At 48.1% G+C, this 72,089-nt stretch overlaps 1 protein-coding gene across 1 annotated transcript; it reads left to right on the top strand.

Annotated features, from left to right (window-relative positions):
* The first annotated feature begins 16,052 nt into the window (after positions 1–16,052).
* LOC140387770 (uncharacterized) lies at positions 16,053–67,040 on the top strand. The gene is made up of 6 exons (XM_072471322.1): positions 16,053–16,196; positions 48,336–48,670; positions 64,217–64,341; positions 64,455–64,516; positions 64,606–64,689; positions 66,747–67,040. Exons 2-6 carry the CDS (start codon positions 48,513–48,515, stop codon positions 67,005–67,007), a joined length of 690 nt encoding a protein of 229 aa, XP_072327423.1. The 5' UTR covers positions 16,053–16,196; positions 48,336–48,512; the 3' UTR covers positions 67,008–67,040.
* The last annotated feature ends 5,049 nt before the right edge of the window (positions 67,041–72,089 follow it).

Raw genomic sequence — 72,089 nt, 5'->3', positions numbered from 1 at the left:
TATTTGCTGGACGTTTGTGGATTCACTTTACTGCAGTTTTTGGAGAGTTAGCCCATGCCCATTTGTCCCCAGATAATATGGCCAAATGGACCCGAATTCTAGTCTCCTACGCCACAGAAGCAGGATGAAAAGCTTGTGCAAATTATGACCCCTCAGATGAGGCCCACAATGAAAAATGGGTTTTGAAGAGATTGTCCAGCACTTGGGAGCAATCAATTGCAGGCAAAACCGCATTTATAACACCCGATGAAGAGCAGGTAGAAATGAATCCAGTTAAAGTACACCAGAACCCCGCATGGATAAATGAGGGGCAGGAACAGCCAACCCCAGCCAAAACCTCAAGAATGTTATAATTGTGGACAGCTAGGACACTTTGCACGAGAGTGGAACGCGCCCCAGAAGCAGAAGAGAAACCAACAGACAGGCACCCTAAACAAGAATAGGGCAAAGCCGATCCATAGCGTTAGCGCCCGTTCAGAGAGTGCAGACATGAACGGCAGCGACTGACAGTGTTCGGGCTCCCCAACTTGGGTCTGCGACACCCTTTGGGACAAGTCCGGGAGACCGCAGGCACAGTTCGGGGACAACCCGTGGAATTTCTTTGGGACACAGGAGAGTCCTACACCACACTCAATTCCTCCACGATGTTCCAGCGAGACACGTGGCCCACAACAGACACCATTACACTCAGCGGCTTTACAGGCCATTTACAACAGGGACACATCACAGCCCCTATAGCAATACAGATAGGGAACATCGCAACCAAGCACCCCGTAGTTTTAGTTGATCTGCCCCAGACAGCAGAACATATCCTTGGGATCGATTTCATGAGCTCCCATAACCTTTCTTTCGACCCAGTGAACAAGTGTGTATGGAAAATGGCAAAGGCAGCACGAGCCCCCGCCACGCTCACAGTAGGAGAATACGTAAATAGGATTAGCTCAGTAGGAGACTTCTGGTTCGACCCTCGAGCCATTAGTGCAGCCAAACAGGTTAGGGCAGTCCTGCAGGAACATAAAGCAGCATTTGCACAGCACAAGCACGACTGTGGCAGTTTGACTGGCTTTGTGAACATTACAGGTCCCGACCCTAAACCCCAGAAGCAGTATGGATTTCCGCAGGAGCAGAGGGAGAAATCTCCAAAGTAATAGAGAGTTTGTTGGATCAAGGTGCACTCAGATCAGTAGCCTCCACAAACAACGCACCGATTTGGCACGTCAGGAAACTGGATGGATCATGGCGACTGACCATTGATTACCGGGAACTGAACAAAGTAACCCCAGCAGCCACGAGTCCCGAGACCATGCTCAAACAGGGACTCCAGTCAAAAATTTTTTGGGTTTTGGATATTAGTAATGGCTTCTGGTCCATTCCTTTGACTGAAGCGTGCCAGTACAAATTCGCCTTTACATTCCAAGGGCAGCAGTACACGTGGACGTGCCTTCCACAAGGCTTCCACAACTCCCCCTCCATTTTCCACCGACAGCTGGCAAATGGATTAGTAAAATTTTCCCGCTCCGATTGTCTGGTCCAGTACGTAGACGACTTGTTACTACAGACAGACACAAAGGGAGAGCACATTTTGCTTCTCGCCGAACTCCTAGCACTCCTAAAAGATATTGGTTGTAAAGTCAACCCCAAGAAGGCCTAGATTCTGAAAGAAAAAGTGATGTACTTGGGAACAGTGATCACTCATGGTAAACGCGAGATCGAGCACAAGAGAATTGACTCGATCGTTAAATTGCCCCTTACCCACAATGTCTCAGCCGTCCGGTCATTTTTAGGACTGGTTGGTTACTGCCGAAACCATATTGATGGTTTCGCCACTAAAGCAGCGCCCCTTTCCGAACTTCTCAAGAAGCAGGCATCTTGGGAATGGCTTCCACAACATACAGATGCCGTGGATGCTTTAAAAAGAGCACTCAGCACAGCCCCCGCACTACAGGTCCCAGATCCACATTCCCCGTACGCTATCGAGCTAGCAAGCACCGACCGAACCCTTTCGGCCATGCTCCTCCAGGAATGCCACGACCAGTTACACCCCGTAGCATATGCCTCACGCATGTTAGACCCCGTAGAGCAAGGATTTTCTGCCTGTGAAAGGCACCTGCTCGCAGTTTTTTGGGCAGTACAATACTTCGCCTACATTATAGGACTCAACCCCATCACCATCCTCACAGAACACACACCGACACAGCTATTGTTAGACGGCCGACTTAAAGATGGTACAGTCAGCCAAATTTGCACAGCCGGTTGGACCCTTCTTTTACAGGGATAGGACATCACGGTAAAGAGAACCAAAACCCACACCTTCCTTGCCGATAATTTGCAATATGCAGGCACCCCTCACAAATGTGAGATCATCACCACTAAACAGAACACAGGCCCATTTATTCCCAAAACACCCCCTGGGAAAACAGGTAGTACACCCCAGATCATTTGTCAGTTCCATGACAATCATGGACACCAAGGAATTGAACCAACCCTAGCCCACCTCAGACCGCTTTGTTGGTGGCCTGATTTTAAAATCGATGTCACACACTACGTAGAGAATTGTTTAATCTGTGCCTAGAACAATCCGGACAGATATGCAAAAAAGGCTCAACTTAGCCATACCCGCCCCGTTAATGGACCCTGGACAAATCTCCAGATAGATTATATAGGACCTCTACCCCCGTGCAGAAATGGTTACAAGTATGTGTTGATGGTCATAGACACCTTCACAAAATGGGTGGAATCATTTCCGTCAAGAACTAATACAGCCAAGACAAAGGCTAAAATATTAACACACCACATCTTTACAAGATGGGGCCTCCCATGCAGTATAGAGTCCGATCAAGGCTCCCATTTCACCGGACGTGTAATGAAAAAACGTCCTCATGATTTTCAAAATTAAACAAAAGTTCCATATTGCATACCACCCCCAGTCAAGTGGTATTGTAGAACGAATAAATAGGACATTGAAAGCCACCTTCAGGAAAATGGTACAGCAGAATAATAGCACCTGGGATTCAATACTCCCATTTGCTTTGATGTTTTTAAGAAACACAGTATCTACATCCACAGGTTATACCCCCCACACCCTCATGACCGGACGCCCCATGAAAGGCATTGAGTACTTATTAGGACTGGATTTGGCCAGCCCCGCAGTTACAGCCCTCACGCATGAAAATGTGGTTACACAACTAGTACAGAACATAAAGGCAGCCCAACTCGCCGCAGCAGTGAGACATTGGAACCAGGAAGAAACAGAGTAAGGCTTGTTTCGACAAAACAGTACACGCCACTGAGTTCACAATAGGGCAACAAGTTATGCTTTCCCTTTACAACCCCAGTCCATTCCTCTCCCCAAAATTTTCCGGACCGTACTCCATTTCGGACAAAGTCAGCCCCTCAGTATACCAAATAACCTATCCAAAAAGTAAGTCTGCGTGGTTTCATATAAACCAGTTCAAGGCTTACGGCTCACAGAATAACCACACACACCACATCCTGCTTACAGCAGCAGACGAGCCGCCCCGCCCACAGATGACATATTCCTACCCTCCCCCAACCACTCCAGCCCGTCCTCAGACATGACTTCAACTCTGCCCCCAGAGGCACGACTCCGCCTCTCCCTTCCCTCAACCAGCAGCGACAGCGACAGTGATAGAGATCACAATGCCGACAGCCACAGCACACCATGTTACGACTACACCCCTGTACCAGGCCCCACTCCCAGCGAATCTGAGCATGACTCTACCGACCCATTTGAGATCACTTATATCAAAGCCCCAGACCCAGACCCACCGCCCGACGATTAAGGATTGAAGCATAATAGCTCCAACTTCGACACACGATTCTGGCACCGAGACAATTCGTTCAGGCTCATCCGGAATGATGAGATGGACCCCAATTTGCCCCAAGCTGATTTAGCACGGTTACCACAGACAAGAGTTTGGCAGCCGGGAGAAGATGATGACTTGGAGTCTAACTCCCACCAAACAAATCCCTTTGCGACCCTGTTCGCTATTGAGCAGTGAGGTGTCCAGATGATGGAGAAAAAAGGAACCAGAGAAACGGCATTGGTCCCCGCCCTGCCTGAGGACCCCCCTCTGGTCAGCTACGCTTGGGTAGAGCACATACGGCATTGATCACCATCCTACCCGGGGATTCCACCCATTTCTTACCCACCGCGGCCCATACGCACCACATTATGGCTCGTTACGTTCAAAATTATTTTGTTTGGTTTTGGCAACCCTTAGGTTGCTTCCCTATGCTATTTACATCCTCAAACATTGGGATGGTAAATCACACAGGCTCCGAGACCGCTCGCAGTACGGCAGTATTTTCTTAGATGCCTTGTCCAAATATTCAGTTTTTTTTTAAAATGAGGGAGTCACAGATGGTGACCAATTATAAAGGGAAATTGGCAGTAAAAGAACAGACAGACAGACATACGAGATCTTAAGCAAGATAATAACAGAAATTATGCTTGTGTTCACAAAACTCCAGAAACCCAGGAACCCCAGAGGAAGACAAAGAAGAAGTCCGACAAAGATGAAGACAGCCTTCGTGTTCACATGGATCTTAGGGGGATCCCTTCAGTTGCGCGCGGACGCCACCCCCTGACCCCTACCACACAAACCGTAAATGACTCTCACCCCTATAATACACGGAACCCCGTGATAACTAACCCAGCGACAGCTAGCAATACCCCGACCTGGTGTGATAAGTTTATCACTCTCATATGTAGTCGAAGCACTCTTAGTGCTGGCGATACTTTGCAGTGTCTTGCAAACGTTTAGAGTCAAGAAATGGCGAAAGAGAGCATATCGCTCTCGCACCCCAGTATACAGATTTAGGTCCCCCATTTTCGGATTTCACCAGACCCCCGAACCCATTGGGACGGATTAAAGAGCATCCATTTTGTTTAATGTATTCTACAGAATAAAGAGATGTAAACCTCTATGTCTGACTGCCAGGCCAGAGAAATTTGTGTGCTGCTATTTTGTACAGTTTAAGATGTATAGATTATTTTTGGATTGTTTGTATTTTTGGATTGTTTGAAAAAGGATAGCTTATTGAGAATAGTTAGAGGTTCCAGATTTTTTTATTTTTCTGTAATGCATTTATTAATGTCATAGAGCCCCGTAGATTTTTTTGATAATGAATGTATTTAAAATGGTTTAGGTAAAATTGTGTTGCATAGGCTAGGGCAGTGTAGAGCCTAAGCATGGGTGCCCCGGGGATCAGAAGATGAAGACGCCATGGTAATGTGATCCTTCACGCTTCGCATTGAGGATCACAAGGAGGGCGTGTAGCAATCTGGGATGGCCACGTCCCGATTACAAAATGGACACTCGCAAAGAATGCAGGGAAAATTGGACAATGCTAAGAAACAAGCAGGTGCAAGCTCTGTCTGTTGATTAGAACATTAAATGCTCAGACAGGACAGAAACTACCAAACGATTTACATACTAATGAGCCATCTCCGGGGACAAAAAGGAAACATTTAGACACACAATGTTAGGACAGACTCCCCGGCGCCAGAAGAAGCGAAGACAAAGCTGACTGACAGTCACCAGGACACGCCCAGTGATCAGGGAACCACCCCTCTATTGGAGGAAAATCGATACAGATGATTGGGAAAGACCCAATTAGTTGAGGCCAAGTTCAAGACCCGCCCAAAAGAGCGCGAAGCCCTTTGCAGTATAAGAGGTATCACCCAAGGGAGAATCCTTTGGCTTTGGCTCTCACCGAAGAGAGAGACCAGCCTAGCAGCTGCATCAGACCAAGTAAGTCCCAAGTCAACGCACGCTACGAGATAGACGCTCCTAGTTGCTACCCTATAAACAGCTCAACCCAGCAACCTCAGAACCGAGCAACGGCCATTGTTCCTCTGACTGAGTGGGCGCCCGAAGCTAAGTATAGGCTTTAGTAATAGTGGTAGTTTAGTTTGTAGAGTTTATGCATGAGTAGATTTGACTGTGTGTAAATAAATGAGCATTGCTTTTGAACTTACTAACTGGTGTATCGAGTATTGATCAGTATTCGGTTCTGAACCTTGTGGCGGTGTCGAAATATACCTACCGACTCTTGAGCAAACGTGATTAAATAGAGCCAAATTAAGAACCAACCAAAAGTTAGCAACAGGGAGAATGTGCAAACACCATACGGACTGTGACCCGGGATCGAACCCGTGTCCTCAATGCCATGAGACAACAGTGCTAACGTCTACGCCCCGCTTATGATTTAATTCTAAGAGTATGTGTAATGTTCTATGTTCTATGCTGCTAGTCTCTATCAAAACTGACTTCAGAAACAGCGGATTTTTGGAATAAGGATGACAACTTATTTTTAAAACAAAAAACACCTCCCCTTACGGCCAGACAGCGAGGGAATAAAGCATTTTTGTTTTGCCTCTCTCTCCTGTCTGTAATACTGTGATGCTGATTTAATGAGGTTGTCCAAGAATTTCATTAAATCTCCTACAGGCTCGTTGTTAACATCCCTGAATTATGCTTTGTGGACAATAATAGTAAATCATTCAGTTCACAGCCGTAATGTTGCATAGTCTTAAATTACCTTTGACAGTTTCTTGGCAAGCACCATGTGTGCTTATACAATAAATACACAGCAACATTAATTTTCTAGCGTTTAATTCCATCATATGATCCATACAAGTGGTATACCATAAACTTAAATTAAACTAATTAATTAATTAGTGATGGCTGGTCAGGTGATGTGCTTGAGCTGCTTGATTTGGGAGCTGGCAGATCCCATTGCGAGCTGCAGCGACCACATCTGCAGTAAGTGTTGGCTGCTCGAAGAGCTCCGGCTCAGAGTTGATGAGCTGGAGTCTGAGCTTCAAACACTGAGGCACATCCGGGAGGGGGAGACTTACCTGGACACTGTGTTTCAGGAGGCAGTCACACCTGTCAGAGTAAGTAGTTTAAATCCTGCCAGTGGCCAGGGACAGCAGGGTGTGACTGCAAGTCAGGCAGGTAAAGGGAACCAGCAGTCAGGAACTCAGGAGCCTCAGCCCTTGATCCTGTCCAACAGGTATGAGGCACTTGCTCCCTGTGTGGATGGCGAACAGGGCTGCAGAAAGGATGAGTCAGCTGACCAAGGCACCATGGTTCAGCAGGCCATTCAAGGGGAGGGAGTAAATAGGCAAGTTGTAGTTGTAGGGGATTCTATTATCAGGGGGATAGATAGTATCCTTTGTGAGCAGGATAAAGAGTCCCGCATGGTATGTTGCCTGCCCGGTGCTAGGGTGCGGGACATCTCTGACCGGCTCGAAAGGATACTGGAGAGGGAGGGGGAGGATCCAGTTGTTGTGGCCCATGTCGGTACCAACAACATAGGCAAGTCTAGGAAAGAGGATCTGTTTAGAGATTATAAAGAGCTAGGATTCAAATTAAAAAACAGGTCCTCAAGGGTCATAATCTCCGGATTACTGCCCGAGCCACGTGCAAATTGGCATAGGGAGGCAAGAATAAGGGAAGTTAACACGAGGCTGAAAGAGTGGTGTGGGAATGAGGGGTTCCTTTTCATGGGACACTGGCATCAGTTTTGGGACAGGGGGGACCTATACCGTTGGGATGGTCTCCACCTGAACCGAGCTGGGACCAATGTTCTGGCGAAAAGAGTAAATAGGGTGGTCAATAGGACTTTAAACTAAAGATTGGGGGGGAAGGGACAGTCAGGGAACCAAGAGGTGAAGTAATCAGTGGGGAGCGTAGCTGCTTAGGAATACAAAAAAACACGAACAGACAAAACTCAAGAGTGGTTACGATTGTCCCCATCCCACAAAATATGACACAGTGTATGGAAAGGCTCAGTAAACCAAGGTCCACCACACTAAGAAAACAAAAAGGGACGGTCAATAGAGAATTAAAGGTGCTATATTTAAATGCGCGCAGTGTACGGAACAAGGTAGATGAGCTTGAGGCCCAGATTGTGACTGGCAGGTATGATGTGGTAGGCATCACAGAGACATGGTTGCAGGGGGTTCAGGACTGGCATTTAAACATCCAGGGATTCACAACCTATCGAAAAGACAGAGAGGTGGGCAGAGGGGGCGGGGTTGCCTTGTTAATTAGGAATGAAATTAAATCAATAGCACTAAACGACATAGGGTCAGATGATGTGGAGTCTGTGTGGGTAGAGTTGAGGAACCACAAAGGCAAAAAAACCATAATGGGAGTTATGTACAGGCCTCCTAACAGTGGCCAGGACTGGGGGCACAAAATGCACCACGAAATAGAAAGTGCATGTCAGAAAGGCAAGGTCACAGTGATCATGGGGGACTTCAATATGCAGGTGGACTGGGTAAATAATGCTGCCAGTGGGCCCAAGGAAAGGGAATTCATTGAATGTTTACAGGAGGGCTTTTTGGAACAGCTTGTGATGGAGCCCACGAGGGAACAGGCCATTCTGGACTTTGTGTTATGTAATGAGCCAGACTTGATTAAAGATCGTAAAGTAAGGGAGCACTTAGGAGGCAGTGATCATAATATGGTCGAATTCAATCTCCAATTTGAAAGAAAGAAGGTAGAATCAGATGGAAAGGTGTTACAGTTAAATAAAGGTAACTACAGGGGCATGAGGGAGGAACTGACGAAAATCGACTGGGAGCAGAGCCTAGTGGGAAAGACAGTAGAACAGCAATGGCAGGAGTTTCTAGGAGTAATTGAGGACACAGTACAGAGGTTCATCCCAAAGAATAGAAAGGTTATTAGAGGGGGGATTAGGCAGCCATGGCTGACAAAGGAAGTTAGGGGATGCATCAGAGCAAAAGAGAAAGCCTATAATGTGGCAAAGAGTAGTGGGAAGTCAGAAGATTGGGAAGGCTACAAAAACAAACAGAGGATAACAAAGAGAGAAATAAGGAAAGAAAGGATCAATTATGAAGGTAGGCTAGCCAGTAACATTAGGAATGATAGTAAAAGTTTCTTTAAAAACATTAAAAACAAACGGGAGGCAAAAGTAGACATTGGGCCGCTCCAAAATGATGCTGGTAATCTAGTGATGGGAGACAAGGAAATAGCTGAGGAACTAAATAAGTACTTTGCATCAGTCTTCACAGTAGAAGACATGAGTAATAGCCCAACAATTCCGGAGAGTCAGGGGGCAGAGTTGAATATGGTAGCCATCACAAAGGAGAAAGTGCTAGAGAAACTAAAAGGTCAAAAATTGATAAATCTCCGGGCCCAGATGGGCTACATCCTAGAGTTCTAAAGGAGATAGCTGAAGAAATAGTGGAGGCGTTAGTTATAATCTTTCAAAAGTCACTGGAGTCAGGGAAAGTCCCAGAGGATTGGAAAATCGCTGTTGTAACCCCCCTGTTCAAGAAGGGAACAAGGAAAAAGATGGAAAATTATAGGCCAATTAGCCTAACCTCGGTTGTTGGCAAGATTCTAGAATCCATTGTTAAGGATGAGATTTCTAAATTCTTGGAAGTACAGGGTCGGATTAGGACAAGTCAGCATGGATTTACTAAGGGGAGGTCGTGCCTGACAAACCTGTTAGAGTTCTTTGAAGAGATAACAAATAGGTTAGACCAAGGAGAGCCAATGGATGTTATCTATCTTGACTTCCAAAAGGCCTTTGATAAGGTGCCTCACGGGAGACTGCTGAGTAAAATAAGGGCCCATGGTATTCGAGGCAAGGTACTAACATGGATTGACGATTGGCTGTCAGGCAGAAGGCAGAGAGTTGGGATAAAAGGTTCTTTTTCGGAATGGCAACCGGTGACGAGTGGTGTCCCGCAGGGTTCAGTGTTGGGGCCACAGCTGTTCTCCTTATATATTAACGATCTAGATGATGGGACTGGGGGCATTCTGGCTAAGTTTGCCGATGATACAAAGATAGGTGGAGGGGCAGGTAGTATGGAAGAGGTGGGGAGGCTGCAGAAAGATTTAGACAGTTTAGGAGAGTGGTCCAAGAAATGGCTGATGAAATTCAACGTGGGCAAGTGCGAGATCTTGCACTTTGGAAAAAAGAATAGAGGCATGGACTATTTTCTAAACGGTGACAAAATTCATAATGCTGAAGTGCAAAGACACTTGGGAGTCCTAGTCCAGGATTCTCTAAAGGTAAACTTGCAGGTTGAGTCCGTAATTAAGGAAGCAAATGCAATGTTGTCATTTATCTCAAGAGGCTTGGAATATAAAAGCAGGGATGTACTTCTGAAGCTTTATAAAGCATTAGTTAGGCCCCATTTAGAATACTGTGAGCAATTTTGGGCCCCACACCTTAGGAAGGACATACTGGCACTGGAGCGGGTCCAGCGGAGATTCACACGGATGATCCCAGGAATGGTAGGCCTAACATACGATGAACGTCTGAGGATCCTGGGATTATATTCATTGGAGTTTAGGAGGTTGAGGGGAGATCTAATAGAAACTTACAAGATAATGAATGGCTTAGATAGGGTGGATGTAGGGAAGTTGTTTCCATTAGCAGGGGAGACTAGGACCCGGGGGCACTGCCTTAGAATAAAAGGGAGTCACTTTAGAACAGAGATGAGGAGAAATTTCTTCAGCCAGAGAGTGGTGGGTCTGTGGAATTCATTGCCACAGAGGGCGGTGGAGGCCGGGACGGTGAGTGTCTTTAAGACAGAAGTTGATAAATTCTTGATTTTTCGAGGAATTAAGGGCTATGTAGAGAGAGCAGGTAAATGGAGTTGAAATCAGCCATGATTGAATGGTGGAGTGGACTCAATGGGTCGAATGGCCTTACTTCCGCTCCTATGTCTTATGGTCTAAGTGGGAAACTTTTGTCTAATCAACCAGATCATTCAGCGATCAATAAAGTTTATATAGAACAAAGAAAGATTTAAATCACTTCAAAAAAATCATGAACAAATCTACCCTACGATCCATGTTGTCCATATTGTACTTGTTAATCGCCTTCTTATGTTAATTAAGTTTACATCAAGAAATCAAAAAAAGGATAACTGCCTGTATTTTGGTTTTTTAAAAGTTGTCTGCTTCGATGAAATGACTTTAATCCATCCAAACTTGGTTGCTGGATGAATGCAAAATGGCAACAGTTTATTTCATTTTAATGGAGGGAACAGGATTGAGATGCTTAATTTACATCATGGGCAGGATTCTCCGTGGACTGACGCCGACATCGACAAAGGCAATTGGGCGAAGAATTGGTCGTGAAGCCAAAATCGTGGTGGGCACTGGGCTCACACCAGATTGCCATGCTCCGGTGCCTCGACAGTGGTGCCAATGTGTTGTATTCTGCACATACAGTAAACGCCGTTTGCATATCATTAGTGAGCCCGACCTGGTATTCTCCGAGGTCGCCGCGATGATTCGCTTCCGCCGGGGGAATTAGCGACGTCGAGTTTCACTTGTGGTTTTAAAAATCGGGGAAAAGGTGCAGTGTCCGTTAAAGGAAAGAGAAGATAGGACGCGCAGAGGCTGCTGGTCCTGTCGCTGACCATCCCCTGGTCACCCCCCACCAAGCCTGGGGGGCAGCGGGGGGTGACCAGGGGATGGACTGGTGACCCCCCATGGGTCCAGAGTGTCCAGGCACGGATCACCATTGCCACGGCCTGCAAGGCAGCCATCTTGCTGCGCACCAACTGACCGCCCATTGTGGCCCCTGGTCGTGCAGAATGATACCGGCCATTTGGCTGCCAATCCAGCCCCTACCCTCCCCCTACCAAACATCCCCAACTGGCCGTCACACGCCGACAGGGCAGCATGCGGCCCACCCAAGGGCAACGGCCACAGTATCCTCTGCAAGAGGGCGCCGGACGTGGCCGTGGGGCGTACCTCTGGCATGGGTAGCACCAGCCATCGGTACCCCTGGCAGCAGGGACGAGCGCCAGAGCCAGAGGCCCCTACGGTGCCGGGCACTGACGTGGCCAGGGGTAATTGGTCAGTTTGAATGCTTTTCCCAAAATGCTTGGGTCTCTAATATAAGGGGGCTTAATGCATCTTTACAAATTGGAAATCTGAAATGAGGGTCAATTTTAACTTTGGGCTGGTGACCATTAAATGACAAAAGACAACATAACAAAATACATTCCATATATAATTACAGTAAAGGGTAATTTCAACCATTTGACCCTTTAATCTAGTTTGATTATTTTTCTTTCATTTTATTCTTAAATCAACATTATGTAAACAGATTATCTGGTCATTGTCAAATTGTTGTTTGTTGGTTGCCACATTTCCTACATTACTACAGTGATTACACTTCAAAAGTACTTCATTAGCTGTCAAGTGCCTTGAAATGTCCAGTGGTTTTGAAAAGTACGATATAAAAGCAAGTCTTTCTTTTTCTCTATCGCATTTGCTTAACGCATGTGGCTATTTTTGTACCTGACAAATGATGCATTTAAGTCCCAGAGGATGGGATCGTTTTTCCATTTATAGCATCCAGCTAGGAACAACATGGGCTAGATGCAGCATAATCTCCTTTAATTCTGACCCAACAATATATATTAACCCAAATTTGTATAGAGCATCTCACTGTACAGTGCAAATCTCATGGGTGGGATTCTCTGTTTCTGAGACTAAGTGTTGACGCCAATGCAGGATTCATGGACTTTCACAACAGCAAAACTGGCGCCACACCTGGACTGATTTTGCTATGCTGGAGGGGCTAGCACTGGCGCCGTGTGGAACACAATCGATTGCAATGAAAAGTGGTGCAGGATTCGGCGGGTCCGTGATTGACACTCAGTAGGCTGACAAGCTTCAGCCGCACATATACGTTACAATCCACATACACACTCATCCCAGCCAATGAGATGGCACTGGTTGCACTGGAGCATGCCCATACAGCTGATGGGTCAGATGGGGCCAGAGGGCACCCAGGGGGTGGCCTGGTGGGACACCTATACGACCCGCAGCACTAAGTTCAAAGTGGGCAGTCAGCGGCGCGCACAACTGCATGGTTGCCTTGCTGGCTACGGCAATGGTGTTCTGTGCTTGACCCCACAGCCCATCTCCCGCTACTCCTCCTAGCACTGGCAGAAGCTCCCTGGCCAGTGGCACAACTGACAGCACATGATGGCCATGTTGGACACTTTCCGTACCCCTCTCACCCCCTCAGCTGCCGTCATGCCAGTTTCATGATTTTTAAAAGCACAAGTGAACCACGCCGTCGAGAACTCGGCCCATCGGAGGCAGAGAATCGCGGAGGCCCTGGAAAATACCAGGTCGGGGACCTCTAATGACATGCAAGCGGTGTCTACTGTACTTGCATTCTGGTACGTATTGACGCCGCTGTCAAGGTGACAAAGAATCGCGATTTGGCATCAAATAGGCATCTGCCGCGATTTTGCCGTTGGAACCAATTCTCCGCCCAATTGCCTTTCCCGATTTCAGCGTCAGTGAAATCGTGCCCCATATTTCTGAGCAGTCACCTCACTCCTTCCCTACTTTACTCACTTTTGCCATCCTGTTGCAATGATAGCCGACTTGGGTCAAAATCATTTCACCTTAGTCCCTGCCGGAATGGTGGGATGATTTTCAGGTTTAGAATCTGCCTCTCCAAACAAGCTGTTGTTCTTTACGAGAGCAAACCAATTGTTGTCCCTTGTCAGGACTCCCTGACTAATTAGGAAAAGCAGGCAGAACGACCAATCTATTCTGTCAAAGGAAGAATTTCTAATTAAAGGGGCCAATGGTTGCAAAGGCTCACAAACACTTGGGTTTTTGAGGTTGTAGCAACCACAGGAATGGAGAGGAGACTTAGGAAAGCTGCTCCCCAGGTCTCTCACCCATACTTGGAGGTCTTGCTCCTGGTTTTGAGTGGCTACAGTGTGGTGAACTCACTCAAAAACGAGAGGAAAAGGACAAACTCTCCAAACAAGCAGCTGTGGATGGAAGTGGTTAAGAAAGTCAGCAACAGGAATGTGCTCCCTCCAATTTGGAGAAGGTGCACCAAAGAGGATCGAGGATCTCAGCAGGGTGTGACAAGTGAGTGACATAACATTTTCAGGTGTCAATCCCCATACTCTGAATTGCCCAGTATTCTCCCACACAGCACTCCTAAAGGTCAACATACCTTGCAGATCCTCTCACTCCTCTTCCTGCAGACATCTAATGTACCTAGCTGGCCAGCTAACATTTACCTTCACTTCGACCTATTGCACCCTTGTGCTAATGCCTCAGAGTCACCCTCCATTAATGATGTCCTTATCCCTCTTCACAAAAACCATTAATGATGCTCACACCCCTTTGCTTTCTCTCCTTGCAGACAGAGTACACAACTTGGTAAGAGGTAGAGACCCAGTGAGAGTATTGGGAGCTATTCTTCAGTGACTTGTTGGGCATTGGCAATACCTGCCCACCTGCTCCACTGGAAAGGAGATCTTGTTTGAGGAGGCTACAGATATCAGCAGTGACCTGTGGGGAGAACTTAAACCTTTTGAAGCATTGATGCTCAGAAATGTCAAGATATTTAATCCTCTATAAGCAATCGTCTTGGTAACTCTGGTGAGTTGTTGACACCTCGGGAAACACTTTCCTTGGCTGGGAAATCCAGGCTTCGGGATTTAGGTAGTTCATAGTTGACTTCTGAACAACCTCAACTACTCCTTCGTTATTCACCCGACAGACCAAAGGCGGTTCCCCAACCTCTTTCAACCCCGCCCTAGGGAAAGCTAGAAGAGGATGGGATCATGTTTGGATCCAAGTCTGACATCAATTTGAGCAAGTTTCCCATCTGAACTCACCTCTACTGGGCTGGGAACATTCTGTCCATATTGTTTGGCACTGTGGTTTGAAATTCATGACAATTCAATTATAAATTGTATAAAATTAAATTATAAGTTGTATAAAACTTTAGTTAGGCCACATTTGGAATATTGTGTGCAGTTCTGGTCGCCACACTACCAGAAGGACGTGGATGCTTTGGAGAGAGTGCAAAGAAGGTTTACCAGGATTTTGCCTGGTCTGGAGGGTGTTCGCTATGGGATGAGGTTGAATAAACTTGGATTGTTTTCGTTGGAAAGACGGAGGCTGAGGGGAGACCTTATTGAGGTCTACAAAATTACGAGAAGTATAGACAGGGTGAGTAGTCAGAAGCTTTTTCCCAGCATGGAAAGACTCAATTACAAGGGGGCACAGCTTCAAGGTGAGAGGGGGAAAGTTTAGGGGAGATGTGCGAGCAACATTTTTCACGCGGAGGGTAGTGGGTGCCTGGAACGGTGCCTGGTGGAGGCAGGCACGATAGCAACACTTAAGATGTATCTTGATAGACACATGGACGAGCGGGGAATGGAGGGATACAGATTGTTTGGGCAATAAGTAGTAGGTCTAAATAAGGAATCTGAATCAGTGCAGGCTTGATGGGCCAAAAGGCCTGTTCCTGTGCCAAAATGTTCTTTGTTCTTTGATCTAAACGCCTGTTAACAGTCCCAAATCTAGGTAGCTATCACTGTAAAAATCTGGTGGCTGTTATAATGTGTGTTTTCATAGAAATCTGTCAAATACAATGTCAACCTATTTGCCAGCATATTCTGCCTGCTAGCAATTTATATATCTATTTAACCTGGCACTGTGATCTCTCAGGGTCAATACTAGTTCAGTACTAGCACATTCACCCAGTTGTCAGAAGCCCCACTTCAGTTGACACTCCAGTGCAGTGCTGAGGGAATGTTGTGTTGTCAGAGGTGCTGGTGAACTGAGATGTTCAACCTAAGAGTCCATCTGCCTCTCAGTTTGTGGTAAATGATCCCAGAACCAAGTGTCCTGGTCAACATTTCTTCCTCAACATGACAAGAAAAATGTTTAAGGACGTTTATCTTATTGCGGCTAGTGGATCTGGCTACCTCGCATCCGCAGGTTAACAGCGACAATCCTTCGACTGAAAAGTTCTGCATTGTCAGTGGTGTTTCGAGATGTTGCCTGTCTGTCTTATCCCGATACAATTCCGTGCGGGCTGGAATGGGCTGTGTGGCTATGTGCTGTGATGTGTGTATGAGGCATGCAGATCCTCCGCCTGCCACAGCGTGTGCCTTTGATACGCTCACCCCTAAGTCCTGCATTGCCACGGCTGGTTGGTTATTCTCCAGACATTCCTGTCCACCAGTCAAACCGAACTGACTTTCCACATTCGCTTTCAATTAACCTTCAGTGCAAACGAAGTAAGCGATGTCAAAGAGCACTGTGTTCGAAGCACCGAGATAAGCAATTGGTCGCTCTGCATGGATAGGATTTGCCTGAAAATAACAGGTAAGAGGGCAGAGAAAAGTACAACCTCATTCTGCTTCTACACCTTGTACTCACGCGTGAGTAAAACATTCCATGCAAAAACTTGAAGGTACGTATAACAATTGTTTATTTAATGTTGGGTTAAACACCATGCATAAATTCAATAATCTAGTGAATGCAGAGAAAGACAGATTGTAACCTGGCTGCTTAATATCTATGTCTAAATACCTTGATCATTTTGTAAATAATCTATCGTTTCTCAAAGATTGAGCCTGGTATTAGATGCCGCTGCCAATCTATTAAACAACTTTGATAAATTATCTTAATATCATGCCAACAACTTGAAAGTCGCTCATACATACCGGTCCCGTGTAAATGCACCCTGAGTGTTCGCTGTAAGATCAACGTCAAGTAGTCGTTTTCAACTGAAGGCAAAAACATTGTTGAACGATTTCAAAGTATAATTGGAGAGGGTGGCACTCTGAGCTGAGAATCTCCTGAGAACCTATCGATAACATCAGCTTATTCCATTTTCCTGTCCAATCCTTCAAATCCAACAGCTGGATCTAACTCTGAATGCAGGAGGCACCCCCATGTCTCATTTCCAGGAGTTCGAGGTCTTCACGATCTTTGACGAAATCCGCAAAGATGTTTTTTTAAAAATAATTTAATGTGAAATAGAACTAATTTATACTCTGAAGGGACGAGAGCTACTTACCACAAGAAAAACAGCCATGAACAAGGATGAGGCAAGGGGTAACATAACAGAAGGAATATGAAAATGAACTTGCAAGGGGTAAATGACCAGAAAGCTGTTTCCAATTGCGCCAGGAAAATGGGAAAGGTTAGGAGCAATGTGGGCCCGAGGGAACTCTCAGGGCCACTTCAAAATTGAGGGGCTCACAATAGCTTCCCAAACCAGTCTTAACAATCAGACTCCTTTCAGTGAAGGGGGGGATGCCGCAGCTGCGATTGGATTTCCATGAACCGTTGCAGCTCCCCGAATCCAGCATTTCATTCAAGGCTGATGGCACTGCAACCACCCGCAAGGGAGCGTTGCCGAGTTCCCGGCACAGCAGCTGGGACACTGGGACAATGCCAGAAAAAGGCTCTTGATTGAGGCCAACATTAGGTTGAATCCCTGCCTGTATCCATTGAAGGTTTACCAATTCCAGCGGTTGGGCGGCAAGTGAATATCATTACGTAAGGGAGTTGTGCCGATGGGATTTTCCGCTAGTCTCCGCCCCCCCCCCCTCCCAAACCCAGGGGAAGTTTCCCCCTCTTTTCTCAAAAAAAAAGTAAATAATAATTACTTTGGTCAGCTTTGTCTTCTTGTCCATTATCTTAAATAAAGGCAATTACAAAGGTGTGAAGTCAGAGTGGGGAATAAGTTAAAAGTAAAATGATAGAGAAGCAATGGCTGACAATACAGGAGATATTTCATCACTTAAAATAGAAATATTCAATTGAGGAAGAAAGATGCTATGAGAAGGATATACCATTCGACGATAACCAAAGAAGTTAAGTATAATGTATAATGCTGCAAAGGTTAGTGGTAGGCCAGACAATTGCAAAAAAATAGAAACCAGCAAAGTTTGACCACAAATAATAGAGAAATTTGAGTATGAGTGAAAACTAGCAAGAAATGTAAAAAACAGCAAAAACATCCACAGATATATGAAATGGAAGAGAGTGGCTAAAGTAAGTACAGCTACAACACTGGGATCTACCCAGCAATGTGGACAATGCCCCAGGTAAGCCCTGTACACAAGAAGCAGGGCAAATGCAATCTGGCCAATCACCACCTCATCGCTACCTCTCGATCATCAGTAAAGTGATGGAAGGGGTCAACAACAGTGCTGTCAAGTGGCGTTTTCTCAACAATAACCTGTTCACGGACGCTCAGTTTGGGTTCCGCCAGGGCCACTCAGCTCCTGACCTCATTGGTTCAAACATGGACAAAAGAGCTGAACTCCAGAGGTAAAGTGAGAGTGATTGCCCTAGACATCAAGACAGAATTTGATCAAGTATGGCATCAATGAGCCCTAGCTGAACTGGAGTCAATGCGAATCTGAGGGGAAAACCCTCCGCTGGTTGGAGTCATACCTGGCATAAAGGAAGATGGTTGTGGTGGTTGGAAGCCTATCATCTCAGCTCCAGGATATCATTGCAGGAGTTTCTCAGGGCAGAGTCCCAGGCCCAACCATCTTCAACTGTTTCATCAATGATCTCCCTTCCATCATAAGGTCAGAATTATATTATAAGATAATATATTCGCTGATGACTGCACAATGTTCAGCACCAGTCACAACTCAGATAATGAAGCAGTTTATGTCCAAATACAGCAGGACCTGGACAATATCCATGCTTGGGCTGGCAAGTGGCTTCTAACATTCAAGCCACACAAGTGCCAGGCAATGACCATTTCCAACAAGAGATTATATAATCATCTCCCCATGACATTCAATGGCATTAACATCACTGAATCCCACACTAGCATCCTGGGGGTCACCACAGGCCAGAAACTGAACTAGTCATATAACTACTGGAGCCACAATAGCAATAGCACCTATAGTTCTCAATACCGGGGCCCCACAAGGTTGCGGACTTAGCCCCCTACGATACTCCCTGTACACATTCATAGAATCATAGAATTTACAGTGCAGAAGAAGGCCATTCAGCCATTCGAGTCTGCATTGGCCCTTGGAAAGAGCACCCTACCTAAACCCACACCTCCTCTGTATCCCCGTAAACCAGTAACCCCATCTAACCTTTTTTGGACACGAAGGGCAATTTAGCATAGCCAATCCACCTAACCTAATCCACCTAACACACGACTGTGTGGCAAAATTTGGCTCCAATTCCATGAACAAGTTTGGTGATGGTACGACCGTAGTGTGTAGGATCTTGAACAATGATGAGTCAGAGTACAGGTGGGAGATAGAGAACCTAGGCATGTGGTGCAATAACAACAACCTTTCTCTCAATGTCAGCAAAATTAAGCAGCTGGTCAATTACTTCAGGAAGCGAAGTGTCATACACACCTCTATCTGCATCAATGGTGCTGGGGTGGAGATGCTTGACAGCGTCAAATTCCTAGGTGTGCACAGCACCAACAATCTGTCCTGGTCCACCCAAATCAATGCTACGACTAAGAAAGCACAATAGCGCCTATACTTCCTCAGGAAACTAAGGGATTTCAGTCTGACCACATTGAATCTAACCAATTTTTACAGATGCACCATAGAAATCATGACGAGTCAGAATACAGGAGGGAGATTGAGAACCTAGTGGAGTGGTCCAGCGACAACAGTCTATCCCTCAATGCCAGCAAAACTAAAGAGCTGGTCATTGGCTTCAGAAAGCAATGTACTGTACATACCCCTGTCAGCATCAACGGGGCCGAGATGGAGATGGTTAGCAGTTTCTAATTCCAAAAATCTGCCTTGGTCCACCCACGTCGACGCTACCACCAAGAAAGCGCAACAGCGCCTATACTTCCTCAGGAAACTAAGGGATTTCAGTCTGTCCACATTGAATCTAACCAATTTTTACAGATACACCATTGAAATCATTCTATCTGGCTGAACCACAGCCTGGTATGACAACTGCTTGGCCCAAGACCATAAGAAACTACAGAGTCGTGAACACAGCCCAGTCTATCACGCAAATCCGCCTCCCATCCATTGACTCTGTCTACAACACCTGCTGCCTTGGGAAAGTGGGCAGCATAATCAAAGACCCCTCCCACTCAGGTTATTCACTCTTCCAACTTCTTCCATTGGGCAGGAGATACAAAAGTCTGAGAACACGCACCAACAAGTTCAAAAACAGCTTCTTCCTCACTGTTACCAGAGTCCTGAATGACCCTCTTATCAACTGATCTGATCTCTTCACACATATTCTCTACTGAGTCATAATACACTCTGTATGCTCACCTGTTGCTTGTGCCTATGTATTTACATTATGTATGTCTTATGTTTTTTCTCATGTATGGAATGATCTGTCCGGACTGTTCGCAGAACAATATTTTTCACTGTATCTCTGTACATGTGACAATAAAACAAATCCATTCCAATGTCAAAGACTAGGAATCCTGTGGTGAGCGACTCACTTCCTGACTCCCCAAAGCCTGTCCACCATTTATAAGACACTAGTCAGGAGTGTGATGGAATACTCTCCACTTGCCTGGATAAGCAGCTTCAACAACACTCGGGAAGCTCAGCACCATCTAGGACAAAGCTCCCCACTTGATTGCTACCTCTTCCACAAACATTCAATCCCTCCATTACTGACAAACAGTAGAAGCAGTGTGTACCCATCTACAAGATGCGCTGCAGGAACCCATCAAGATTCCTTAGACAGCACTCTCCAAACCCCAACCACTACCATCTAGAAGGACAAGGGCAGCAGATACCTGGGAACACAATTACATGGAGGTTCACCTCCAAGTCACACACATCTTGACTTGGAAATATATTGCCGTTTCTTCAATGGAGCTGGGTCAAAATCCTGGAATAGCTCCCTAGTAGCACTATGGGTGTATCTACACCTAGGGACTACAGTGGTTCAAGAAGGCAGCTCACCAATGTCTTCTCAAGGCAACTAGGGATGGACAATAAATTCTTGCCAAGCCAGTAATGCCCACATCCTGTAAATGAATTTTAAAAAGTGTTGTTCCCTGAGAGGGTGAGACTTGGAATTAATAATGAGGAAACAAAGAAATGGCAGAGCTTTTTCAAAAAACGTTTTCCAATTAGGGGGAATTTAGTGTGGCCAATCTACCTATTCTCAGTTATGGGGGGGGTGAAACCCACGCAGGCACAGGGAGACTGTGCAAACTCCACGCAGACAGTGACCCAGGTCTAGGATCGAATCCGGGTCCTCGGTGCTGTGAGGCAGCAGTGTAACCACTGTGCCACAATGCTGCCCATGAATTGACAGAGCCTTTAAAGATGTATTTTGCAGGGCAGCACGGGGGCGCAGTGGGTTAGCCCTGCTGCCTCACTGTGCTGAGGTCCCAGGTTTGATCCCGGCTCTGGGTCAATGCCCGTGGGGAGTTTGCACATTCTCCCTGTGTTTGCGTGGGTTTCACCCCCACAACCACAAAAGATGTGCAGTGCAGGTGGATTGGACTCGCTAAATTGCCCTTTAATTGGAAAAAATGAATTGGGTACTCTAAATTTTTTTTTTTTAAAAAGATGTATTTTGCATCTGTCTTTGCAGTAAAAGAGAGAAAATCATTCTAAGAATAGTGTAAGGATCCTTCCTGGTGATCCCCTTATTTCCCCTTCTCTAGTTTTGCCGTTTTGATCCAGGGATGCTTAATGGACATATGTCTTTAAGTGAAGCAGCAGAGAGAATGAGGAATTTAAAACGTTGCAACATATTATATGGTGCTGGTCTTTCGAACAGGAGAACTCAGACTTTTCGGCACCTGAGAGGTGGGGTGGGTTTCAGTTCGATTGGTTGGCTGGTGGCCAATGAATAGGCCAAAAGGCCGTATTCTGCCTGGTAAAAGGTGGTGTTGGATCCTATTTGACTGGAATAATTTTCAGAGACCCAAAGAGCTTAGTTTGAATCCTAGACTCTCAGGGGAAGGACTTGTCCTTCTTCTGTCTCTCTTTCTCCAGAAAGTCTGTGAGTTGCTGTATTTCTGAAACTGAATGAGTCTATAGTAAAAACCATTACAGGCTGCAAACATAAACCTGGATCAGAAAGCTTACTTTGAAGGAAGGTCTTTGTAAAGACAACCATCTGAATAAAAATATATTTTTCCTTTTACTTGTGATTTTCATCCCCCTCCTCCCCTTTTTGTTTTTCTGTATTGTATGTGTGTGTAAAGGGTGGGGGCAAGTTAAAGTGGGGGATTAGGAATTAGATAATGATTAACCAATTGTAATTGCGGCATATTTCATTATAGTTCTTGTTATAAATAATAAGTAATTGTGCTTAAATTTACACACCTGGTGACTGTAATTATTGGGCAGCCAAGGGCCAAATACTATGGGTATATTTCTAAGAACTATTGATTAATTCAATTGTGTCGAGACTGTAGGTCAAGTGGGCTGGAATTGACCACATCCTAGCCCAGGGGCTTGTAACAAGAGTAGAAAATCACAAACCAAAAGGGTGGGAGGAGGTGCAAACAATCAGAATCTCTGGAGAAAAGGCACTGGGAAAACAAATGGGAAAAAAGGCAGACAGATCACTTGGACCTGATTGCCCACATCCTAGGGTTTTAAATGAAGTGGGTACAGTCATGTGAGTGTCCCTTTCAGAAAGGTTTTGTTTTACGACATGGCTTGTAGCACAGTGTCAGTGATGTCATTTGTGGGTGGAGCTGGGCTGTGACTGTCAGGTGAGAGGAGGTTCATTGTTTTGGTTTCATTTTGGGTTTGTTCGTTTGTACTACAGAAGAAGAAGCATTGTGTTAAGCTGCAGGAAGTTTTCCTGTTTTCTCTGTTTTACTTTAAAGCTGTTCCAGTGAACTAAAAGCACATTGGGTGTGGCAAACTGCCTTGGTAACTTTACAGATATAGTTGCTTTCTGGAAGGAGTTTTGAATCTGCTGGTTGGAGCTGGATCAGAATCTCAGGGAAAGGACCAGTCCCATTCAAGTGAGATTACAATGTGCTGGGCCACGCCCTTGAAAGGAGTTTTGGTTTTATTGGATTTTGTATTGGATTGGAACAGCTAAGGGGGATTCATTAAGAGTTATATACATAGATTACTGTCCCTGTTGTGTGTTTTTTTCATGTTTGTAATTGATAATAAATTCTCGCTTAGTGTTTTATATATAGAACATAGCACAGTACAGGCCCTTCAACCCACGATGTTGTGCCGACCATTTATCCTAATCCAAGATCAACCTAACCTACAACCTCTCAATTTACTGCTGTCAATGTGCCTGTCTAAGAGTCGCTTAAATGTTCCCAATGACTCTGACTCCACCACCTCTGTGGCAGTGCATTCCACACACCCACCACTCTGTGTAAAGAACCTACCTCTGACATCTCCCCTATACCTTCCTCCAATCACCTTAAAATGATGTCCCCTCTTGACAGCCATTTCCACCCTGGGGAAAAGTCTCTGGCTATCCATTCTATCCATACCTCTCATCACCTTGTACACCTCTATCAAGTCACCTCTCTGCCTTCTTGCTCCCTCAACCTTTCTTCATAAGACATGCCTTCCAGTCCAGACAGCATCCTGGTAAATCTCCTCTGTACCACCTCCTTCCTATAATGAGGCGACCAGAACTGGACACAATATTCCAAGTGTGGTCTAACTAGAGTTTTATAAAGCTGCAGCAAAACCTCACGGCTCTTAAACTCAATCTCCCTGTTAATGCAAGCCAACACACCATACGCCTTCTTAACAACCCGATCAACCTGGGTGGCAATTTTGAGGGATCTATGTACGTGGATCCCAAGATCCCTCTGTTCCTCCATACTTCCAAGAATCTTGCCTTTAACCCTGTATTCAGCATTCAAATTCGACCTTCCAATATGAATCACTTCATATTTATCAAGGTTGAACTCCATCTGCCACTTCTCAGCCCAGCTCTGCATCCTGTCAATGTCCTGTTATAACCGGCAACAACCCTCAACACTATCTACAACTCCACCAACCTTTGTGTCATCGGCAAACTTACTAACCCACCCTTCCACTTCCTCATCCAAGTAATTTATGAAAACCACAAAGATCAGAGGTCCCAGAACAGATCCTTGTGGGACACCACTGGTCACCACTGGTAGTTCCATCTACTACCACTCACTGTCTTCTTTCAGCCACCCAATTCTATATCCAGACAGCCAAATTTCCCTGTATCCCATGCCCCCTAACTTTCTGAATGAGCCTTCCAAGGGGAACCTTATCAAATGCCGTACTGAAATCCATATACACCACATCCACTGCCCGACCTTCATCAATGTGTCTCGTCACATCCTCAAAGAATTCAATGAGGCATGTGAGGCATGACCTGCCCCTCACAAAGCCATGCTGACTATCTTTAATCAAACTATGTTTTTCTAAATAATCACAAATCCTATCTCTCAGAATCTTTTCTAATATTTTGCTCACCACAGACGCAAGACTGGTGGGTCTGTAATTCCCCGGGATTTCCCTATTCCCTTTCTTGAATAGAGGAACAACATTCGCCTCCCTCCAATCATCCGGTACTACTCCAGCGAAGAGTGAGGACGCAAAGATCATCGCCAACGGCGCAGCAATCTCCTCCCACGCTTCCCGTAGTAACCTTGGGTATATCCCGTCAGGCCCAGGGGACTTATCTATCCTGATGCTTTTCAAAATCTACAGCAGATCCTCCTTCTTAATATCAACCTGTTTGAGTCTATTAACCTGGTTCACACTGTTCTCAACGGCAACAAGGTCCCACTCTCTAGTGAATACTGAAGCAAAGTATTCATTTAGGGCCTCCCCCATCTCTTCAAACTCTAGGCACAAGTTCCCTCCACTACCCCTGATCGGCCCTACTCACTCTGATCATCCTCTTATTTCTCACAGAAGTGTAGAACGCCTTAGGGGTTTTCCCTAATCCTTCCCGCCAGGGCTTTTACATGCCCCCTTCTAGCTCTCCTCAGTCCATTTTTGAGTTCCTTCCTGGCTACCGTGCCACCCTCTAGAGCCGAGTCAGATCCTTGCTTCTTCAACCTTACGTAAGCTTCCTTCTTCCTCTTGACTAGAAGCTCCACTTCTCTTGTCATCCAAGGCTCCTTCACCTTACCATTCCTTCCTCGTCTCAGTGGGACAAAACAATTCACCACTCGCAGCACGTGCTCCTTAAACAATCCCCACATTACTACTGTGCTTTTCCCCAAGAGCAATTGCTCCCATTTTATGCTCCTCAGCCGCTGTCTAATAGCAGTATAATTTCCCCTCCCCCAATTAAATACCTTCCCATACTGTGTGTTCCTATCCCTCTCCATGACGATGGTAAAGGTCAAGGAGTTGTGGTCACTGTCACCGAAATGCTCTCCCACCGAGACATCTGACACCTGGCCTGGTTCGTTGCTGAGCACCAAGTCCAATATGGCCTCCCCCCTAGTCGGCCTATCTACATATTGAATCAGGTATCCTTCCTGTGCACACCTGACAAAATCTGCTCCGTCCAAACCATTTGCACTAAGGAGGTTCCAGTCAATATTAGGGAAGTTGAAGTCACCCATGACAACAACTCTGTTACTTCTGCACTTTTCCACGATCTGACGCCCAATCTGTTCCTCTATCTCTCTGCCTATATTGGGGGGTCTATAGAAAACTCCCAATAAAGTGACTGCTCCTTTCTTGTTTCTGACTTCCACCCATACTGACTCAGTGGACACACCCTCCTCAACTACCTCCTTTTCTGCAGCTGTGGTGCACTCCCTAATTAACAGTGTCACCCCCCCTCCTCTTTTACCTCCCTCACTATTCTTCTTAAAATATCTAAACCCCGGAACATCTAACAACCATTCCTGCCCCTGTGAAATCCATGTCTCCGTAATGGCCGCAGCATCTTAGTTCCAAGTACCGATCCATGCTCTAAGTTCATCTCCCTTATTCCTGACACTCCTTGCATTAAAACGGACACACTTTAACCCATTCCACTGAGTGCAACTTTGCCCTATCAACTGTCTATCCTTCCTCACAGACTTGCTGCATACTATTTCTGCCGTTCAACAGCTACCCTATCCTCTGATCCATAGCTCTGGTTCCCATCCCCCTGCCAAACTAGTTGAAACCCTCCCGAAGAGCCCTAGCAAACCTCCCACCCAGGATATTGGTGACCCTCCAGTTTAGGTGCAATCCGTCCTTCCCCAGAAGATATTCCAATGATCCACATATCTGAAGCCTTCCCTCCTGCACCAGCCCTGTAGCCATGTGTTCAGCTGCACTCGCTCTCTGTTCCTTGCCTCACTTGCACGTGGCACCGGTAGCAATCCTGAGATCTACTCTGCTTGTCCTGCTCCTTAGCTTCCAACCTAATTCCCTAAAATCACTTTTTAGATCCTCATCCCTTTTCTTAGCTATGTCATTGGTGCCTATGTGCACCACGGCTTCTGGTTGCTCCCCCTCCCCCTTAAGAATCCTGTAGACTGACTTCCGGGTGCGGCGATGCGGAGCTAAGCCGCACGAGTCGGCAGCTCCAGCTACCACGGACTTTCGGGCTCGCTAGAGGAGCCCCAACGGAACTTTTTTCGACAAAAACCCATGGGGAAGGGAAGAGAAGGTCCCCCTCCAACGCCTATGAAACAGACCCGAAGTGCAACGGCCAGAAAAGTGGCACTGGAGCAACGGGAGAAGCAGGGTAAAAAAACAAAATGGCGGCGGCCAGGGACAAAGGGGAGCTGCAGGAGTTCATCAAGCGCTGCTTCGAAGAGCAGCGCGAGGAGATGCGCAAAGAGATGCTGGCGCCTATGCTTTCGGCAATTGAAGGACTCGGGATCACCCAGAAGGCCCACGAGGTTAAGATCCAGGAGGTAGAGGAAAGAGTCAGCCAGAACGAGGACGAGCTCTTGGGCCTGGCGGTGAGAGTGGAGCAACACGAGGCGCTACACAAGAGGTGGGCGGGAAGACTCGAAGACCTGGAGAACAGGTCGAAGAGAAAGAATCTGCGGATCCTGGGTCTCCCTGAAGGAGTGGAGGGGGCTGATGCCGGGGCATACGCAAGCACGATGCTTGGAGCGATGATGGGCGCGGAGGCCCCTTCGAGGTCGCTGGAGTTGGATGGGGCACACCGGGTGCTGGCAAGGAAGCCCCAGGCAAACGAGCCGCCAAGGGCGATGGTGGTGAGGTTTCACCCGTTCACGGACAGAGAGTTGGTCCTGAAATGGGCCAAGAAGGAGCGGAGCAGTAAGTGGGACAATGAAGGATCCGAATATACCCGGACTGGAGCACGGAGGTGGCAAAGCGGAGAGCGGGTTTCAACCGGGCCAAAGCGGTGTTGCACCGGAGAGGAGTGAAATTCGGAATGCTGCAGCCAGCGCGACTGTGGGTCACATACAAGGGCCAACACTATTACTTCGAAACGCCTGAAGAGGCGTGGACCTTTATACAAACCGAAAAGTTGGACTCTAACTGAGGGTTTGTGAGGGTGGGGGGGATGTTTGAGGTTTGATGTGTGATGGTTGTTGTATATAGGGGGTCAATCACGCACATGAAATGTTATATGGGCTGGGGGAGAGAGACAAGGCCGCGACAGGAGCTGCGCCAGAGGGATTGGGAGACTCCCACACGGGGAGGTCAATGGGACGGCGGGGGAAGCCGGGGTCAGCAGGTGTCAGCTGACTTACGGGAGTGACATGGGGGGAGCAAAAAAGCTAGACAGGGGTCTAGCGGGGGGGGGGGGGGGGGGGGGAGGGGGGGGGGGAAAGGGTTGCTGCTGCACTGGCCGAAAAGGAATGGGACACAGAGGAGGTGGTCGAGACGGGGATCCCCTGTCTGGGGGACTGGAGGGTGAGAGAGGCGTGGACATGGGACTGGCCCAGAAAATAGATGGCTAGTCGGGGGAGAGCCCCTCCAATCCGGCTGATAACGTGGAAAAGAAAAAAAGAGAAGAATCCTGTAGACTTGATCCGAGACATCCCTGGCCCTGGCACCCGGGAGGCAACATACCTTCCGGGAGTCTCGCTTGCGACCACAGAATCTCCTATCTATTCCCCTATTCATTGAGTCTCCTGTCACTATTGCTTTTCTATTCTCCCCCCTTCCCTTCTGAGCCACAGAGCCAGGCTCAGTGCCAGAGACCTGGCCGCTAGGGCCTTCCCCCGGTAGGTCATCCCCCCCAACAGCATCCAAAACGGTATATTTGTTTTGAAGGGGAACGGCAATGAGGGATCCCTGCACTGTCTGCCCATTCGTTTTCTTTCCCCTGACTGTAACCCAGCTACTCTTGTCCTGTACCTTGGGTGTGGCTACCTCCCTGTAACTCTTCTCTATTACCCCCTCTGCCTCCCGGATGATTTGAAGATCATCCAGCTCCAGTTCCCTAACACGGCCTCTGAGGAGCTGGAGTTGGGTGCACTTCCCGCAGGTATAGTCAGCGGGGATACCGGTGGTATCCCTCACCACCCACATCCTACAGGAGGAGCATGCAACTGCCCTAGCCTCCATCCCCTCTGACCTTACAGAATATTGCTGCATTTTGGAGCAACTGGAACTCCGCCCTCCGACTCTGCTCCTAGTCAGCTGCAGACTCTGTAAACTCCCGGCTCCCTTCACTTTTTTTGAGGAAATGTAGAAAACTCCCTCAGTCACCAAACTCTTACTATAGCACTCAAATGCACCCAAATTCAGCACTCCCTCAGTCACCAAACTCTCACTATAGCACTCAAATGTACCCAAATTCAGCACTCCCTCAGTCACCAAACTCTCACTATAGCACTCAAATGCACCCAAATTCAGCACTCTGTGCAAACAAAAAAATATATGTTAACTACATTCTTTTAATAAACTTTGTTTTGATAAAAGCGCCTAGGAAGTCTGATGAATCACACCTGAAGTGACGGCTCTTGTGCTCATCCTAGCCAAATTCAACATAAAAGTTATAGGTCAGGTGAGCTTCATAATACACTTTGGAGTTTCTAAGCCCTGGCCCATAATAGATTGGGGGCTCATCGGATTAAAGTCTATATTTCTTTTTTTTATTAAATATTTTATTGAAAATTTTTGGTCAACCAACACAGTACATTGTGCATCCTTTACACAATATTATAACAACACAAATAACAATGACCTATTTTATAAACAAAAAATGAATAAATAATAAATAACAAAAATGAAAACTAGCCCTAATTGGCAACTGCCTTGTCACAAGTAACACTCTCCAAAAATATAATTTAACAGTCCAATATATAATTATCTGTAGCAACGACCTATACATACTATACAGTATATATTAACAACCCTGAGAGTCCTTCTGGTCCCCCCCCCCCCCCCCCCGATCCTGGGCTGCTGCTGCTGCCTTCTTTTTCCCATTCCGTCTATCTTTCTGCGAGGTATTCGACGAACGGCTGCCACCGCCTGGTGAACCCTTGAGCCGACCCCCTTAGGACGAACTTAATCCGCTCTAGCTTTATAAACCCCGCCATGTCATTTATCCAGGTCTCCACCCCCGGGGGCTTGGCTGCTTTCCACATTAGCAATATCCTGCGCCGGGCTACTAGGGACGCAAAGGTCCAAACATCGGCCTCTCTCGCCTCCTGCACTCCCGGCTCTTGTGCAACCCCAAATATAGCCAACCCCCAGCTTGGTTCGACCCGGACTCCTACTACTTTTGAAAGCACCTTTGTCACCCCCATCCAAAACCCCTGTAGTGCCGGGCATGACCAAAACATATGGGTATGATTCGCTGGGCTTCTCGAGCACCTCGCACACCTATCCTCCACCCCAAAAAATTTACTGAGCCGTGCTCCAGTCATATGTGCCCTGTGTAATACCTTAAACTGAATCAGGCTTAGCCTGGCACACGAGGACGACGAGTTTACCCTGCTTAGGGCATCTGCCCACAGATCCCTCCTCGATCTCCTCCCCCAGCTCTTCTTCCCATTTCCCTTTTAGTTCATCTACCATAGTCTCCCCTTCGTCCCTCATTTCCCTATATATATCTGACACCTTACCATCCCCCACCCATGTCTTTGAGATCACTCTGTCCTGCACCTCTTGTGTCGGGAGCTGCGGGAATTCCCTCACCTGTTGCCTCGCAAAAGCCCTCAGTTGCATATACCTGAATGCATTCCCTTGGGGCAACCCATATTTCTCGGTCAGCGCTCCCAGACTCGCGAACTTTCCATCCACAAACAGATCTTTCAGTTGCGTTATTCCTGCTCTTTGCCACATTCCATATCCCCCATCCATTCCCCCCGGGGCAAACCTATGGTTGTTTCTTATCGGGGACCCCCCCAAGGCTCCAGTCTTTCCCCTATGCCGTCTCCACTGTCCCCAAATCTTCAGTGTAGCCACCACCACCGGGCTTGTGGTGTAGTTCCTCGGTGAGAACGGCAATGGGGCTGTCACCATAGCCTGTAGGCTAGTCCCCCTACAGGACGCCCTCTCTAATCTCTTCCACGCCGCTCCCTCCTCCTCTCCCATCCACTTACTCACCATTGAAATATTAGCGGCCCAATAATACTCACTTAGGCTCGGTAGTGCCAGCCCCCCCCTATCCCTGCTACGCTGTAAGAATCCCTTCCTCACTCTCGGGGTCTTCCCGGCCCACACAAAACCCATGATGCTCTTTTCAATCCTTTTAAAAAAAGCCTTCGTGATCACCACCGGGAGGCACTGAAACACAAAGAGGAATCTCGGGAGGACCACCAACTTAACCGCCTGCACCCTCCCTGCCATTGACAGGGATACCATATCCCATCTCTTGAAATCCCCCTCCATCTGTTCCACCAACCGCGTTAAATTTAACCTATGCAATGTGCCCCAATTCTTAGCTATCTGGATCCCCAGGTAACGAAAGTCCCTTGTTACCTTCCTCAACGGTAGGTCCTCTATTTCTCTACTCTGCTCCCCTGGATGCACCACAAACAACTCACTTTTCCCCATGTTCAATTTATACCCTGAAAAATCCCCAAACTCCCCAAGTATCCGCATTATTTCTGGCATCCCCTCCGCCGGGTCCGCCACGTATAGTAGCAAATCGTCCGCATACAAAGATACCCGGTGCTCTTCTCCTCCCCTAAGTACTCCCCTCCACTTCTTGGAACCCCTCAACGCTATCGCCAGGGGCTCAATCGCCAGTGCAAACAATAATGGGGACAGAGGGCATCCCTGCCTTGTCCCTCTATGGAGCCGAAAATATGCAGATCCCCGTCCATTCGTGACCACGCTCGCCACTGGGGCCCTATACAACAGCTGCACCCATCTAACATACCCCTCTCCAAAACCAAATCTCCTCAACACCTCCCACAAATAATCCCACTCCACTCTATCTAATGCTTTCTCGGCATCCATCGCCACTACTATCTCCGTTTCTCCCTCTGGTGGGGGCATCATCATTACCCCTAACAACCTCCGTATATTCATGTTCAGCTGTCTCCCCTTCACAAACCCAGTTTGGTCCTCGTGGACCACCCCCGGGACACATTCCTCTATTCTCATTGCCGCTACAATGCGGGTCCTTTTCCTTCTTTAAGAGAAGCGATATCGTTGCTTCAGACATAGTCGGGGGCAGTTGTCCCCTTTCCTTTGCTTCATTAAAGGTCCTCGTCAGTACCGGGGCGAGCAAGTCCACATATTTTCTATAGAATTCGACTGGGAATCCATCCGGTTTTATAAAATGTCTTGAACACTCCATTCACTCTCTCCGCTCCCCGCTCCATCTCTCCTTCCTCATCCCTCACTCCCCCTATTTCCCTCGCTGCTCCCCTTTTCCTCAATTGGTGTGCCAGCAACCTGCTCGCCTTCTCCCCATATTCGTACTGTACACCCTGTGCCTTCCTCCATTGTGCCTCTGCAGTGCCTGTAGTCAGCAAGTCAAATTCTACATGTAGCCTTTGCCTTTCCCTGTACAGTCCCTCCTCCGGTGCTTCCGCATATTGTCTGTCCACCCTCAAAAGTTCTTGCAGCAACCGCTCCCGTTCCTTACTCTCCTGCTTCCCTTTATGTGCCCTTATTGATATCAGCTCCCCTCTAACCACCGCCTTCAACGCCTCCCAGACCACTCCCACCTGGACCTCCCCATTATCATTGAGTTCCAAGTACTTTTCAATGCACCCCCTCACCCTTAGACACACCCCCTCATCTGCCATTAGTCCCATGTCCATTCTCCAGGGTGGGCGCCCTCCTGTTTCCTCCCCTATCTCCAAGTCCACCCAGTGTGGAGCGTGATCCGAAATGGCTATAGCCGTATACTCCGTTCCCCTCACCTTTGGGATCAATGCCCTTCCCAGCACAAAAAAGTCTATTCGCGAGTAGACTTTATGGACATAGGAGAAAAACGAGAACTCCTTACTCCTAGGTCTGCTAAATCTCCACGGGTCTACACCTCCCATCTGCTCCATAAAATCTTTAAGTACCTTGGCTGCTGCCGGCCTCCTTCCAGTCCTGGACTTCGACCTATCCAGCCCTGGTTCCAACACCGTATTAAAATCTCCCCCCATTATCAGCTTTCCCATCTCTAGGTCCGGAATGCGTCCTAGCATCCGCCTCATAAAATTGGCATCATCCCAGTTCGGGGCATATACGTTTACCAAAACCACCGTCTCCCCCTGTAGTTTGCCACTCACCATCACGTATCTGCCCCCGTTATCCGCCACTATAGTCTTTGCCTCGAACATTACCCGCTTCCCCACTAATATAGCCACCCCCCTGTTTTTTGCATCTAGCCCCGAATGGAACACCTGCCCCACCCATCCTTTGCGTAGCCTAACCTGGTCTATCAGTTTCAGGTGCGTTTCCTGTAACATAACCACATCTGCCTTAAGTTTCTTAAGGTGTGCGAGTACCCGTGCCCTCTTTATCGGCCCGTTCAGCCCTCTCACGTTCCACGTGATCAGCCGAGTTGGGGGGCTTCCTACCCCCCCCCCCCCCCCCCCCCCCCCCATGTCGATTAGCCATCACCTTTTTCCAGCTCCTCACCCGGTTCCCACGCAGCTGTATCTCCCCCAGGCGGTGCCCCCCCGCCCATCCTCTCCCATACCAGCTCCCCCCTCTCCCCACCAGCAGCAACCCAGTAATTCCCCCCTCCCACCCCCCCCCCCGCTAGATCCCCCGCTAGCGTAATTACTCCCCCCATGTTGCTCCCAGAAGTCAGCAAACTCTGGCTGACCTCGGCTTCCCCCCGTGACCTCGGCTCGCACCGTGCGACGCCCCCTCCTTCCTGCTTCTCTATTCCCGCCATGATTATCATAGCGCGGGAACCAAGCCCGCGCTTCTCCCTTGGCCCCGCCCCCAATGGCCAACGCCCCATCTCCTCCACCTCCCCTCCTCCCCCCATCACCACCTGTGGGAGAGAGAAAAGTTACCACATCGCAGGATTAGTACATAAAACCCCTCTTTGCCCCCCACATTCGCCCCACCACTTTGTTCGAACGTTCTTTTTAATAACCCGCTCATTCCAGTTTTTCTTCCACAATAAAAGTCCATGCTTCATCCGCCGTCTCAAAGTAGTGGTGCCTCCCTCGATATGTGACCCACAGTCTTGCCGGTTGCAGCATTCCAAATTTTATCTTCTTTTTATGAAGCACCGCCTTGGCCCGATTAAAGCTCGCCCTCCTTCTCGCCACCTCTGCACTCCAGTCTTGATAAACGCGGATCACCGCGTTCTCCCATTTACTGCTCCGAGTTTTCTTCGCCCATCTAAGGACCATTTCTCTATCCTTAAAACGGAGGAATCTCACCACTATGGCTCTGGGAATTTCTCCTGCTCTCGGTCCTCGCGCCATCACTCGGTATGCTCCCTCCACCTCCAATGGACCCGCCGGGGCCTCCGCTCCCATTAACGAGTGCAGCATCGTGCTCACATATGCCCCGACGTCCGCTCCCTCCGCACCTTCAGGAAGACCAAGAATCCTCAGGTTGTTCCTCCTTGCGTTGTTTTCCAGTGCCTCCAACCTTTCCACACATCGTTTCTGATGTGCCTCCTGCATCTCCGTCTTCACCACCAGGCCCTGTGTATCGTCCTCATTCTCGGCTGCCTTTGCCTTCACGACCCGAAGCTCCCGCTCCTGGGTCTATTGTTCCTCCTTTAGCCCTTCGATCGCCTGTAGTATCGGGGCCAACAGCTTTTTCTTCATTTCCTTTTTGATCTCTTCCACACAGCATTTCAAGAACTCTTGTTGTTCAGGGCCCCATGTTAAACTGCCACCTTCCGACGCCATCTTGGTTTTTGCTTGCCTTCCTTGCCGCTGTTCTAAAGGATCCACTGCAATCTGGCCACTCTCTCCTCCTTTTTCCATCCGTATCCAGGGGGGATTCCCTTCTGGTTTACCGCACAGTGTTTTTAGCCGTCAAAATTGCCGTTGGGGATCCTATCAAGAGCCCAAAAGTCCGTTTCACAGGGAGCTGCCGAAACGTGCGACTCAGCTGGTCATCGCCGCACCCGGAAGTCTAAAGTCTATATTTCATGATTGGGTTGGATTAGTGAACTCAAAATACAGTCTGAGTATAGTGATGAGGATAGTGAGAAAGAGCAAGAGCTTCATAGTCTAAGGCTTGGTGGGGATCTATTTAAATATGTCCAAGCATTGCCAAGGTTTGATGAGAAGGATGTAGAAGCCATTTTCATTTCATTTGAGAAGGTGGCTAAACAAATGAAATGGCCATAGCACATGTAGGTATTACTGATTCAAATAAAGCTGTAGGTAGAGCGAGTGAAGTGTTTGCGTCACTATCAGAGGGGGTATCTGGGACGTACGAGGAGGTGAAAAAATCCATCTCAGGTGCATATGAACTAGTGCCTGAAGCCTACAGACAAGGGTTTAGAAATTTAAGAAAATCACAGGGAAGGCTGATGTAGTAAAACAGGATAAGCCAGTGGGATTTGTTAATGTGGTAAAGGAAAGTCCAATTGAAGTGAAGGAGGTGCAAAAGAATGTGCAGCCTGATCAAGAGGGGATTGATAAGAAGGTGCCAGATCTCTTGAAAGGACTTTCTTGCGTGGGTAGAGTTTACTCATGTATACCAGGAGGAGTAGGTAAAGAAGTCAAAATTTTAAGAGATACGGGAGCATGCCAATCTTTGATGGTAAGAGATGAGGAGTTATGTAGTTTGGGGGGAATATTGCCAGAAAAGGTGGTAATACCTGGAATCCAGGGTGAGAAGAGTGGTATTCCATTATATAAAGTGAGGTTGGAGAGTCCAGTGAATGAGTGGTGAAATGGTAGTAGGAGTAATAGAGAAATTATCTTGTTCAGGAATACAGTTTATCTTGGGTGATGAGATAGCTGGATCACAGGTGGGAGCGATGCCTACTGTGGTTGATAAGCCAGTGAAAAATCAAGCAACTGAATTGTTGAAGGACGAATATCCTGGGATTTTTCCTGATTGTGTAGTAACAAGGTCGCAAAGTCACAGGTGAAGACAAGAGGAGAAATCAGAGAGTGAAGATAAAGTTGAAGTTCAGAAACAATTTTTGATCAGATGGTTGGAAACAAACAAGAACAGGTGGAGGATGAGATGGATATTTTTAGTTCAGGAAAGTTGGCAGAGTTACAACAGAGAGATATAGAAATAAAACAGGTGTATCAGAAAGTATACATGGGAGAGGATACTGAGTGTATACCAGAACATTATTACCTTAAAAATGATATCTTAATAAGAAAATGGAGACCTTTACATATGCAGGCGGAGGAAAAGTGGGCAGATGTTCATCAAGCGATATTGCCGGTAGGGTATAGAAAGGAGGTGTTACGAGTAGCACATGAGGTACCAGTAGGAGGTTATTTGGGAGTAAGGAAAAGTCAAGTTGAAATACAAAAACAGAGGTAGTGGATGTATTGTTTGTAAACTTCCAAAATTATTTAGATTCTGGAAAGGTCCTAGTGGATCGAAAACCCACAAATACAATACCACTATTCAAAAAAGGAGGGAGTCAGAAAGTAAGAACTATGGGCTAGTTTGTCTACCATCTGTCATTGGGAAAATGCTAGAATCCATTATTAAGCAGATAGTAGCAAGACACTTTAGAAAATCATAATACAATCAGGCTCAGTCAATATGGTTTTAAATTGTGTTTGACAAATTTATTAAACTTATTTGAAGATGTCCTGGGATGGAGGAGTTGTCTCATAAGGGAAGGTAAGACACACTGGACCTATACTCATTGGGATTTGGGGGTTGGATAGCTCAATTGCCTAGACGGCTGGATCATGATGCGGAGCGACGCCCACAGCGTGGGTTTGATTCTCACACCGACTGAGGTTAACAGAAGAACATAAGAACTAGGAGCAGGAGTAGGCCATCTGGCCCCTCGAGTCTGCTCCACCATTCAATGAGATCATGGCTGATCTTTTGTGGACTCAGCTCCACTTTCCGGCCCGAACACCATAACCCTTAATCCCTTTATTCTTCAAAAAACTATCTATCTTTATCTTAAAAACATTTAATGAAGGAGCCTCTACTGCTTCACTGGGCAAGGAATTCCATAGATTCACAACCCTTTGGGTGAAAAAGTTCCTCCTAAACTCCGTCCTAAATCTGCTTCCCCTTATTTTGAGGCTATGCCCCCTAGTTCTGCTTTCACCCGCCAGTGGAAACAACCTGCCCGCATCTATCCTATCTATTCCCTTCATAATCTTATATGTTTCTATAAGATCCCCCCTCATCCTTCTAAATTCCACGAGTACAGTTACAGTCTACTCAACCTCTCCTCGTAATCCAACCCCTTCAGCTCTGGGATTAACCTAGTGAATCTCCTCTGCACACCCTCCAGTGCCAGTACGTCCTTTCTCAAGTAAGGAGACCAAAACTGAACACAATACTCCAGGTGTGGCCTCACTAACACCTTATACAATTGCAGCAGAACCTCCCTAGTCTTAAACTCCATCCCTCTAGCAATGAAGGACAAAATTCCATTTGCCTTCTTAATCACCTGTTGCACCTGAAAACCAACTCTTTGCGACTCATGCACTAGCACACCCAGGTCTCTCTGCACAGCAGCATGTTTTAATATTTTATCATTTAAATAATAATCCCTTTTGCTGTTATTCCTACCAAAATGGATAACCTCACATTTGTCAACATTGTATTCCATCTGCCAGACCCTAGCCCATTCACTTAGCCTATCCAAATCCCTCTGCAGACTTCCAGTATCCTCTGCACTTTTTGCTTTACCACTTATCTTAGTGTCGCCTGCAAACTTGGACACATTGCCCTTGGTCCCCAACTCCAAATCATCTATGTAAATTGTGAACAGTTGTGGGCCCAACACTGATCCCTGAGGGACACCACTAGCTACTGATTGCCAACCAGAGAAACACCCATTAATCCCCACTCTTTGCTTTCTATTAATTAACCAATCCTCTATCCATGCTACTACTTTCCCCTTAATGCCATGCATCTTTATCTTATGCAACAACCTTTTGTGTGGCACCTTGTCAAAGGCTTTCTGGAAATCCAGATATACCACATCCATTGGCTCCCCATTATCTACCGCACTGTTAATGTCCTCAAAAAATTCCACTAAATTAGTTAGGCACGACCTGCCCTTTATGAACCCATGCTGCGTCTGCCCAATGGGACAATTTCCATCCAGATGCCTTGCTATTTCTTCCTTGATGATAGATTCCAGCATCTTCCCTATTACGGAAGTTAAGGTCACTGGCCAATAATTACCCGCTTTCTGCCTACCTCCTATTTTAAACAGTGGTGTCACGTTTGCTAATTTCCAATCCGCCGGGACCACCCCAGAGTCTAGTGAATTTTGGTAAATTATCACCATTGCATTTGCAATTTCCCTAGCCATTTCTTTTAGCACTCTGGGATGCATTCCATCAGGTCCAGGAGACTTGTCTACCTTCAGCCCCATTAGCTTTCCCATCACTACCTCCTTGGTGATAACAATCCTCTTAAGGTCCTCACCTGTCATAGCCTCATTTCCATCAGTCACTGGCATGTTATTTGTGTCTTCCACTGTGAAGACCGACCCAAAAAACCTGTTCAGTTCCTCACCCATTTCCTCATCTCCCACTATTAAATCTCCCTTCTCATCCGCTAAAGGACCAATATTTACCTTAGCCACTCTTTTTTGTTTTATGTATTTGTAGAAACGTTTACTATCTGTTTTTATATTCTGAGCAAGTTTACTCTCATAATCTATCTTACTCTTCTTTATCGCTTTTTTAGTAGCTTTCTGTTGCCCCCTAAAGATTTCCCAGTCCTCTAGTTTCCCACTGATCTTTGCTACTTTGTATGTTTTTTCCTTCAATTTGATACTCTCCCTTATTTCCTTAGATATCCACGGTCGATTTTCCCTCTTTTTACCATCCTTCCTTTTTGTTGGTATAAACCTTTGCTGAGCACTGTGAAAAATCACTTGGAAGGTTCTCCACTGTTCCTCAACTGTTTCACTCTGAAGTCTTTGCTCCCAGTCTACCTTAGCTAATTCTTCTCTCATCCCATTGTAATCTCCTTTGTTTAAGCACAAAACACTAGTGCTTGATTTTACCTTCTCACCCTCCATCTGTATTTTAAATTCCACCATATTGTGATCGCTCCTTCCGAGAGGACCCCTAACTATGAGATCCTGAATCAATCCTGTCTCATTACACAGGACCAGATCTAGGACCGCTTGTTCCCTCGTAGGTTCCATTACATACTGTTCTAGGAAACTATCGCGGATACATTCTATAAACTCCTCCTCAAGGCTGCCTTGACTGACCTGGTTAAACCAATCGACATGTAGATTAAAATCCCCCATGATAACTGCTGCACCATTTCTACATGCATCAGTTATTTCTTTGTTTATTGCCTGCCCCACCATAATGTTACTATTTGGTGGCCTATAGACTACTCCTATCAGTGACTTTTTCGCCTTACTATTCCTGATTTCCACCCATATGGATTCAACCTTATCCTCCATAGCACCGATGTCATCCCTTCCTGTTGCCCGGATATCATCCTTAAGTCGTGTGAAGACTGAAATTAGCAGGTCAACCTCATCCTTGGATGGCACCCCCATTCCATCAGCTCACAAGGGCTGAAGATTCAATGAGCCATCCATCTGGAACAGCCTTCTCCCCTGACACTAATCCCTGACAGTCAAACCTCCACAATCAGTGGGCCCAACCTTCCACGCAGCTTATCCCTTTGTCCTCACACTGCTGCCTGAGTGTGGGTTTCAAATCTCACAGCAGTCGTCCTCCCCCCATTGGGAGGGTCTTCAGACCTCTTGAGGCGGCGGCGGCGGGGGGGGAGGGGGGGCCCTTTCCTGAGTCCCACAGTCTTCCCTTGAAGCCTGGCCTCTCATGGGACCCCCACCCAAGAACCTCACAATCGCCCCCAGTGCTGACGCTCTGTAGTCACCTGCTTCCACACTTTCCTGCTCCCACTCTGGAAGGACACTCCCTCAGCGGTGATATCAGCACAAGCCCAGCTAGGAGGATATAGGAAGCGCTGTGTACATACCAGCTGCCAGACCCCTTTAAACCAAGGAATGCCCCGACATAAAGGGAAGGTATGGACTTTGAGCGACCCCTCCCCCGAGATGGCGATACTGATCCCCAGCCCCCACCCCCAGCCCCGAGTTGATCTTTTCTGTGTCCCCCGCGTCCTTTCATTGCCCCCTCTGTGACTAGTTTCAAAAAGGTGAGGGTGACCTGACCACTCACCTCCAATATCCCCTTAAGGGGTAAGGTCGCCAGGTTACGTTTTTATAAAGCTGTTGCAAATGGCGCCTGCGTGATGTCACCCCGGCGCCAGTGGGTGGAGGGAGGTGGGTTAATTTTGTAATGACACGGAAATGTTCTAAAATGTGGTCCCTGGGCTCCCATGGTGTTTTTCATGTTACTCCACTGGCAAGTGGGGTTCAGAATCAAAACTCTCAATCTCCCGATGAGATTTGTATTTTCTGATTGTCTCTAGATTTTGCGCTCGCATCGGCGATCCCAAGCACGGCTAACACGGGTTCAAAATTGCCACCCCCCATGACCTATGTACTTGAAACTATTAATTTCCTCCAGTGTACCCCATAGGCTGAAATCTATTGTCCCTGTGGCGATGAGAAGGTGATGGGCAGGCTTGCATGAGAATTCGGTAGGTTGGTATTGGAACCTTCCCACCTCCACTGGAAGTAAGTTCTGGGTGGGAAGGTCCATGGTCTACCTTTCTGCCTTGCCTTCATTTGAATCCCTGAAGTGGCCAATTATTGATCACTTAAGGGTCTCTTCCTGCCCCTGCTGCAATCTTCCCAATTCCACATATGTCCTGCCAACATGTGGGCTGCATGACTGGTAAAACTATCATGGCTGCATGCCAGCTGGAGAGGTGGGGTCTCTTGATTTGCAGTAATCTGCGTAATCAAGGCTCATGAACATGGGGCAGCCGCCCACCCTGCCCTTGCTGCTGATCCTTATTGCCTCTGCCCCCAAACTCCGACACTCCCCAACAGCACTTATCTTTTTCCTGGGTCCCTCTGTGTTCCTGGTACTCCAGGGTGTTGTTCCAGCAGCAGCCATGGCCCCTTTTGTGACGCTACCGAGTGCAGAACTACCAGCCTCTAATTGGATGGCAACTTTGGTGGATGGGAAGTCGTCTTCTAGGGTCCTCAGTCTGGAGGAAGACCCACCACTGTCCACTAAACTGCCTGATGGGCAGAAGGTATAGTGAGCCTTCCTCCTCAGAAACAGTGTTGGTGTCTCACTGATTTTTCAGGCAGCGATCGAGACACCTGCTGAAAATGGAAGTTTCGGCTCATAATTTTTACATCTTCACTCTGATCCTCTTTCCTAGGCTCAAATTGACATTCCATCAATTGGATCTTTGATTTACCAATCATCATACTCCTGTCTTCCAGTGCTTTTCTCTAGTTCTCCAGATGTTCACTCATGTTCTTATCAACTCCATCTCATAACTCAAATGTCATCTGCAAACATCATTTCCATGCCAGTTACCATCTCACTTGCCCAGTTAAAACATCATGTCAATCAGAACGAGGAAAGGACTCAGTGCTAATCCTTGGCGCAATCTAACTTTGGTTTTGGAAGTGCTTTGAGAGCTGCTGCTGACTACCCTACATATAATTTACTGGATTAAATGTAACAACCATTTTCTCCTCTCCCAGAGCAGCTGAACCACAGTGGATAAAGACCCTTGGATGCCAGATAATCACACTCCCACCCCTGTGCCTCCTATGTGAACCTAGGCAGTGAATTTCATTAGGTTATTTAACCAGAGGGATTATCACAGACAACCACAATAACATCCTCATGCTATGTCCAAACACATGCAGCAGAAGTCATTGGATAGTGCCCTAGATTGGGAGACTGGGGTAATTTCACAACTTTGCCATCCAGGAGTGATAAATCTACTGTAGTGTGCTTATTACTGCCACAGCTAAATTGCGCTAACTCAGTGCAGATTGTGTGCTAAAACTGAGACTTTTCTTGATCCCCTTGGCTTAGTTCCATAACAAGCAGTGTATTTATCAAACAAGTCATAAATGGAGTTCCAACAGAGTAGTTTTGAATTTTTTAGTTGTTAGGACAGCAACAAATCACATGTTAAAAATGTAAGCTATTGGTATCAGTGTAATTGATCCCCCAAATCACAGGTGCCAATCTTTAGCCAATTCGATTCACTCCATGTGATATTAATCAGTGGCTGAAGGCACTGGAATCTGCAACGCCTATGGGCCCTGACAACATCCTGGCTATAGTACTGAACCTGTGCTCCAGAACTAGCTATGCTCCTAATCAAGCTGTTCCAGAACAATGCCAACACTGGCATCTACTCGGCAACATGGAAAATTGCCGCAGTATGTCCTGTCTACAAAACACAGGACAAATCCAATCCAGCCAATTATTACCCCATCAGCCTCCTCTCATATCAAAGCTGCAAAACCTAGGACTTGGCTCCTCACTCTGCAACTGGTTCCTCAACTTTCTAACCCACAGACCACAATCAGTAAGAATAAACAACAACACTTCCTCCACAATAGTACTCAATACCGGGGCCCCGCAAGGCTGCGTACTTAGCCCCCAACTATACTCCGTGTACACACACGACTGCGTGGCAAAATTTGGTTCCAACTCCATCTACAAGTTTGCTGATGATACGACCATAGTGGGCTGGATCTCAAATAACGCGAGTCAGAATACAGGAGGGAGATTGAGAACCTAGTGGAGTGGTCCAGCGCCAACAATCTATCCCTCAATGCCAGCAAAACTAAAGAGCTGGTCATTGGCTTCAGAAAGCAAAGTACTGCACACACCCCTGTCAGCATCAACGGGGCCGAGGTGGAGATGGTTAGCAGTTTCAAATTCCAAAAATCTGCCTTGGTCTACCCACGTCGGCGCTACCACCAAGAAAGCGCAACAGCGCCTATATTTCCTCAGGAAACTAAGGAAATTCGGCATGGCCACATTAACTCTTACCAACTTTTACAGATGCACCATAGAAAGCATGCTATCTGGCTGCATCACAGCCTGGTATGGCAACTGCTCGGCCCAAGACCGCAAGAAACTTCAAAGAGTCATGAACACAGCCCAGTCCATCACACGGACCTGCCTCCAATCCATTGACTCCATCTCCACCTCCCACTGCCTGGGGAAAGTGGGCAGCATAATCAAAGACCCCTCCCACCTGGCTTACTCACTCTTCCAACTTCTCCCATTGGGCAGGAGATACAGAAGTCTGAGAACACACCTGAACAGACTCAAAACCAGTTTCTTCCCCACTGTTACCAGACTCCTAAATGACCCTCTTATGGACTGACCTGATTAACAATACACCCCTGTATGCTTCACTCGTTGCCGGTGTTATCTAGTTACATTGTGTACCTTGTGTTGCCTTATTATATATTTTCTTTTATTTCCTTTTGTGTACATTGTGTACCTTGTGTTGCCCTATTATGTATTTTCTTTTGTTTCCTTTTCTTTTTATGTACTTAATGATCTTTTGAGCTGCTCGCAGAAAAATACTTTTCACTGTACCTTGGTACACGTCACAATAAACAAAAATCCAAATCCAAATCCAAATCTTGACCATCAGCAAAATGATGGTAGGTGTTGTCAACATTGCCATCAAGTGACATTTACTCAGCAATAACTTGTTCACTGTTGCTCAGCTGGTTCTGGCAGGACCATTCGGCTCCTGACCGGATTACAGCCTTGGTCCATACATGGACAAAAGAACTGAACTCAAGAAGGGAGGTGAAAGTGACTGCCCTTGACATGAAAGCAGCATTTGATTGAGTATAGCATCAAGGAGCCCTAGCAAAACTAAAGTCAATGCGAATCAGGGGAAACTCTCCACTGGTTGAAGTCGTATCTAATACAAAGGAAGATGGTTTTGGTTGTTAGGGACCACTCATCTTAGTCCCTGGACATTGTTGCAGGAGTTCCTTGAGGTAGTATCCTAAACCCAACCAACTTCAGCTGCTTGATCAATAAACTTCCATCATCATAAGCTCAGAAGTGGAGATGTTCGCTGATGATTGTAAAATGCTCAGCATCAATCCCATATTGATGCAGTCTGTGCCATATGCAGCAAGACATGGACAACATTCAGGTTTGGGTTGATAACTGACAACTAGTGTGCGCCACATAAGGCAATGACCATCTTCAACAAGAGAGAATTTAATCATCTCCCCTTGAAATTCAGTGAAGCCCCACCTCCCGAACCTGAAACCTAACTGGAGTGGCGTGGTGGTTAGCACTGCCACCTCACAGCACCAGAGAACGGGTTCAATTCCAGTCTCAGGTGACTGGCTGTATGGAGTCTGTATGTTCTCCCAGTGTTGCGTGGATTTCCTCCGGGTGTTCCAGTTTCCTCCCACAGTCCAATGATGTGCAGGTTAGGTGGATTGGCCATGCTAAATTGTTCGTAGTGTCCAAAAGGTTATGTGGGATCGTGGGTTGCAGGGATAGGATGGGAGAGTGGGCCTTGGTGGGGTGCTCTTTCGGAGGGTCAGTACGGATTTGATGGGCCGTATGGTCTCCTGCACTGTAGGGGTTCTATGATTCTATGGAGTGGCCATATAAATACTGTAGGTGCAAGAAAATGTCAGAGACTTGGAATTCTGAGGCAAGTAACTCATCTCCTGACTCCTCAAAGCATGCCGACCATCTACAAGGCACAAGTCAAGAGTCTGATGGAATACTCTCCACTTGCCTGGATGAGTGCAGTGCCAACAACACTCAAGAAGCTCAACACCAGCCAGGACAAAGTAGCCTGCTATATTGGCACCCCATCCACCAACTTAAACATTCACACCCTCCATCACCAACACACAGTGGCAGCAATTGTGTACTATATACAAGATGCATTGTGGCCACTCACCAAACATGCTTCGGCAGTAACTTCCAAACCTGTGACCACTGCTACACAGAAGGAAAAGGGCAGCAGATGCATGGGAACACCACCACCTACAAGTGGAACTATATTGCTGTTTCTTCACTGTGGTGGGATCCTGCAACTTCCTTCCCAGCAAACTGTGGATGTGCCTGCACCAGATGGACTGCAGTATTTCAAGAAGGTAGCTCACTTCCATCTTATCAAAGGTAATTATAAATGGAAAACAAATACCATTTTCCAGTGTGTGGAAGTCACCACTGTTGTATTATATTGTATATACTGCACTGCATACGAGGGTATTACGGTAAGGCCCCTGTACTACAGGTACGGGGGTAGATCCCTGCCTGCTGGCTCCGCCCAGTAGGTGGAGTATAAATGTGTGTGCTCTCCGAACTGCAGCCATTTCGGCGGCAGCTGTAGGAGGCCACACATCTCTGTAATAAAGCCTCGATTACTCTCTACTCTCGTCTCGTAATTGATAGTGCATCAATTTATTACACAGAGATTTTATAAAGGTGGATCTCCGCATCAAGCCGTATCGCCTGCAGCTGCATCCTCAAGCAGCCAACGCCAAAAAGGACTTTGCACATTGGCTAGCTTGCTTTGAAGCATACATCGGATCTGCAACAGACCCAACCCCAGAAGCACAGAAGCTCCAGATTCTGTACATGCGGCTGAGCTCCGATGTCTTTCCCCTCATCCAGGATGCGCCTACCTATGCAGAGGCCATGACTCTACTGAAGGAGAACTACGCTCAGCAGACCAACAAGATCTACGCCAGGCACCTCCTGTCCACGCAGCACCAACTTCCCGGGAAGTCTGTGGAAGATTTCTGGCGTGCCCTGCTCGCTCTGGTGAGAGACTGTGATTGCCAGGCCGATTCGGCCGCTGAACATTCTAAGCTGCTAATCAGAGACGTGTTTGGGCACCTCATTGGGCCGCTCATCGCCTACAACCGCCGATGACCAGTCGGGTTTCGCCTCCGTCATGATCGACCAGTCCCGACCGCACAACCTCGCGACCGCGTCGACAAAGGTGAAGGTCGACGGGCATGAGATATCCTGCCTTCTGGACTCCGGGAGCACTGAGAGCTTCATCCACCCCGATACGGTAAGGCACTGCTCCCTCGCGGTACACCCCATTAACCAAAGAATCTCCCTGGCCTCCGGATCCCACTCCATGGCGATCCGGGGGTACTGCATCGCCACCCTCACCATCCTGGGTGTAGAATTCAGCGGCTTCCGGCTCTACGTCCTCCCCAACCTCTGCACTGCCTTGCTACTTGGCCTGGACTTCCAGTGCAACCTCCAAAGCCTAACCCTGATATTTGGCAGGCCCCTACCACCCGTTACTGTATGCGGCCACATGACCCTTAAGGTCGACCCGCCTTCTCTGTTTGCAAATGTCACCCCGGATTGCAAACCCGTCGCCACCAGGAGCAGACGGTACAGCGCCAGGAGAGGATCTTCATCAGGTCTGAGGTCCAGCGGCTGCTGCGGGAAGGCATCATCGAGGCCAGCAACAGCCCCTGGAGAGCCCAGGTGGTAGTGGTGAAAACGGGGGAGAAAAACAGGATGGTCGTTGACTACAGTCAGACCATCAATCAGTACACGCAGCTCGATGCGTACCCCCTCCCACGCATATCTAATATGGTCAATCAGATTGCACAGTACTGGGTCTTCTCGACAGTGGACCTGAAATCTGCCTACCACCAGTCCCCATTCGCTAGGCAGACCGTCCGTACACGGCGTTTGAAGCGGACGGCCGCCTTTACCATTTCCTTAGGGTTCCCTTCGGCATCACTAACGGGGTCTCAGTCTTCCAACGGGAGATGGACCGAATGGTTAACTGGTACGGACTGCGGGCCACTTTCCCGTACCTGGATATCGTCACCATCTGCGGCCACGACCAGCAGGACCACGACGCTAACCTTTCCAAATTTCTCCACACCGCCAAACTCCTCAACCTAACCTACAACAAGGAGAAGTGTGTGTTCAGCACGAACCGATTAGCCATCCTCGGCTATGTGGTTCAGAACGGAGTTCTAGGCCAGACCCCGATAGCATGCGCCCCCTCATGGATCTCCCCCTCCCCCACTACCCCAAGGCCCTCAAACGATGCCTGGGGTTCTTTTCGTACTACGCCCAGTGGGTCCCTAACTATGCGGACAAAGCCCGCCCACTCAACCACTCCACCGGTTTCCCACTGACGGCCGAGACTCACCAGGCCTTCAGCCGTATCAAGGCCGACATCGCCAAGGCCGCGATGCACGCGGTCGACGAGACGCTCCCCTTCAAAGTCGAGAGCGATGCATCAGACGTCGTTCTGGCCGCCAGCCTCAACCAGGCAGGCAGGCCTGTGGTATTCTTTTCCCGCATCCTCCATGCCTCCGAAATTCGGCACTCCTCTGTCGAAAAGGAGGCCCAAGCTACCATTGAAGCTGTGCGGCACTGGAGGCATTACCTGGCCGGCAGGAGATTCATCCTTCTCACAGACCAACGGTCGGTTGTCTTCATGTTTAACAACACACAGCGGGGTAAGATCAAAAATGATAAGATCTTGTGGTGGAGGATCAAGCTCTCCACCTTTGATTACGAGATTTTGTATCGCCCCGCTAAGCTCAACGAACCCCCTGATGCCCTGTCCCGAGGTACATGTGCCAGCGCACAAGTGGATGGACTCCGGACCCTGCACGCCGATCTCTGTCACCCAGGGATCACCCGCTTTTATCACTTCATTAAGGCCCGCAATCTGTCCTACTCCATCGAGGAAGTCAGGGCTGTCCCCAGAGACTGCCAGGTCTGCGCGGAGTGTAAACCGCACTTCTACAGGCCAGACCATGCGCGCCTGGTGAAGGCCTCCCGCCCATTTGAACGTCTCAGCGTGGACTTCAAAGGGCCCCTCCCCTCCACTGACCGCAACACGTATTTTCTCAATGTGGTCGATGAATATTCCAGATTCCCCTTCGCCATCCCATGCCCCGATATGATGTCTGCCACCGTCGTCAAAGCCCTCAACACCATTTTCGCTCTGTTCGGTTTCCCCGCCTACGTCCACAGCGACCGGGAATCCTCATTTGTGAGCGATGAGCTGCGCCAGTACCTGCTCAACAGGGGCATTGCCTCGAGCAAGACGACCAGCTACAACCCCTGGAGAAACGGGCAGGTGGAGCGGGAGAATGGGATGGTCTGGAAGGCCGTTCAGCTGGCCCTACGGTCCAGAAATCTCCTGGCCTCCCACTGGCAGGAGGTCCTCCCCGACGCACTTCACTCCATTCGGTCGCTCCTGTGCACGGCGACTAACGAAACCCCCCATGAACGTCTCTTTGCCTTCCCCAGGAAGTCCACCTCCGGGGTTTCGCTCCCAACATGGCTGGCAGCTCCAGGACCCGTTCTCCTCCGCAAGCACGTGCGGCTCCACAAGGCGGACCCGTTGGTTGAGAGGGTACAGCTACTCCACGCAAACCCACAGTACGCCTACGTAGCGTACCCCGACGGCCGCTAAGACACAGTCTCCCTCAGGGACCTGGGACTAGCTGGGTCCCCACAACCCCCCCTCTGCCCTGGCGCCACCCTCCCTTCCCCCAGCGCACCCAACTACAGCCCCCGCTCCAGGACAATCCGTCCTCCCCTTGGTCCCACCCGGGGATGAAGAGGATGTTGACACGCTTCCGGAGTCACCGACGAACGAGCCGACGCCTGACTCGCCACCAGCACTGCGGCGCTCTCAACAACGGATCAAGGCGCCCGACCATCTAAATTTGTAACCTTCTCTGAAATTTTAATGATAACCTGTATGTAAATAGTTTTCCATCCCCCACTGGACTCATTTTTAACAGGGGGTGAATGTGGTAGTCACCACTGTTGTATTATATTGTATATACTGCACTGCATACAAGGGTATTACGGTAAGGCCCCTGTACTACAGGTACGAGGGTAGATCCCTGCCTGATGGCTCCGCCCAGTAGGCGGAGTATAAATTTGTGTGCTCTCCGAACTGCAGCCATTTCGGCAGCAGCTGTAGGAGGCCACACATCTCTGTAATAAAGCCTCGATTCCTCTCTACTCTCGGCTCGTCGTAATTGATAGTGCATCACAGTGATGCCCATATCCCATAAAAAAATTATAACAAATGAATTAATTGATCCATGTCATAAGTAGATTATATGTTCTAAGTAATTGATTTTTCTCTCTTTCAGCTCTGCTCAAAACTGATGCCGAAAACTAGATTTCTAGTGAGTGATATATTTTTAGGGATACTGGAAATTAAACCACCATCAAAATAAAGACAAATAGGATTAAGAACATTGAAACATTCTACAGAGGGAAAAACAATCAAAGTAACTCGACAAGGAGTGAAGAGATTCAAACATGACATGGAAGCACTCAAGTACTGTCAACTACCAAATTCAAAATCCAGCTTAAATGATATTTGTGGCCATTCTGAAGCTCTTGTTACTGAAAGTTCCACAAAATCAGTTTGCACTGCTACAGCTGAACAGAAGAAAGATACAGAAAAACTCCAAGCTTCACGGTAACAACCTTTCTTATTGCTTGAATTAATCTAAGGATTTATTTTTTTCTGTCTGTTTTCAAACTCCTCTGCAGAGTCCCTTAACTCATACTTTATCTTCTCTAATCGCAGGAAGTTGTACAGGTCACCCAATCAAGCTGCTACCTGAATTCACACCCCCTCGGCAGCTCTATCCTCTCCCTTAGCTCCTCCAGACTGGCAAACCCTTCCTCCAAATGCAGATCCCTAACCTTGACCAGCCCCACTTCCCTCCACCTCCTGTATACACTATCTTTTCCCCCTGGCTAAAATCCATGATTCGCGCACAAGCGGCATTAGCACCGACAGCCCTTCCACCCTAAAATGCCTCCTCAACTGATTCCACATCTTCACCGTGGACTGCTCCATCGGGCTCCCTGAATACCTATTCGGATCCATTGGCAATGCTGCGTCACCATAGCCCTGAAACTAGACCCCTTACAAGATTCCTCCTCCATTCTAACCCATTCTACCGCTTCTCCTTCCCACCAACGCTGCACCTTGTCCTCATTCGCCGCCCAATAATAGTGAAGCAAGTTCGGCAATGTCAATCCCCCCAGGCTGCCTCTGCCTCTGTAGCAGGGTCCTCTCCACCCTCGGCACCTTCCCTGCCCATACAAAGTCCGAAATAATCGTATCCACTTTCTGAAAAAAGGCCTTTGGTATAAAGATTGGACTTCCGGGTGCGGCTATGCAGAGCTAGGTCGCATATTCGGCAGCTCCCGCTTGGAACGGACTTTTGGGCTCTTTTACAGGGCCCCCACGGCATTTGTTTGACATTTCCCGGTGTGGGAAGAAGGTTGCAGCATTCCCCTGACAGTGCCCCCCAGGAGTGGTGTGTCTTTTGGCTACCAGACCCGGCAGAAACAGTGAAAGATTTGGCTTGAGCTGCAGCAGTGGACGAGGGCCTCTTCCAGCATGCAGGCGGGGGAAGGGCAAGCTTAAAGCTTGAATCTGGCTTGACTCTATCAAAGGTGAATTCTAGCAGCAGAGGGAACAACTGTGAAAAGATCTACCAGGTGTAGCGCACAAAGACTCCGTGAGACGAATAGAGTGAAGTCGATGAGGCTTTACTAAGCGTGTCTGTTCCCCCGCAGCTCGATAGTAGAATGGCCTGCGGGGGAGGACTCCGGCTTCTTATACTCCGCCTTCAGGGCGGAGCTAGAGGTCAACGGCCAACCAGGACCCGGGATCTGTCAGCCAATGACATTCGGGCTTCCAGTCCCACATGACCCCTAATACATACTACCACATTCACCCCTTGTCAAAAATGAACCCGGCGGGGTGATGCTTCGTATGGTGGTAAGGGTTTACAGGGCTGGTCCTGGGAGGAAAACATTCATATGGCAATACAGTATGTACAATTTTGTCCTGTTTCAATTATTTACAGAAGGTATCGGGAGAAAAGCAAAATGTTCTTGTGAAAAGTCCATATATTGATTTAGATCGACGCCACGAGTCGGTCGGGCGGTCTGGTCGTCCGTGTCGATCGCCTCGGCCCCGGTGGTGGTGGTGATTCTTGTTCCGGTGTTGTCGTCTCCGGGGGCCTTACGGTTTCAGCTCGGGCTTTATTCTTGTTTGGGCCTGAGGGGAGGGGAACCGATCCTCCTGGGAAGGGGGCGGTCGCGGGGTGCGGCGGTGGCAGGAAGGGGGGGGTTGGGTGAATGGTGTCAGGGGGGTGTGTGTTGCCGGCGGGCGCCAGATCCCGCAGGGAGACCGTGTCCTGTCGGCCGTCGGGGTGCTCCACGTAAGCGTACTGCGGGTTCGCGTGGAGGAGGTGAACCCTTTCGACCACCGGGTCCGCCTTGTGTGCCCGCACATGCTTTCGGAGCAAGATGGGCCCTGGGGCCGCCAGCCAGGTGGGCAGCGACGTTCCAGAGGAGGACTTCCTAGGGAAGACAAGGAGACGCTCATGAGGCGTTTGATTAGTGCTCGTACACAATAGCGACCGGATGGAGTGGAGAGCGTCCGGGAGGACCTCCTGCCACCGTGAAACTGGGAGGTCCCTGGATCGTAGGGCCAGTAGGACGGTCTTCCAGACCGTGCCGTTTTCCCTCTCTACTTGCCCGTTCCTCCGGGGGTTGTAGCTGGTCGTCCTGCTTGAGGCTATGCCCTTGCTGAGCAGGAACTGGCGCAGCTCGTCACTCATGAAAGAGGACCCCCTGTCGCTGTGGACGTATGCGGGGCAACCGAACAGTGTGAAGATGGTGTTCAGGGCTTTAATGACTGTGGCCGCGGTCATGTCAGGGCAGGGAATGGCGAATGGGAAGCGGGAGTATTCGTCCACCACATTAAGGAAGTATGTGTTGCGGTCGGTGGAGGGGAGGGGCCCTTTGAAATCCAGACTAAGGCGTTCAAAGGGGTGGGAAGCCTTAATCAGGTGCGCACCCTCCGGGGGTGGACAAAATGGACGCCCCCATGCGTCGTACAGGTCTGGGGTGGTCCAAGATGGCGGCGCCCTTCCTCCCCTCGTGGTGGCCAGGACCCAAAATGGCTGCGCCTGCGGGTCGCACATGGGGCGCTGGGGGGGTTGGGGAGCGTTAGGACCGCGCGGGGCTCCCTCATCTCTGGGGACAGCGGTGGTCGGGACCCAAATTGGTAGCGCCGGCGGGTCATACGTGGGGACGGGGGGGGGGGGGGCGGGTTGGGGAGCGTAAGCGGCGTGCAGGGCTCCCTGTTCTCCCGGGACCGCGGTGGTCGGAACCCAGAGTGGCTGCGCCTGCGGGTCGTACATGGGGCGCTGGGGGGTTTGGGGAGCGTAAGCGGCGTGCAGGGCTCCCTGTTCTCCCGGGACAGCGGCGACCTCGCGGGACCGGCACACAACCGCGAAATGGCCCTTTTTCCCGCAGCTCTTGCAGATTGCTGCGCGGGCCGGGCAGCGCTGCTGGGGGTGTTTCGCCTGGCCGCAGAAATAGCAGCGGGCGCCCCCGGTGCGACTTGGCGTTTGGACCGCGCAAGCCTGTGGGGTGTCCGGGGGGGGGGGGTGGGTTTGTCGCGACGGGTACGTACGGAGCCCAATTGGCTGCCGCGCGGTCGGGGCCGTAGGCGCGGGTATTACGCATAGCCACGTCTAGGGAGGCTGCTAGGGCCCGTGCCTCTGAGAGTCCTAGCGACTCTTTTTCTAGAAGTCTTTGGCGGATTTGGGAGGAATTCATATCTGCCACAAAAGCATCGCGCATTAACATGTCCGTGTGTTCATTTGCGTTCACCGAAGGGCAGCTGCAGGCTCGTCCCAAAATCACCAGCGCGGCGTAGAATTCGTCCATCGATTCTCCGGGACTTTGCCGTCTCGTCGCGAGCTGGTAGCGAGCGTAGATTTGGTTAACTGGGCGGACATAGAGACTTTTCAGTGCTGCGAACGCCGTCTGGAAATCCTCCGCGTCTTCGATGAGGGAGAAAATCTCCGTGCTTAACCTCGAGTGCAGGACCTGTAGTTTTTGGTCTTCTGTGACCCGGCCGGTGGCCGTTCTGAGGTAGGCCTCGAAACAAGTCTGCCAGTGCTTGAAGGCTGCTGCCGTGTTCACTGCGTGGGGGCTGATCCTCAGGCATTCCGGGATGATCCTGAGCTCCATAGTCCTTTTTAGGCACGCTTAATAAATTGTAGCGCACAAAGACTCTGTGAGACAAATAGAGTGAAGTCGATGAGGCTTTATTAAGCGTGTCTGTTCCCCCGCAGCTCGATAGTAGAATGGCCTGCAGGGGAGGACTCCGGCTTCTTATACTCCGCCTTCAGGGCGGAGCTAGAGGTCAACGGCCAACCAGGACCCGGGATCTGTCAGCCAATGACATTAGGGCTTCCAGTCCCACATGACCCCTAATACATACTACCACACCAGGGCCATTGAAGAAGCAGGGACGAGGCTTCTGGTGGCGGCCATGGAGGAGTAGGTCGCGCATTCGGCAGCTCCCGTCTGGAGCCGACTCTCAGACCTTTTTCAGGAGTTTCCATAGACTTTTTGGGGCAGACTGGTGAAGCAAACACTGCCAACTTCTATGAAACGGACCAGAAGTGTAACGGCCAAAGGAGCGGCACTGGAGCAACGGGAGAAGCGAGGGAAAGAAAACAAAATGGCGGCAGCCAGGGACAAAGGGGAGCTGCAGGAGTTCATCAAGCGCTGCTTCGAGGAGCAGCGCGAGGAGATGCGCAAAGAGATGTTGGCGCCTATGCTTTCGGCAATTGAAGGACTCGGGATCACGCAGAAGGCCCACGAAGCTAAGATCCAGGAGGTACAGAAAAGAGTCAGTCAGAACGAGGACGAGCTCGTGGGCCTGGCGGTGAGAGTGGAGCAGAACAAGGCGCTACACAAGAGGTGGGCGGGAAGACTCGAAGACCTGGAGAACAGGTCGAGGAGAAAGAATCTGCGAATCCTGGGTCTCCCTGAGTGAGTGGAGGGGGCTGATGCCGGGGCACACGCGAGCACGATGCTCGAGGCGATGATGGGCACGAAGGCCCCTTCGAGGCCGCTGGAGTTGGACGGGGCACATCGGGTGCTGGCGAAGAAGCCCCAGGCAAATGAGCCGCCAAGGGCGATGGTGGTGAGGTTCCACCGGTTCACGGACAGAGAGTGGGTCCTGAGATGGGCCAAGAAGGAGCGGAGCAGTAAGTGGGACAATGCAGAGATCCGAATATACCCGGACTGGAGCACGGAGGTTGCAAAGCGGAGAGCGGGTTTCAACCGGGCCAAAGCGGCGTTGTACCGGAAAGAAGTGAAATTCGGAATGCTGCAGCCAGCGCGACTGTGGGTCACATACAAGGGCCAACACTATTACTTCGAAACGCCTGCAGAGGCGTGGACCTTTGTACAAGCCGAAAAGTTGGACTCTAACTGAGGGTTTGTGAGGGTGGGGGGGATGTTTTGCGGTTTGATGTGTGATGGTTGTTGTATATAGGGGGTCAATCACGCGCAGGAAATGTTACATGGGCTGGGGGAGAGAGACAAGGCCGCGACAGGAGCTGCGCCAGAGGGTGCGGAGCGGGCTTTGGAAAGCGCGGGGTTTGTTCCCGCGCGCGGGATGAAAGGCGGGAAGGGGAACGAAGGAATGCATATGGATTGGGAGACTCCCACGCGGGGAGGTCAATGGGACGGCGGGGGAAGCCGGGGTCAGCAGGCGTCAGCTGACTTACGGGAGTGACATGGGGGGAGCAAAAAAGCTAGACAGGGGTCTAGCGGGGGAGGGGAGGGGGGAAGGAGGGGGAAAAAGGGTTGCTGCTGCACTGGCCGAAAGGGAATGGGACACAGAAGAGGTGGTCGGGACGGGGGTCCCCCCTCTGGGGGACTGGAGGGTGAGGGAGGCGTGGACACGGGACTGGCCCAGAAAAGGAGATGGCTAGTCGGCGGGGTGTGGGGGGGGGGTGAGAGCCCCTCCAAAACGGCTGATAACGTGGAATGTGAGGGGCCTGAATGGGCTGGTGAAGAGGGCTCGAGTGTTCGCGCACTTAAAGGGACTGAAGGCGGACGTGGCCATGCTCCAAGAGACACATCTGAAGGTTGCGGACCAGGTCAGGTTAAGAAAGGGATGGGTAGGACAGGTATTCCACTCGGGACTGGACGCGAAGAATAGAGGGGTGGCAATATTGGTGGGAAAGCGGGTGTCATTTGAGGCCAAGACTATTGTAGCGGACAATGGAGGGCGATATGTAATGGTGAGCGGTAGGCTGCAAGGGACGTGGGTGGTGTTGATAAACGTGTATGCCCCGAACTGGGATGATGCAGGATTCATGAAGCGCATGTTGGGGCGCATTCCGGACCTGGAGATAGGAGGCCTGATAATGGGAGGGGACTTCAATACAGTGTTGGATCCAGCACTGGACCGCTCCAAATCAAGGACTGGAAAGAGACCGGCGGCGGCCAAGGTACTTAGGGGGTTTATGGATCAGATGGGGGGAGTGGACCCATGGCGGTTTGCAAGGCCACAGGCCAGGGAATTTTCTTTCTTCTCCCATGTACACAAAGCCTACTCCCGGATAGATTTCTTTGTTGGTATAAAGATTGGGAGAACCTGAAAGACAAACAAGAACCTCGGCAGAACAGCTTGGACCCTCCCCGCCAACATTAAGTGCAGTGTATCCCATCTCTTAAGATCCTCCCTGGCCTCCTCCACCAGCTTCGTTAAGTTCCATTTATGGAGCCCCGTCCATTCCCTCGCTACCTGAATCCCCAAATACCTAAACCTAGCCCTTGCTACCGTAAATGGCATCCCCCTAAATTAACCCGCTGTCCCAGCTCTTTCACCGGGAATACCTCGCTTTTCCCTTCATTCCGTTTGTACCCCGAGAACTCTCCAAACCTCCCCAGCAGGCCCATAATCCTTCCCATACTCTCCAATGGATCCAAAACATACAGCAAGAGGTCATCGGCATAGATCGACACCCGATGCTCCCTCTGTCCCCTCATAATCCCCCGTCACTCCACCAATCCCCTGAGAGCCATCGCCAACGGCTCTATGGCCAGCGCAAACAGTAGCGGCGACAGCGAACACCCCTGCCTCGTATCCCTGTGTAAGTCAAAGCTTTGTGAGCTCATATCATTTGTCCTCACCCTCGTTCTTGGTGCCACTTACCCATGCCACAAATCTCGGCCCAAACCCAAACCTTCCCAAAACCTCGAACAAGTACTGCCACTCCACCTGATCAAATGCCTTCTCTGTGTCCATGGGCACCACCAGCTCCAGTACCAGAGCCCCCGACGGATTCATCACCACATTCAACAGCCGTCTTATATTACTCGCGAGCTGCCTGCCATTCACGAAGCCTGTCTGATCTTCTGCAACCGCCCCAGGGACACAATCCTCCATCCTCCCCCGCCAACAACTTAGCCAATACTTTCACATCCACCTGGTCATTCCCCTTTTTCGGGATTAGTATGATTACTGCCTGCGTCATTGTCTCCGACAACTCCCCCTTCTCCAGTGCTTCATTAAATGCCCCCAACAGATGTGGTGCCAGGTCCGTCGCAAATTCCTTATAAAAGTCTGCCGGGTACCTATCTGGCCCAGGGGCCTTCCCCAACTTCATACCCCTGATACCCCTGATAGGGCAGCACGGTAGCATTGTGGATAGCACAATTGCTTCACAGCTTCAGGGTCCCAGGTTCGATTCCGGCTTGGGTCACTGTCTGTGCGGAGTCTGTACATCCTCCCCGTGTGTGCGTGGGTTTCCTCCGGGTGCTCCGGTTTCCTCCCACAGTCCAAAGATGTGCAGGTTAGGTGGATTCGCCATGATAAATTGCCCTTAGGGTCCAAAATTGCCCTTAGTGTTGGGAGGGGTTACTGGGTTATGGGGATAGGGTGGAGGTGTTGACCTTGGGTAGGGTGCTCTTTCCAAGAGCTGGTGCAGACCTGATGGGCCGAATGGCCTCCTTCTGCACTGTAAATTCTATGATACTATCCAGCACCTCCCTCCTCCCCAAAGCCTGCTTCTTTGTTTCCTCCACTTTATTCCAGCTCGTCCAGAAACCGTCCCATGTACCCCTCCTCTCCTCCCGGGTCTGCCTCGTAAAGTCCCTGGTAGAACTCCCTAAACGTCTCATTTATATTCCCTGGCTCCGACACCACATCCCCAGCCCCAGTCCGCACCTTCAATATTTCCCTGGGCGCAGCCTGCCTCCGCAGCTGGTGCGTCAGCATGCGGCTCGCATTCTCCCCACACTCATATTGCACCCACTGGCCCTATGCAGTTGCCCTACTGTCCCCGTTGTCAACCTGTCAAATTGCCCCTGCAACTTTTTCCTCCTCGCCAATCCCTCCATGGTGGGTCCCCTCAAATATTCCCTGTCAACCTCCGCTATTTTGTCCACAAGACGGTCATGTTCCTTCCTCCTTTCCCGATCCGCACAAGCCTTAAACAAAATAATTTCCATCCGGACCACTGCCTTCAGTGCTTCCCAAAAATGGCCGCCGACACCTCCCCATTCTAATTCAACTTCACATACTCCTTAATCAACGCCCGCACCTTATCACAAAAACCTCCTTCCGCCAACAACCCCGAGTCAAACCTCCACCCTGAGTCAAACCTCCACCTCTGCTCTCGTCCCGATCTGAACCGAATTTCCAGCCAGTGGGACACATGGCACGAGATAACTATCCCCGCATATTCTGCCCCCTCCACTCCAACCAATATCTCCCGACTCACTTCAAAGTAACAAATATTCGAATATACCTTATAGATGTGTGAAAAGAAGGAATACTCCCTCCCTCCTGGGTTCTGAAGCACCATGGATCCACCATACCCATCCTCTCCATAAAACCCCCAGCTCCCTTGCCATTCGTACCCTACCCATCGACCTGGGCCTCGACCTATCCACCCTTGGCTCTAGGACACAGTTAAAATCTCCTCCCATGATCAACTGGTGCGTGGCCAAATCCGGGATCGCTGCCAACAACCCCCACATAAAACCCACATCGTCTCAATTTGGGGCATATACATTTATCAACACCACCGGTGCCCCTTCCAATACCCCACTGACAATCACATATCTCCCAACTGGATCACTCACCTCCTTCGCACTCATTAATCCCATTTATTTGCTCATTAAAATCCCCACTCCCTTCGATTTTGAATTAAATCCTGAGTGAAAAACCTGCCCGACCCACCCCATCCTTAACCTAACCTGGTCCTTCACACAGAGGTGATCTCCTGCAGAAAGACCACCCCCGCTTTCAAGCTCCTGAGGTGTGCGAACACCCGCAACCTTTTAACCGGCCCATTCAGTCCCCGGACGTTCCACGTTACCAGCCTCACCAGAGGTTTACACCTCCAATCCCCGCTACCATCCATCATCTTCCCCACTTAACTCCCGCCCCTTTAATTCCACCCTATACCTAGCCCATCCCAGATGGCCCCCTTCTCCACCCATGACCATGTCATCTCTCACCCCCTGCAACGCCGCAACAAACTCCCCCCCTCTTTCCCCCCTCCCCCCACCCCCCCTGTTGTACCTTAAAACCTCTGATACGTTCGACCGGTTTACTTAAACGTTTTACTCAGGTGCCCTTATTTGCGAGATGAACAAAGGACAAAACAGGTTCGCAGTTTAACGCAATTTTATTCACAATTCTATTACTCAAGAAAATATGACTCAGAGTCACAGCTGAGCTTTGGGCTTTACCCATATTTAGTAAAGGAGGCTGGCAGGCTTCGATCACGCGATGTGGATGTCTTCTCTGGGTTCAAAACCCAGGGTACTTTCTTCTTGCGATGGTTGTGCCTGGGCAACTCCCAGGTTATCACTCAAGATCTGTTTGATGCTGCTTTCTTTATACTGGGAAGCTTGGATTGAGTCACCACTGGCAATTGTCCCAGCCAGACCCCAACTTGTTAATGGAAAAGACAGTATACTCCTGTTTATCCATAGTGATTCAATCAAGACCCATTGTCCTCTGAAACTCCCTTGTCTGACCAGCCATCAGCTCATTAAGGAGTCTGATGGTTTCTTTTGCCTGTTCTTCGTCCTGCTGCAAAGTTGATCACCTGTGTCTGGAAGTTTGTTATATATTCATAATCTTTGGAGTGGGTAATCACAAAATCCATATAGCAATAACAGGTTTATGCCTTGATTTGCGTGCTTTTGCAGATGGCCAGGATCAATTCCAGCCAGGACCTCAAGAGACGGTTTCTGTTCCTGGCCTACGTGTATCTTCTCAGCCTGTTTTCAGTATTCCCCCCCGCCACCACCCCTCTCGGCCTTCTCCCCCACCACCTCACTTCCGTTCACCAGCATCACCTGCTAGCGCAGCAACCCCTGCCCAAAGGCACCTCCCAATGATCCCTCCTTCCCCCCCGCCACTTCTCAGCTCAAGGAGGAAGGCTTCCTGTTGACCTTACCCTCCCCAACCAAACAAAGTCCAGGCAGCCTTCTCTAAAAGCAAGCGAACAAACGTTAAACACAAAGAGTCCCAGAAAACAGGAGGGGGGGATGGGAACATCCATCCCCACATAAATCTTTCACCCCTTACAATTCCAACAGTAAACAGCAACCCCCCCCAAAAGAAAGATGAATATCCCCCAATCCCTACCCCCACTTCAAACATGCCCCCAACCATTACAAAGTGCCAGCACTGTCCGCTCAGTTCTTCCCCAGTTTATGCTTCTTAATTAAGTCTTCTGGGGTCTCGAAATAATACTCCCGGCCTCCAAACGTCACCCATAATAATGACGGTCCGAGCACCCCAAACCTGATCTGCCGCCAGTACAGACCTGCTTTGGCCTTGTTGAAGTTTGCCCATCGCTTTTTCCCCTCTCAGTCACAGATACTTTTCTCCCTGGCTCATGACAGAATCTTCTCTTTCTCCACAAATTTGTGGAGCCTCACTATTACTGCCTGCGGTGGCTCCCCAACTCTCAGCTTCTGCCTCAGGGACCTATGGGCTTGGTCCACTTCAGGCGCCTTATCTAGTACCTCTTCTGCCACCAGCCCCACCAGCATCTTCGGGACGTACCTCGTGGCACTCACACCTTCCACTCCTTCAGGCAGGCCCACTGCTCACAGGTTCTGGCTTCTCAAGGTATTCTCCTGCTCTTCCACCTTTGCCTTCAACGTTTTACAGAGGTCTGCCAGGAGCCCCACCTCCTACTCCAGAGTCACCACACAATCGCTGTTGTCCAGGATCACTCCTTCGATTTCCCGAATCTGTGACCCCTGCACCTCCAAACACTTCTCCACCCGTTCCACAGAACTTTTCAGGGGTGCCACCGCTCCTTCGATGGCCTTTGCGCGATTCTCCTGCATTTCTTTCCTCTGCTGATGGAATTATGCCTTAATAAAAGCCATCAGCTGCTCCATCTGGGGCCTTCCAGCTTGGAGCAGCCCTTCCCCCGCCTGCATGTTTACACAGGATGTTGCTGCAGCACAAGCTTGTTCCAACATTTCAGCCAACTCCCTCACTGTTTTTGTGATAAACACCACTAGTGATATATTACATGTATTACTGCACTGCCCGTGTATTACAAGTACTATGGTAAATCCCTGCCTGCCGGCTCCTCCCAGCAGGTGGCGTATAAAAGTGTATGCTCTCCTGCGCTGCTTCCATTCTGGTTCCAGCTGCAGGAGGCACAACATCTTGTGCAATAAAGCCTCGATTGTTTCACCATTCTTGTCTCGTGGTAATTGACGGTACATCAGTTTTCTGCTGGGTCTGATAGCCAGCAGACATACTACCCCCTAGGGAAACTACTCCTCCAACATTCACCTACGTCCTTTCATCAAAATTCCACCCAGTATCGGGTAAACAGAACTCTTTTTTGTGCCATCAAGCAGGAGCTGCCCTGTGTGTGACCACTCACTCCATGGTCAACACCAGAAGTCGCCCATTGCCATTTTAAATGGCTGCTCATTTGCCATTAACACAATTTTAATTGGGGCAGTCTTGCCCACCTTAATGTTGTTAAACAGTATACTTCAGATTTATTTTCAGGGTTATTTTCAAAACTGTGTACTGGAGTTGGAATTATTTCTGTCCCCCCGAAGGCTCTTCCCAGCCTTGCACTTCGTCTTAATGTGCCCCTTCCTATTGCAGGCATAACATGTAGCTTCCCTGAATTTACATTTCTCTTGGTGGTGATCTCCCCTCCACCATTAGTATTCTTCATATATCCTGGCCCATGGACTAAATTTCCTATATCTCTGCACTTTTTTCTCTCCGAGCCTCTTTGCTCATTACTTTCTGTGTCTGCATCCTGGTGCTACAACTGCCAGCAGCTTCAAAGAACAAACAAAGAACAAAGAACGGTATAGCACAGGAATAGGTCCTTAAGCCCTCCAAGCCTGCGCCGATCACATGTCCTTTCTAGACCAACCGTCGATATCCTTCTATATCCCGTCAGTTCATGTGTCTATCCAGATAGGTCTTAAAGGTCGCTAACGTATCTGCCTCAACCACCGAACTTGGCAGTGCATTCCAGGCCACACCACCTTCCGTGTAAATAACTTCCCCTGCACATCTCCAAACTTGCTGGACCTCGCCTGCTTGCATACTCTGCCGTTCCACCCCCCCCCCCCCCCAACTCCCTCCATCGGCACTCTCCATAGCAACCTCTAATGCCTTCTTTAAGGTAATGTCTGCCTTTGCTAACAATTTATTTTGTATGGCCGTGTTGTTAACACCACAGACTAGCCTTTATCGCAACATGTCATTGAGTGCAGTCCTGAATTTCCCATGCTCAGCCATTTGTTTTAGGTGCACAACAAATGGCACTTTAGTCTTTGCATTATCACCGGTGGCTTCTGGTGATAATGTCTGTTGACTCATTCCACGAGCTCCTCAAAAGTTTTCGAGTTCGGAGCATCTATCTGGAGAAGCCAGACTCCTAATCAGATTGTAGGTTGGGGCCCCACAGATTGTTAATAGAACTACCCGCTGCTTCTCTTCCCCCCACCCCCCTAATTTCATTGACCTTTAAGAAATAGTGCAGGCATTCGACATACAGCACCCACTGCTCCGAGTTAGGATCAAAAGGTTCAACTTTCCCAAAAAGGGGAATTTGACACTCGTACACTATTGAACGGGTTTGCTTCAAAGGAAAGTCTTCCACACAAGATCTGCTCTCCCGATTACTGTAGCAGTAGGAAGGCACTCTGATTGATCCTCATCAACAAATGTAGTATCTTATAAGATAGGTGGCCACCAAGTAGATTAACGAATAAACAGTTTATTATGGTAAATAACTATTTGCAGAGAGTGAGATAAAGGCTACCGTACTCCATGGTTCAAAACTCCTAACTAGCAATAAAACCCATGCTCAGCCCCAGGATTAATGTGCTCTGCCTGATTAGCCCAATGGATCACATGACCCTCTGAGAACTCGCTCCCTTAAAGGTGCACGCTACCACAAATATAAAACTGAAAAGACTATTCCTAGAGACAAGTAGTTAGGACAGTGGAGCATTTTATTACAAACCTCTGAGACACCATAGTGGACCCAACACCTTTGTACTGTCAGTGAAGATAGCATAAGGCCAGTTGTAGGTCATGTTGAGTCTGCGCTACCTTTTAATTAGATTAAAGTTGATCTGTTCCTCTACTCCTGACCTTTCTTTTCTGATAATTGTGATAATCAAATTCAGCAAAATTGTATCAATCTTAGTTTTAAATTTTAATTGAACCAGCATCCACAATCTTTTCGGACAAAGGGTTATGCATTTGGGGTATTCTTTGTGGGGAAAACTGTTTCATGATTTCACTCCTAACTCTAACTCAGCTCCAATTTTAACGTAATGACAAATAAATTCCAGGACTCCTCAGTCACTTCCCCCATTTTCAAATAGATATATCAGGGCAAGCTTGAAGAGGGAAGATCAGGGTTGCGAGTGTCACAATATGTGCTTAACTGTACCAAATCTTGATGGTAAACCAATCATAAACAAGATGAGACTCAAAGCTTGTATTATAACAAGTCAGCCAAACAGCTGATTCCGCTAGTTCCAGGAGATTGTGTACGTGTACAAGATCCAATAGGTGTATGGTCCTCCATTGCTCGTGTTTTAAGTCAGGCAGCTCCATATTCTTATCTTGTAAAAACATCTGAAAGTTCAATATTTAGGCCAAATCGTCATGCACTGCTGAAAGTGAAGCAACTTCCAACTCCAATTCAACCTCCAATTAAACTTCAACAAATGTTTTCCAACAGTAGGTTTCCTGGACGTTTGTTGAAACTGAGTATTTCATCGTTTGATACTGAACTTCCTGATACAAATACCAATCAGGAGTTGGAAAATTCTGCTCACTGACAGTTGGATTGAGGAGATCATCGAGATCAAGAAAGAAATCTGAATTTATGAACTGTAAAACACTGGTTTAACGCTTGTGTAACTATTAATGATGTTCATTATTGTACAATTCCCATTCCTGTATGTATATTTGAATGCAAGTTCAATTTTTTCATAGGAAGGGGGATGTCACAATATGTGGATATTGTAAAGCGCATGAAGGGTTAATGTAATGTTACTACTCCAGTCACTAGGTGGTGCTATAGAGCAACCATATAATTTTCACGGCTGAATTCTCCGATTCTGAGACTAAGTGCTGACGCTAGCGTGAGAAACGGTGGCATTTTATGACCGAAAAAACGGCGCAAAACAGCCACCGATCTCTTGTCTGGTGGGGACTAGCAGGCATGCAGCATAGAGCCCCCCGGCTCTAGCTGCGGATACGGCCGGAGAATTGCCTGGTCCGTGGCCACTCATGCGCACGGCGACAGTCTGCAGTGGCCTGCCAAATAGTGACCCGTTTGGCCAGGGTCGCCATCCCCGGACCACCCCCCACCAGTGCCCCCAAGCCCATGCCAAAGCCCCCCTGCCCGCAGATCAGCTCTCCCTCGACTATGGCGTCACTAGACTTAGTCCGCAGCCGCCATGCCGAGTTCCTGAAAATAAATACCACACGCGACCGATGCCGTCGGGAACTCGGCCCATCGGGGTCGGAGCATCGGGGGGAGGGCCTTAGGTAACGTCCTGAGGCCGTCCATACGCCGTGCAGCGTACTCCTAGAATGTGCTGTTTTGGAGGGGGGGAAGCATCGCAAAAGTGGTGCCGCCCCCGATTTCGGCGGCAACATGAATTCTCCAGCCGATCGCCAAATGCGATTCCGGCTTCGGAGTCCGGAGAATCTCCTTGACTTCTGGGAGATACATGGAGCTAGATGAACAGAGTGGAAGAGAGCAAGACTGAATAGTTGTGAGATATTTGAACTAATAGTATAGTTCCTTAGTAATATGTTTGAATCTAATTCAGTGTAGTATATTGAATTAGCTTTGTTTATTAAACACAGCTTGCTGTTCTTTGTTAGCACTACAACCTTCACCATCCCGCAAGAACTAAAACAGAGAACGCAACAGCGTGGGGATCAGAGTAGGGAAATCGTGACAGGCATTTTTTTGGTTAAGTACTTCTGTAACCTAATTTTACTTGAAAGAGGCCACCAACATTGTCGGAGAAAAATATCAACACAATTCCAGGTCAATAACGTATAGTTTAGGACACTAACCCCTGAACAGCTTGCAATTGGTAAATCCATATTCAGCATGTTTGGACATTAGCCACTTCTGATAGTTCAAAAGTGTTTCTTACAGATGTACTTTAAAAAAAATGTCTTTCAATTCTTTTAAATATAAATTTAGAGTACCCAATTATTGGGCCATCGTGCTGCCCTTAATTATTTTTTTCAATTAAGGGGCAATTTAGTGTGGCCAATCCACCTACATTGCACAACTTTGGGTTCTGGGGAATGGGGGGGGGGCGGTGGTGCGGCACAGTGGTGTAGTGGTTAGCACTGCTGCCTATGGCGTTGAGGACCCGGGTTCGATCCTGGCCCTAGTTTACTGTCTGTGTGGAGTTTGTACATTCTCCCCGTGGCTGTGTGGGTTTCACCCCCACAACCCAAAGTTGTGCAGGTTAGGTGGATTGGCCAGCGAAATTGTCCCTTAATTGGAAAAAAAAAAATTGTGGACTCTAAATTTATATTTAAAAAAATCTTTGGGTTGTGGGGGTGAGACCAACGCTTAAATATGTACTTAACAATCTCTCTTTGTCATAGATCTGAATTGTCGCTAAAAGTTAACTCCATTAATGATAGTCAGAATAATCTGCAGATCTGTGAACAAGCACCATGGAAACATTGTCGTGTTGTGATAAGGATTCACCCACAGGACCAGAAAAATGGTTAGCTGCACTAAACATTTCTGTTAAAATTGATGCAGCATTCGGTTTCAACAGTTGTCACCTACACTTGAAATGCTGGAGATATTTCCTGTCACATTATTTTCTTCTTTCAGATGAAACAAACAAATGCATTAGAGCTGAGTGGCCAAACAGAATAGTGATTAACACAGGAAAGGTAACAAAACAGGTTCTGATAGAAATAAATTAGTGGTAGATAAATTGAATCAATCGTCTGAGGTCAGCTAATTTTTGCAAATCTTTCAGGGTCACCAGCCTCACACATTGGATTTTGATGCTGTTTTGGATGAAAGTACTTCTCAAAGGGATGTGTATGAAACTGTGGCCAAGGTAATTTTTCTATTTGTGCAGATTTTTCAAATACTCATCTAATGTAACATTTTACATGTTTTACGGCTAAGTTAAAGCCATTGGCTAAACTGGAGCGGCAGCAGCCTGAAAATGGGTTGGATCACTTATCCTGGTGAGCCAGCCACGACCATTGAGGCAGGATCCTGAGGTGGGCAGCCAGAGAACCCACTAGCAATATCAGCCCTACAATGTACTAGAATGCTGAATGCAATTTTGAGGTACAAATGTGTTCTCTATCCATTCGTATCAGGTGTTAAAGGGATCACTGGAGACTAAAGGTAGAATCTGTGCTCTCCTCCCCTTCCTCAAACCCCCCGCTCATCCCCATAATTCAGTTCAGCTTTCATCCCAACAAAGATTGTATGTTAACCCCACCCTGGATAACTTATGCCTACCCACAGGTGAACGTAGTGTGGAAGTTGGCTGATATTCTATCTTCTCATATCGAACAAGCTGCAGCAACGCATCCATTTGACACCCGTAGCTCTCCGGCTGCAAGTAAATGTATCCAAATCTCAAAATATGCAGGTGGCGAGTGGTGACTGACTGCAGCCTGATGGTGCCACAAAGTAGTAAGATGCAAATTTTCATCTGCAATCCCACATAAGGCAAATTAATCATCTCATGGGGGATGTTTTGGAGAGGGTACAGAGTGGTTTACTAGGATGTTGTCTGGTATGGAGGGCATTAGCTATGAGGAAAGGTTAGATAAACTCGGTCTGTTCTCACTGGAACGACGAAGGTTGAGAAGCGACCTGATAGAGGTCTCATGATTATGAGTGGCATGGACAGAGTGGATAGTCTGATGCTCTTTCCTAGGGTAGGAGAGTCAAGTACTAGGGGACATAGGTTTAAAGTACATAGAGAACATTTTAGAACTGATGTGCAAGGCAACTTTTTTTACACAGAGTGTGGTAAATGTATGGAATGCGCTGCCTGGGGAGGTGGTGGGAGCAGGTACAATAGTGACATTTAAGGGCATCTCGACAAATATATGAATAAGGTGGGAATGGAAGGATACAGAACTCCGAAAGTACAGACGGTTTTAGTTTAGGCAGGTACCATGGTCAGCGCAGGCTTGGAGGGCCGAAGAGCCTGTTCCTGTGCTGTATTGTTCTTTGTTTAAAGAAGGTAAGACAACCTTCACAGCTTTTGTGCAATCTCATGGCCAACTGAAGAGAGCCCTCGTAGAGACCAGAGTAAATCAATTGCCTCCTATTTCAATTGGATAATAGTACAATGCAGAGATACTGCTGGTTAATGGGGTGGAACTGGCTGACAGATGTGGAAAGATGAGGAGAAACAAATGTAAAAAAAATTTAAAATACATTTTGTACAAAAAAACAGAAAGAGAATAAAGTGTGTATTTTTGATGCTGTAAAAGACCGCACATCAATTAATAATAATAATATTTTATTGTCACAAGTAGGCTTCAATGAAGTTACTGTGCAAAGTCCCTAGTCGCCACAATCCGGCACCTGTTCGGGGAGGCCGTTATGGAAATTGAACCCGCGTTGCTGCCTTGTTCTGCATTACAAGTCAGCTGTTTAGCCCACTGCGCTAAACCAGCCCCTTACCTTGGTAACTAACAGTAGCACACTGGACTTGTGCCAAGAGTACCTAAATAAAATCCATTCAAGATTGGGTGAATGTTTGGATGAAAGTAAAGGGGATAGTGGGAAGTGGGTGGGTAAATGTTATTAATGCTATTTTCTCATTTGGAAGATAAATGTCAGCAAAGGCATTGGGTTGAAAGGTCTGTTGTAACTGCTATGCATTGCTATCTTCATTTGAACTTGGCCATGCTTGTTGATTGAATTTTGCTGGTTGTCGTCAAGTTAATAAAGCTGTTACAAAGAGTGCAGATCTTACTTTAGTTAGTGAGGAAAGAAGAAAATGGCTACAGCTAGTACTATCATTCAGCACTCAACCACTATCAGATCGTCTTGCACTAATGGTGCTCATGGCAATAAACTACATACTGTGCTAAACACTGTACAACTCTAAAGATAATTAACGTTCTATTGTTCCCCCAGCCCCTTGTGGAATTTGTACTTCAGGGGTATAATGGATGTGTCTTAACGTATGGTACCCCTGGAAGTGGAAAAAGCTACAGTTTGCAAGGTGGGAATCTTTCAGGAAAACAACGGGGCATCATTTCCAGAGCAGCTGAAGATCTCTTCAACAGTATCCATTCCAATGTTTCTGCTGTGTATCTTTTTTCAGGATGGAAACTTCTGAAACAATTATTTTCGTACACAATTAGTTGTCATAATGCTGCTGCAATGGTGATATAAAATGTGCAAAATGATCTATATTCATTCTCTTAGTTAATACATTCATCTTGTGCACTCTGTCGCAGTGAACAGTTTTTCAACCTATCAATTTCTTCTGTTGTATCTGTAAAACTTCAAATACTTTGACCAGTATTTTAATCAAAGTTTGACTTAGATGTCTTTTAATAGTGAGGAGAACAAAGGACAAACACAAGTATAAATTCAATAATCTTTATTAAACAGACAATTAACCCAAAATATATAATACTAGAAACACCCAAGATTCGGTCATAATACCCGCAAAGATGGCTTGATTGAACTGTGGGTCCGATTCTTGAGTCCCTGGGGTCTGTTGTCACGAAGGTGAGTCTCGTTGGCAGCTTCTTCGATGTCTCGATTGCCTCTTCCTGGAGGTTCACTGCTGATGTGCCTCGGGTGCCTGTTTTTATCCCCCCTCCCTTTTGCCATTTCCTCTGGCTTTCTGCCAATGAGGCCTCGGACGGGGGTCTCAGCACCCAGTGGTCCGGTTGATGACCATTTGACAGGATAACTGAGCCCGCCCCAGGTGTCCATCTCTAGTGGTGTGGTCTGCACATAACCTGTTCCCATATAAAGTAACAGCAGAAACTCTGGGTGCCCGAGAGTCTGGCTCGATCTGTGCTACTGACAATAGACCTGTGCATATCAATAAGGTCCGATGATCTCCTGATGGGTGATTGACGGGGCATGTTTCATACAAGTTTCTGGCAGTAGGTGTATGGTTTGTATATTTGACTTTGGTAAATTCTGAATTCCCAACAGCTTGCGTGAGGTTTGACTGCAGTTTGGTTTAAAGTGCCCAATTCTTTAATTTAAAATATCTAATTTAATCGGGCACAAAACTGGGCTCTATCAGATTACCACACATTTAAGCTACTCTATGAAAACTTCAGTTACCACAATAAATGTTATTCATCTTTTGCAGAGGATTACATAGGTTATACAGCACAGAAATCGGCATTCTGCCCAACCAGTAGTAACATGTAAACTGTTATACGGATTCAATCTTGAATAGAATAAATATTGGCACTGGTAAAGGCATAGGATTCTAAAATACTTGAACTAACTTTATTGAACTATGCTTCAAAATCACACAGATATGAATACCGTAGCACACTGATATATGAACAGGCGAATATTGTCTTACAGGATCTATTAATGGAAAACAAAACTTAAAAACTGATTTCTTTTACTTTAATTGATCAAAGGTTTACACTTTCAGTTGTCAGGATGATATCCACAAAGCTGAATCTTTCACACAGTCCCCAGCCTTGCACTTCAATCTCTTTACATTAACCCATAGAAACAACTGGCATTTTCCCTCCAGCTTTCTGCTTCAACTCAACCAGGAGATTAAAGGGTTACAAGTTCCCTGAACACTACTCACAAGGTTTCCTCTACCCAGGCCAGTTAGTCCCTTCCAGTCTCTGTTTATACCTGGGGTACTGGAGACACTCTGGGAAAAAGACGTACATAGCCTGATTTTCCAGTCCCCACAGCATGTTTTCAGGGGCAGAGGTGGTTTGCTATTGGCCGCCGACGGGGTTTTCCAGTCCCGCCGATGTCCATGGTGTTTTGCACAGCTCGCCTGTCCCAACACCGAGAAACCCATAGCAGGGAGTCACCTTCGACAGGACTGGAAGATTCCGCCTGCAGGAAGGTAACTTCTGCATTTTAAAAATAAATTTAGTGTACCCAATTATTTTTTTTCAATTAAGGGGCAATTTAACGTGGCCAATCCATTTACCCCGCACATCTATGGGTTGTGGGGGTGAGACTCACGCAGATATGGGGAGAATGTGCAAACACCACACGGACAGTGACCCCGGGCCAGGATCGAACCCATGTCCTCAGCGCCGTAGGCAGCAGTGCTAACCACTGCGCCACATGCCGCCCAACTTCTGCATTGTTGGCCAACGTCTGGTGAAGAATAAAGGAAATGTACACCCTTCTTATATCCCTCTGTACATGTGCTCAAAACCTGTGCCAATTAGAGATTGGTTACTCCCTGCATGGTCAGCTCTGTGAGTGGTCAAAGGATCATGTCACATCTTATAGAGAGAGTTCCTGTGAATTATTTCAAAATGTTATTTTTTGAGTGTTACAAATTTCCCAAAGGTTCCATATGTTTTATCAGCACTACCCAAGTGTATCTTCACACTATTCCTTTTTTAAAAGTAAATTTAGAGTACCCAATTATTTGTTTTTCCAAATTAAGGGGCAATTTAGCGTGGCCAATCTACCTAACCTGCACATCTTTGGGTTGTGGGGGTGAAACCCACGCAGACATGGGGAGAATGCTCACACTATTCCAAGGGTCCTTGCTCCCATAACCACAATAATATGAGTGCTGGATTTGGTGCATTTGAGTGCTATAGTGAGAGTTTGGTGACTGAGGGAGTATAAGGCTTCATTTTTATCTAAAGGCTAGTCTTTCTTTTATTTAGTTAATTAACTTAAAAGTTGCTGTTTGGTTTAGAAGAAGGTGAATTTTCAATAAGCTTTAAACAAAGCTTCTACTTGTAGGCACTTGCAGCTGGAGCTTGTTAATTAGTTAATTGGATTAGGCCAGTTTTCAGAGGCTAGATTCACAGTATAAAAGTGATCCCCTACAGTGCAGACTTTGTTTGCACTGAGTGCTGAATTTGGTGCATTTGAGTGCTATAGTGAGAGTTTGGTGACTGAGGGAGTGCTGAATTTGAGTGCTATAGTGAGAGTTTGGTGACTGAGGGAGTGCTGAATTTGGTGCATTTGAGTGCTATAGTGAGAGTTTGGTGACTGAGGGAGTTAGGTGAGGAGGGAGTAAGGTGCTCCTTTCATTTTGTCTCCTACATTTCCGCAAAGAGTGAGAAGAGAGCCAGGAGTTTACAGAGAGTGCAGCTGACTGGGAGCAGAGTTGGAGGGCGGAGATCTAATTGGTCCACAGGGCAGCTATATTCTGTAAGGTAAGAGGGGATGGAGGCTAGGCCAGTTGCATGTTCCTCCTGTAGGATGTGGGTGGTGAGGGATACCACCGGTTTCCCCGCTGACTATACCCGCGGGAAGTGCACCCACCTCCAGCTCCTCAAAGACCATGTTAGGGAACTGGAGCTGAAGCTGGATGAACTTCGGATCATCCGGGAGGCAGAGGGGGTGATAGAGAAGAGTTACAGGGAGGTAACCACACCCAAGGTACAGGACAAGAATAGCTGGGTTACAGTCAGGGGAAAACAAACAAACAGGCAGACAGTGCAGGGATCCCTCGTGGCCGTTCCCCTTCAAAACAAGTATACCGTTTTGGATGCTGTTGGGGGGGATGACCTACCGGGGGAAGGCCCTAGCGGCCAGGTCTCTGGCACTGAGTCTGGCTCTGGGGCTCAGAAGGGAAGGGGGGAGAATAGAAAAGCAATAGTTGTAGGAGATTCAATGGTTAGGGGAATAGATAGGAGATTCTGTGGTCGCGAGCGAGACTCCCAGAAGGTATGTTGCCTCCCGGGTACCAGGGCCAGGGATGTCTCGGATCGTGTCTTCAGGATCCTTAAGGGGGAGGGGGAGCAGCCAGAAGTCGTGGTGCACATTGGTACCCACGGCGTAGGTAGGAAAAGTGGTGTGGAGGTAATAAACGAGTTTAGGGAGTTAGGCTGGAAGTTAAAAGCCAGGACAGACAGAGTTGTCATCTCTGGTTTGTTACCGGTGCCACGTGATAGCGAGGCTAGGAATAGGGAGAGAGTGCAGCTGAACACGTGACTGCAGGAATGGTGTAGGAGGGAGGGCTTCAGGTATTGGATAATTGGAGCGCATTCTGGGGAAGGTGGGACCTGTACAAGCAGGACGGGTTGCATCTGAACCAGAGGGGCACCAATATCCTGGGAGGGAGATTTTCTAGTACTCTTCGGGAGGGTTTAAACTAATTTGGCAGGGGTATTGGAACTGGATTTGTAGTCCAGCAACTAAGGTAGCCGATATTCAGGACGCCAAAGCGTGTAATGAGGCAGTGGGGAAGGGAACACTGACAAAGGAGAGTACTTGCAGGCACGAAGATGGGTTGAAGTGTGTATACTTCAACGCATGAAGCATCAGGAATAAGGTCGGTGAACTTAAGGCATGGATCGGTACTTGGGACTACGATGTGGTGGCCATCATGGAAACTTGGATAGAAGAGGGGCAGAAATGGTTGTTGGAGGTCCCTGGTTATAGATGTTTCAATAAGATTAGGGAGGGTGGTAAAAGAGGTGGGGGGGGTGGCATTGTTAATGAGAGATAGTATAACAGCTGCAGAAAGGTAGTTCGAGGAGTATCAGCCTACTGAGATAGTATGGGTTGAAGTCAGAAATAGGAAAGGAGCCGTCACCTTGTTAGGAGTTTTCTATAGGCCCCCCAATAGTAGCAGAGATGTGGAGGAACAGATTGGGAAACAGATTTTGGAAAGGTGCAGAAGTCACAGGGTAGTAGTCATGGGTGACTTTAACTTCCCAAACATTGAGTGGAAACTCTTTAGATCAAATAGTTTGGATGGGGCGGTGTTTGTGCAGTGTGTCCAGGAAGCTTTTCTAACACAGTATGTAAATTGTCCGACCAGAGGAGGGGCAATATTGGATTTAGTACTTGGTAATGAACCAGGGCAAGTGATAGATTTGTTAGTGGGGGAGCATTTTGGAGATAGTGACCACAATTCTGTGACTTTGACTTTAGTAATGGAGAGGGATAGGTGCGTGCAACAGGGCAAGGTTTACAATTGGGGGAAGGGTAAATACGATGTTGTCAGACAAGAATTGAAGCGCATAAGTTGGGAACATAGGCTGTCAGGGAAGGACACAAGTGAAATGTGGAACTTATTCAAGGAACAGGTACTACGTGTCCTTGATATGTATGTCTCTGTCAGGCAGGGAAGAGATGGTTGAGTGAGGGAACCATGGTTGACAAGAGAGGTTGAATGTCTTGTTAAGAGGAAAAAGGAGACTTATGTAAGGTTGAGGAAACAAGGTTCAGACATGGCGTTGGAGGGATACAAGATAGCCAGGAGGGAACTGAAGAAAGGGATTAGGAGAGCTAAGAGAGGGCATGAACAATCTTTGGCGGGTAGGA

Source organism: Scyliorhinus torazame, chromosome 1 (assembly GCF_047496885.1).
Source record: "Scyliorhinus torazame isolate Kashiwa2021f chromosome 1, sScyTor2.1, whole genome shotgun sequence".
NCBI lineage: Eukaryota > Metazoa > Chordata > Chondrichthyes > Carcharhiniformes > Scyliorhinidae > Scyliorhinus > Scyliorhinus torazame.
Note: the sequence above shows the minus strand (reverse complement) of the source record. Positions and strands in the feature narration are given on the sequence as shown.

What these genes read in the sequence shown, in the direction of transcription:
- LOC140387770 (XM_072471322.1), top strand. Translation starts at nt 48,513, where the DNA reads ATGGAAGCACTCAAGTACTGTCAACTACCAAATTCAAAATCCAGCTTA. An exon ending in GAAAAACTCCAAGCTTCACG is followed by an intron (nt 48,671 to 64,216) that starts GTAACAACCTTT and finishes TCTTTGTCATAG; the next exon opens with ATCTGAATTGTCGCTAAAAG. An exon ending in CCCACAGGACCAGAAAAATG is followed by an intron (nt 64,342 to 64,454) that starts GTTAGCTGCACT and finishes TTCTTCTTTCAG; the next exon opens with ATGAAACAAACAAATGCATT.